The following is a 71,299-nucleotide window of genomic DNA, read 5'->3' on the forward strand; positions in this document are numbered from 1 at the left end:
CCTTTTTGGTTGTTTCACACTGGAGAGCAAATATGGTCTCTGTTACCCTGTCTTTGGTTGAAAGTGGAAGTCTTTATCCAGAGCTTATTGTTTATAGCCAGGATTCAGAACATGGTTCTAACCAGGGCCAAAAATGTATGTTCGATCCCTTCGTAGGCAAGTGTGTAGTTTGCTTTATAGTTTTCATGCAATTAACTACTGAAAAAAAATAATTCTTTGTATCATAAGGGTGCCTGGTGATTATGAGTGTTCCTCACTACTGTTAGGAAATTGATTAGAAGTGAACATCTGCTAACAAGAGAATGGGATGGGCCACTGGGGTTATTACCAAGTACAAAACATAAATTGGCACATTACATTATATTACATTGATTGTCAGAATTTGAACCAAAACACAGATTTGGCTGGGGGTCAAATCTTGGAGGCCCAAATTTTATTTGGAGTCAGGGCCAGAAAGACAAATCTGACAGAGTCAGGGTGGTCAAATTGGGGCCATAGAGGAATTGAGGAAGATGTAAATTATCTTATTCCTTGTTCAATATTCAGTGATGTTCTTCCTAGGGAGTTCTGGAAATAAAAATAAAAGCATGTCCTCTCTCTTCTCTTCGGTTTCTCTTGGTCTAGCTATATGCCGCTATCCTCTGGGCATGTCAGGAGGCCAGATTCCAGATGAGGACATCACAGCTTCCAGTCAGTGGTCAGAGTCCACAGCTGCCAAATATGGAAGGTAAGGATGGTTACATCAAGAAAGCCCATGTTCTGGGGTTGGACAGATTTCCTGGGGACAGATTCCTGACCCTAGGGGCTGGGAAAGGTGACGTTATTGGCAGGAACCGTTGAGAATGAAGGACAGACAGCAAGTGGGCCTGTCCTGCTCTGTATGTTTTCAGGGAGAGAATTCAGGGCTTAGCCACATGTACTGGTCTGGCAGCCCCATCTCACCCACAGAGGCCCCAGGGCCACATTATCCACAGTGAAAGGGTTAATTGATAGGAAGTGGATTTGCTTTCCCTGACTTTCTCATTTTGAGCTGCTGCAGGAAGCAGGCAACAGTGGCAGCTATGGGAAGGTGCAGATTATGTAGGACACTGGGAGTTAGCGTCCACTCCTCTTCTCAGTGGGTCTATGAAACATCACTCACTGCAAAGCATCACTTACTGCAAAGCATCAAGACACTAGGGCCTCCAACAAGTTCTCCCCCTCTCTCAAGGATGTCTCACATAGAAGGGTTACCTTTGCCAACAGAGTGTGGCAGTTTCCTGGGGTGATTGATTTCAGGGGTCTTGTACATCAATAAACTCCCTACTGCTCTACTGGTTGGACCCAATACTCTTCCTGGCATCTAATTCTTTTGGTGTGAAGTATTGATTTTATTAAAATGGAATTACCCGTAAGAAAAGCAATCCTGATGAAACTTCCCCATAATTTCTTAGTGTATGAAAGACTAGAGTGATGTTTGGTGGAACTGGAAGGGAGCAACAAATGAATGGGTAATATCTGTGGGAAAAGGGAGCATTCCAGGGGAAAGGGAAAGTGGTAGGAGGTTCTCAAAGTAAACTTTCTAATAATTTCACAATTTTGGTCCATGGTAGCTCAGCCTGGAGGTAATGAAATGAAACCAGATTATTTACTACTTCCTTGACATGCTCTTCCCCCTCATCCTCCCCATGTGTGTCTATGGCTCCTTGCTGGTCTGCTGTGCCCATCCTGCAGCATTGCATAACCCACACTGGAGACCCTACTATCCCTCCTCCTTATTGCCATAATTTGATGTCCAAGCAAAGGGTGGCTAGCTTTGTTAGGCTGAGTTTGAAAGAGGGAAGGGAGATATGAAATGACTCATGGGGGAACAGAGGGTAGGAAGAGTTTTATTTCTCTTTAGACCTCTAAATCAGGATGGGGAATGAAGGCTATGTGTGATCTGGAGGCCTCAGCTCACTGGTGGGGACTGTCTCTCAGGGTCTCATGGTACTCCAGGGAAAGGGATCTGACCACAAATAGGTATTGTGGTGGCAGTGAAAACTGTGGCAAGAACCCAAAATGTTTATAAGGACTGGGCAGCCTGCTCTCTCCCCTCAGTACAGGGCAGCTGCTTGCCTGTGAACCAGTAAACAGCTCTGTGGTTTCTTGGTTGCTCCCTCTCTCTCCAACCCTCATCTCTCAAGGCTGGACTCAGAAGAAGGAGATGGAGCCTGGTGCCCTGAGATTCCAGTGGAACCTGATGACCTGAAGGAGTTCCTGCAGATTGACTTGCACACCCTCCATTTTATCACTCTTGTGGGGACCCAGGGGCGCCATGCAGGGGGTCACGGCATCGAGTTTGCCCCCATGTACAAGATCAATTACAGTCGGGATGGCACTCGTTGGATCTCTTGGCGGAACCGTCATGGGAAACAGGTAGGAAGCAGAGACATCCAGACCTTGGGATGTCCAAGACTGTGTTTAGACTTAGGCTAGGAGAAGAAGGGTACAGGTTGTCTGTGTGGGTATGTCTGTCCAGGGATTAGGCATGCCCTTGTAAATGTGTGACCCAGGGTGAAGGAGGCAGGGAAGGAATATCAAGGCTGTAGGGAAAGTGGAGTAGGTGCATTCTGCTCCTCGAATTAAGAAGAGAGAGCCCATTGAAAATGTGGCAGGGTGAAGAAAAGTGAGCATGATTTAATATCACCTCTTCATTTGTTCTCTTCTCTCTCCTCAGGTGCTGGATGGAAATAGTAACCCCTATGACATTTTCCTAAAGGACTTGGAGCCGCCCATTGTGGCCAGATTTGTCCGGTTCATTCCAGTCACCGACCACTCCATGAATGTGTGCATGAGGGTGGAGCTTTACGGCTGTGTCTGGCTAGGTAGGTCACTAGCCCAGGAAGCCTATAGACTTTATTAAAAACTCCAACTTCTGGGAAAATCAAATCAGAAAGGGATGGGATCAGTAACTCCTGGAATGGTGATTCCTTCTTGGGAAGAATAGAGACAGAAGCATTGCTCATTAACCCAGGGCTTGGTGCCCCCACACCGAGTCATGCATTCAGAGTCATTATGTTGACTACCACTGAGGGGCGCTCCTCCAAAGTCCTCCCTGGGTGCCCAGATGGAGTCCTCCTGGACACTCTGTGCAAGCTTATACCCTTGAAACTCACATAGTTCCCTGGGGTAATGGGCCTGAGCAGTAGGCACTCACTTGGCTGTGTTTCCTTTGCAGATGGCTTGGTGTCTTACAATGCTCCAGCTGGGCAGCAGTTTGTACTCCCTGGAGGTTCCATCATTTATCTGAATGATTCTGTCTATGATGGAGCTGTTGGATACAGGTAAATCCTGGGAAACTTTGATTATTAAAATGGGAAATTAGCCACTAGGAAAGAATAATATTTTATCATGTCTTGGGATCAATAATCAATCAACCAATCAGTATTTATTTAGTTCCTGTACAAGGCATTTGGAGATAATTTAGATTAAGGAATATATATGACCTTTATTTCTAGGGAACTAAAAGCCCAGTTTGGGAAGACAAGTTAATTACCCAGAAAACAATCAATTATACAAAGCAAGGGCTAGAGTTTGTGATGGCTCTAAGTGTAATAGCCATATTTTTGACCCTCAAAACAGGACGTGTAGTCTGACACAAATATTGGCCTACTTATGGAAACAAAGGGCCAGAGAATTGAAGTACTAAGTATAATACTCTGGGTAAGTCAAGAAGTCAGAAAGAATAGACCTTATACATATAAATGCTTTGAAAATTGTAAAAAGCGGACTAGTAAGGCTTACAATAGACAAGGAAAGTTCTAGGGTAAGATGAGAATGATAGCAGAGAAAGGTAGGTAGAAGGTCACAGAAGAAAGGAAGCAGGGCTGAAGGCAAGACTGGCCTGGCTATAGTAGAAGCTGGAGCTCAGAAGAACAGAATGGAACAATGGATAAGCCTGAAGTGCATGGATGGAGTGCCATGGCAAAGAAGTGTGACCAGATACAGTAGGAACTTAGGGCTGGGTACGGGATGCTCCCACCTATCCCATTCCACTTCAAGCCTTCAAGCCTTGCCATTCTTCTAGCCCACACTAACACTTTTCTCTCTAAGCTTGGTCTGTATCTGCAAAGTGAGCCTGGGAGAGAAGTCAGTTCATAGTGAAGACCAGATCAGATGATGGAGGTTGACAGGGCTTGAGAGAAGGAGATACTAGTGAATCTCAGGAAGGGAGTGTGGACTTACAGCCTTCCATTGGCTTAGGTGTGGAGAATGAACTATTGCCCTCTAGCTGCCATCCCCTGGGTGAAGGCCTGATTCATCCACTCTTCTACTCCTAGTCACTTCCTTTCTATCTTCTTAGTCACTGTTCTTTCCTTTTTGCTTAAACTGTCTTGGCATAATTTTGCTCAGTCACACCCCAACAGGCATGTATTCAAGGCATAGAGGAAATCAGAGATCAACCGAATTCAGTTTAATTTAATAAGCCTTTGTTAGTCAACTGTTAATATATACAAGGAATTTGGCCAGGCATGTTAGGTATTCAAAGGTAATGAAGTCATTGACCCTACCTTTAAAGAGCTCACAATTTGGAGTAGGGGCTAAAACAGAATATAAGTTATTATGATTCGAGTATATGAGCAAGAGATAGCCCATGATTGCTCTGGGGTTCAAAGGAAAAAGTAAACTATAGTAGGAAAGCACAAAAATGGGGATGAAAACATCTGGATTTCATATAATAAAAGTTACTTCTCTTTGCTACAAGGCTTAAGGGATTAAAATGTATGTGAAAAGCATTTCATAAGATAAATTGCTGTACACATATAAGTTGTTATCTGATTATCATTTTTCTGACTGAAGGACTGCAAAGATATGGTAGAATCGATGAAATCTGAATTGGGTCCCAAAGAATGGGTACTACTTTCACAGGTACAGATTCTTGAAATGGAATTTTAGGCAGAGGGAATAGCATGAGGAAAAAAGAATTATGGTTATAAAGTTTAGGGGACTGTCTGGGAAAATCAACAGTTTATTTAATGATGGGCCATATTTATGTGGCAAAGTAGTACAGGAGAAGCAAAACAAAGCAGATTATGCCATCTCTTGAAGGAACCTGAAGTCAAAGCCAAAAGGAGCAAGAAGTGGAGGAGGAGGAAGAGGAGAAGTTGCTGTTCTTGTTCTTCATAAACATTATCATTAATGTAATGAGTCATTGAAGATTTTTAAAGCTGAGGAAGGACATGATTGGAGCTGTGGTTTAGACAGATTAATCAAGCAGCATGCAAAGGTTAGATTGGAATGGAATGAGGAGGTGATGAGGAACATTTTAAAACTCTGAGTTCTGCCAAGTAAAAAGAATTAATGACCAAGGCCATAACCGTGACTGTGGGGAATGAGGAAAATATATTCATTTAGGGGACATTTGCAATCTGATTGGATGTATGGGGCAAGACAGCAGGGTGAGAAAAATGGTCACATGAAGCTTGACAGTCTAAGTGACTGAAACAATGGAGATGACATGTATTTATTCAACAAATATATTTTGAGTGCTTACCATGCACCAAGCACTTTCCACTACTATGAAAGAGAAGTGTAATTTATGGAAAAGGGAAACCAAGGAGAAAGATTTAGTTCGGTAGGGTACGATGATGGATTTAGTTTGGGGTTTAAGTCTATGAGATTGACAAGACATTCAGTAGAGAAATAAGGAAGGTAGCCAGAATTATGGCTCTGAACTCCAAGGGAAAGATTAAAAAAATTACAAAAATGTAGACATCATTGGCTTCATTTAATAATTGAGGTAATAAAATATCTGGTGGAGGTGGCTGAGTGAAGAGAGATGACATCAGAGTCTCAGGAAATAGTCATATTAGCAAAAGTCACTTTTTAAATTTAAAACAATTTCAAGAGTAATATATGCTTACTGGTGATTTTAATAACTCTAAAGTATATAAACATTGAAAACTTATTTTCCTATCCCTTCTTCACTTGATTTAATTTTGACTAAAGGGGAACTGAACAGGTATTCCTTTTAATTTCTGTTGCTTTTCATAAGACTTCCATGGGATTTATTTTTCTGGGGATAATGGGGAATATATTTATTGCAAGTAAACTTATGTTCTCCTAGCTTTCTGATCTGTAGAGAGAAGAAAAAGATGGCAAAACCTTGGAAGGGAGATCCAGGCTCTGGTCACTGTGGATAAGGCCAGTCAAATTTTATAATTTACCATACATTTTCAATGATTAAATATATTTTAAAAGGCTGGCATAATCACCCTTAGTATTTTTTATTTTTTGCGATTCACAAATTTTACAAATTATTGGTCTGGCTATAAACCTCAAGGGTCACACCCATTATTGCTTGAGGGTGAGTATCCCAATCTCATCATTTGGGAGATTTGTGTCATATCTGCCAGAGCTTGAGATGCACAGCTTGAGGAAAGACAAGTTCCACATGATGGGTTCTTGCTCTATGCCTCCATAAAAAGAAGAAAGGAGCCTCTTTGTGTTCTCCAAGTAGTCAAATAAGTATATATGCAGTTACATTCCATCCAGCAGTCAGGCTTCTGGCAAACTCAGCCTTTAAAACAGAGCCTCTTACTCAGAAGTCAAAGAAGACTGCTAAGCTAGAACACAAAACTAAATCCAATACCTGGGATTCTCATGACATCCATGCATCTTACTTCCTGGGTCTAGTATCCTATAAATTTAATTAAAATTAAATAGAAATTATTGTTTAAATTTGGAGCTTATATTTTCTCCCTTTCATTTAATATCAAATTGGGTTGTTGGATATGTGGAATAGAAGAGAGTGTGACTGGATTCTCTGAAATTGATTCACTGAACAATGACAGCATGTAGTTAAAGGAGAGTCAGCACCAAGCTCTGGAAACGTTTATTTGATAATGGGGCAAGTGCTACTATGTATGCTAGTATTTATTCTATGCATTTATGCATTTCATCATTTACTTAGTGAATTAATTCGTCAAATGCATTTGATAATATTGAGTCATTATGTGAAGACATATTCATTATATAAGAATAGGCAAGGTACAATAAATTATAGAAAGCTTTTCATATTAAATAAGATATTGTTTAAAGGTTTTACTACTAAAGGGGTAAGCATCAAATATTTTATAAAAATTACTAATATGAAATTCTTAATTCTCCATTGATGCAAGACAAATGAGTCAATACTATAATACAAATGTGATTATTTACAGTCCTTCAATTTCAAGATAATAAGCTCATACAGAATCTGGAGTAAAGATGCTGGGTAAAAGCTCTTCCATGAATATGTGATTAACTCAGATTTCTCTCTCCTTTTCCTCCTCTTCTCCTGGCCTGAGCAGCATGACAGAAGGGCTAGGCCAATTGACTGATGGTGTGTCTGGCCTGGACGATTTCACCCAGACCCATGAATACCACGTGTGGCCCGGCTATGACTATGTGGGCTGGCGGAACGAGAGTGCCACCAATGGCTACATTGAGATCATGTTTGAATTTGACCGCATCAGGAATTTCACTACCATGAAGGTCAGTGGAGTTGGATGTGGTGGAATTTCTTTAAGGAGGCACAAATCATAGTGTGGTAGAGAAAAGGCATGCTAGAAAGAAGTCTAGGCTGATGACAGTTCAATGACATATTCTGTTACTAACTAGCTAAATGCATTTCACCAGTCACTTCACCTCTAAGGGTGTGGTTCTCCATTTGTGTGTAAGGGAGTTAGAATAGGTCAGTGAGCTCTCTCTCTCTCTCTCTTTTTTATTTTGTTCTAACACTAAAGGTGACACATCCATAAAACACAATAACACAGTGTCCAGGGCCCACAGATTTTTAAGACCCGTAAAAAATGTTTTAATTTATTTTAATATCAGATGAAAAAAAACCAAATTTTTAGGGTCAAAGATTATCTTTTTACCAGCACAGTTGCTATATATATATATATATATGTATACACACACACACACACACATCTATATATACACACACACATATGTGTGAATATGTGTATTCTCATTTAGAAATGAGATTTCTAAAAAAAAAAAAAAAAGATGAAATTGTTTTGGATTGTATATTATTTCAGGTTTCTCACCTAGCCCTGTTGAAAAGTAGACTGTCTCTGAAACATACCTAGGAGGAAGTAGGATGGCAGTCATCCTCTTACCTCAGTTCAGAATAGCTCGAATCAGGGTAGATGGCAACTGTGGTTGAGAGGATTATAGACTCGAGAGAATTCAAGGCAAGGAAGGGCCTGAGAAGATGCCAGTGCAGTCATCATTTAACAGATGAGAAAACTGCAGTCCAGCAGCATGAAGTGAGGTGGCCAAGGACAGACAGTGCATACAGGTGACCACGGTTGCAGCCCAGGTTTTATAATGCCTGACCAACTATCACTGCTGCTGTGAGGTTCCTAGAAGGAAAAATCCAGAAGACTGCAGAACACCAACTATTTACCAAGGGTGGTGCTCGCAGAAACAGCAGGTCTTGACTTATGGAGTTGGCTGGCACTGTCTCCATGCAGCTTAGCAGGGCCAACCTGTCACTCACATGCCTCTTTCTCTACCAGGTCCACTGCAACAACATGTTTGCTAAAGGTGTGAAGATCTTTAAGGAGGTACAGTGCTACTTTCGCTCTGAAGCCAGTGAGTGGGAACCTAATGCCATTTCCTTCCCCCTTGTCCTGGATGACGTCAACCCCAGTGCTCGGTTTGTCACAGTGCCTCTTCACCACCGAATGGCCAGTGCCATCAAGTGTCAATACCATTTTGCTGATACCTGGATGATGTTCAGTGAGATCACCTTCCAATCAGGTAGGGAGCTCAGGTCCTCTTTGGGAAGTGGGAGCAAGGTGATGAAGGAGGAATGCACATGGCCAGAAGTTCTCATTAGCAGGTCTCTGAGAGGAGTGGGATGGTACAGGCAGCTTCTCATTGCTGGATGCAGTGAATCCTTTGTGTGACTAGTTTTAATTGTGGAGGGGACAGGATGAGAATGGAAATGAACAAAATATTCATGTAACTCTTCTTAGAAAGAATTTTTTTAAATGAGAGTATAGTGTGTTAAAAGTTTTATATAATTTAAGGCAGTTAATAAGTGTGCTGTTAAGAAAAAGCACACCTAAGCACTACTGAGATATTTAAATGAAAATCTCTAAATATACACAAAAGTAAAGAGAACAATAAACCACCCGTCACTCAGCTTTACTAATCATTGATATTTTGCCATATTTGTTTCACCTATTCCTTCCTTTTGGCTGTAGCATTTTAAAGCAAATGTGAGATACTATTTGATTTCATTAGCAAATAATTTGACTGCATCTAAGAAAATAGTGTCATTTTCGTAGCTATAATGCCATGATAACATCTAACAACCCTTATTATTAAATAATTTCTAAATACAACCCAATATCCTGTCCATATTCAAGTATGAGTAACTGTCCAACAATGTCTTAATTCAGTTGGCGTTACCAAATAAGGATCAAAATAAGGATCTCTTGGTGTGCTTCTTTATTCTATTTGCCCTGTATCTCTTTTAATCTAAAACAATTCCTTCCTTTTTTTCTTTTTTTTTTTTTTTAAGGATTCTGGCTTGGCTGATGGCTTTCTGTGGTGTCATTTTACTTGAGCTTCTGTTCTCTGTCATTCCTAATGACTGGGTGCTTACATCTACAGGTCAATTTGATTCAAGTTCAATATCTATTTTTTCAAGAATTCTTTTTTTTTTTTTACTTTGCCATCCTATTTCTTTATTATCAGAAAGTTGTTTTTTTTAATTTTTTTAATTTTTTTTATTATTATACTTTAAGTTCTAGGGTACATGTGCATAACGTGCAGGTTTGTTACATATGTATACTTGTGCCATGTTGGTGTGCTGCACCCATCAACTCGTCAGCACCCATCAACTCGTCATTTACATCAGGTATAACTCCCAATGCAATCCCTCCCCCCTCCCCCCTCCCCATGATAGGCCCCAGTGTGTGATGTTCCCCTTCCCAAGTCCAAGTGATCTCAGTGTTCAGTTCCCACCTATGAGTGAGAACATGCGGTGTTTGGTTTTCTGTTCTTGTGATAGTTTGCTAAGAATGATGGTTTCCAGCTGCATCCATGTCCCTACAAAGGACACAAACTCATCCTTTTTTATGGCTGCATAGTATTTCATGGTGTATATGTGCCACATTTTCTTAATCCGGTCTGCCACTGATGGTTGTCAAGAATTCTTTATGGATAGTGTTGTATATTTTATGCTGAACTTCATCATGGGGATATAATGCTAGATCCTCTCACTTTTTATGATACTAAGATTGATTTCTGGTTCCTCATGAACTTTTTCCTTAAGTTTTATCCTCCATTAATAACCACTGTCTGAATTACTTATTTCACTAGGGGTTGCTAAATGATGATTTTCGAATTCTTTACTTTTTTTCTGCATTTCTTAGCTGAATTTCTTCCAAATAGAATAATTATTCTTCATGCACCAGTTTACTCAGAAATCACATTGAAAGACCAGGATATGTGACTTATTTTCCCCTTTAATTATTAATTTTCAGAGTAATGACTTGATACCCTAGCAACCCTCAATAATGTCTAATGAAGTTTGTTTTTTACTCTTATTTTTTGGTATAATTATAAACTAATTGCTTTTTATCAATTTAATGTTTAATTGATTGCAGGGTTTTTTTTTGTTTTTCTGTTTTTGTTTTTGTTTTTGTTTTTAGACAGTGTCCCTCCCTGTCACCCAGGCTGGAATGCAGGTGGTGTGATCTCGGCTCACTGCAACCCCTGCCTCCTGGGTTTGAGTGATTCTTCTGCCTCAACCTCCCAAGTAGCTGGGCTTATAGGTGCCTGCCACTGTGCCTGGCTAGTTTTTCTATTTTTAGTAGAGATAGGGTTTCGTCATGTTGGCCAGGCTGGCCTTGAACTCCTGAACTCAAGTGATATGCCTGCCTTGGCCTCCCAAAGTGCTGGGATTACAGGTGTGAGCCACTGTGCCCAGCCATTATTCTTTTTAATACTCAAGTTGTGCTGTCTTTGACTAGAGTTTGCTCTTTTTTTTTTTTTTTTTCTGAGACAAAATCTTGCTCTGTTGTCCAGGATGGAGTACAATGGCACGATCTTGGCTCATTGCAACCTCCGCCTCCCAGGTTCAAGCGATTCTCCCGCCTCGGCTTCCCGAATAGCTGGGCTTACAGGCACCTGCCACCATGCCTGGCTTTTTTTTTTTTCTTTCTTTCTTTCTTTTTTTCTTTTTTTTTTTTTGTATTTTTAGTAAAGACAGGGTTTCACCATGCTGTCCAGGCTGGTCTCAAACTCCTGACCTCAGACGATCTGCCCGCCTAAGCCTCCCAAAGTGCTGGGATTACAGGTGTGAGCCACTGCACCCAGCCTAGAGTTTGCATTTTTAAGGGGGCTCTTTGCTCTTTGGATCTGACCCTAGAAGCCTTTGATATCTTTCTTGTTTTCTGAAAGAACAAGGTATTTCAAGCTCATTTTGAACATGCACTGTGCCCAACATGGAATCAACCATTTCTTCAAGAAATCTTGATTCCTTTTAGTAGAAAATGGTATTTAGAGAACACAAACTGGGCAGTAGGGATGTTCATTGCTAATAGGTTGTCATTGTTTCTTGAATTTTTTGGTGGAAGAAAGCAATTCAATATGTATATTTAAAAAGAAAAAGATTATGAGTTTACATTGTTATTTCCAATTGAAATTAAAGATAAGGTTTTTATTTAAACTTGATTTTATACTTTCATCTCTATTATTTATGCTAAATATCATGTTTCCTAACAATGTTAACAGCATTTTCTTCATCCTGTTATTCAAAAAGCAATACCAATATTATTACTAGCAACATAACTATTGAGCATTAAGATTTTGTAGCAATTCTCTTTTCTTTGTCCTGAGAATATATCCTACTAAGAATGTACAGTCAAAGCACTGTGTTCTAAGGTCAGTTGGGTAACAGTGGTATAATTCTTTTCTGTATATAGTTATATCACCAGTGTGGTATACAGTTAGGGTAACAGTGGGATAATTTTTTCTGTATGTAGTTGTGTCACCAATGTGATATACAGTTAGGTTCATTGTATTCCATTTGTTTCAACTTTTAGGGATTCGTTTTAAACTGTAAACACTACTTTTGATTGGACAGTAACAGCAGCAAATAGTGATTTAACTTACTGGTACCAGAAACTGTGCCAAATCTTGAAAAGTTAAAAGGTGTTTAGAATATTGTTCACACTATTAAATTTTAGATGGGGAAACAAAAGACACACAATGCTAAAAAAAAGAAAAAAAAAGAAAGAAATGTCCAAAGCAATATGAACAATAAATAGTCAGAAGGAGAGAGGCACTAGAGTGTGTTTGTCATAGACAGCATCAAAGAAATAAGATTTGTACTGGGCCTGGAAGAAAAGTCCAGGTGTAAAATAACACAAGAGAGAGGAAGAGACTAATTTAAAGATAAACCACACTTTGGGAGGCCAAGGCAGGAGGATTGCTTGTTATCAAGAGTTTAAGACTAGCCTGGGTAACATGGCGAAACCCTATCTCTTTAAAAAACACAAAAATTAGCTGGGTGTGGTGGCACATGCCTGTAGTCCCAGCTACTTGGGAGGCTGAGGTGAGAGGATCACCTGAGTCCCAGAGGCAGAGCTTGCAGTGGGTCGAGATCGCACCACTGCACTCCAGCCTGGGTGACAGAGTGAGACCCTGTTAAAACAAAAACAAAAACAAAAACAAAAACAAAAAAACAAAAAACATAAAGATAAACCAGAAGAACCCATCCTTTCAGATTTGATTTTTAAGGGGGGAAAAAAATTCAAGATGGTTTGCTTATTAAGATGTACTGATAAGAAAATAGAGCATATTTTTAGGAAAACAGGTTTGATGTTTAAATGCCTTCTGTGCTAATGATTCAATCTAACAGTAAGTTGATTGACTGTTTTAAGTTGATTGATTGTTTTATCTGAATACTGAGAGTAGAAATCAAGACACTCAAAGTCAATGCCACTTATACTGTAAGTGTTAACTGGGGGACAAATAGATTACTACCCATCCTCAGGGATTCTCCTGGCATAGTAATCAGTACACTTATTACAGCTAATTATAGCTATGAAGCATGGTTTTTGACTCCTGGGGTCTCTTGAGCTTTAAAGCCAATGCATAATAATATTAGTTTTCACTGGAGCCTGATAACCGAACTCATAAAGCACATGCAGAGGCCAGATACCTCCTTATTTATATAATAATGTTAAGAAGAAGAAAAATTAGGATAGTTGGAAGAAATATCTCTTAGAAAGGAAATACGTATTCTAATTCTTGACCCCCTTGATTAGACAAATCAGAGGGAAAAATTCAGGCAAAGCTGCCAACATCAATCTGGCAAATACACTTTTGTGGTTTAGTCTCAGAAGCTGCAAAATCACAGTAGAGGACCCTCCAATGTCAGTAAATATCTATAAAGAAGAAGCCTTAATTCATAAATTGAAGGCCTAGACCGATGAGGCATAGTGGAGACTCTTTTATAAACAATCTAATTTCCTTGAAGGAAAAAGCATCTTAACACTATGTCTATCCCTTGCCCATTTACCTGCTATATTAAGTCTATATTTTCACTGAATTTGGGTCCTGCTTCTTATGCTTTATAATAATGCATGGTCACAGCCTGTTGAATCGCTGTTTCTTAAACTTTTTTGTACCATAGCATCTAGTATGTAATATGTGAAACAAAAATTTTACAAAGGAAAACTTGCTCTTACTATTTAGATAAATGGTGATACTTTTATTTGATGTATTTATGATTTTATCTTTTTAAAAGACTGATGGCAACTCACTAAATTGATTTCATAATGTGCTAGGTCACAATATGACTTCAGAGAAAACACAGCTATCTGTCTTCTCCCTGGCTCTGACTCACCCTTGTTTTATAACAGATGCTGCAATGTACAACAACTCTGGAGCCCTGCCCACCTCTCCTATGACACCCACAACCTATGGTATGTGTGATTCCTAATTATACAAATTAAGTTGAAGGGACTTCCTGGAGGATGAAGAAGGGTAGAGAGTTGCAAAGCCCTGGCTGTGTGGGAGGCTTTACACCAGTTGGCTTTGGATGAAGAGTAGCCCTGGAAAGGTAGGACTGTCTACCTCCAAGTTATGGATCCAAATATACTCTCTTCACTACTGATTCATATGCTTCTTCAGCTGAGGCAGAGTCTGGAGTTGTCCCAATTTCTCCATGAAAGTTTGGAAATTTGGGGTCAGAAACAGGGAAAGGGACATTCCTAGGTCAGACCCGTAGTGGGTATTTCTAAGAAGGGGTGAAAATCTAAGAAACAAAATGTTGATCTCTCTAATTGGAGATAAATATGCCATGTATGCCTTGCTTTAGGCAGTCATTGGTGACACTAGCCAGCTATGTGGGAAACATGTGTGATTGCATGTGTCCAAAGAGGACTTTCAGCTCCCTTGGCATGTCTCAAAGAATGCAGAGAATAAAACTGATTCTTTAACTGTTTTTCATGAAGTGTGATTAAGGGACCATAGACTCAGGCCATAATAATACAGAGACAAAATTTTGGGAAGAATAGAAAAACTCATTATTCTGTCTGACACACGGGGAGAGGGAGACTACTGTCTTATGGAAGAGGGAAGTAGGATTTGTGAACAAAGTAATAAAACAGGATGGGCATGGTGACTCACACCTGTAATCCCAGCACTTTGGGAGGCAGAGGTAGGCAGATCACAAGGTCAGGAGTTCGAGACTAGCCTGGCCAACATGGAGAACCCCATCTCTACTAAAGATACAAAAATTAGCCGGGCATGGTGGCGCATGCCTGTAATCCCAGCTACTCAGGAGGCTGAGGTAGGAGAATTGCTTGAACCTGGGAGGGAGAGGTTGCAGTGAGCCGACATCATGCCATTGCACTCTATCCTGAGGGACAGAACAAGACTCTGTCTCAGGAAAAAAAAAAAAAAAGTAATAAAACAGTAGCAAGAAAAAAAAAAAAAACAAAACCTGTAGCAAGAACAAGAATAAACAGAAGTATTAAGGTGGCATCTTCCATAATTATCTTCAAGGAACAGGGTCTACCTCCATGTTTCCAGTCCAGTCCCTCATACTTTTACTTGACCTGTGAGATAATTGTATTCTCTGCCTTCTCTCCCTGGTCACAGATCCAATGCTTAAAATCGATGACAGCAACACTCGGATCCTGATTGGCTGCTTGGTGGCCATCATCTTTATCCTCCTGGCCATCATTGTCATCATCCTCTGGAGGCAGTTCTGGCAGAAAATGCTGGAGAAGGTGAGGAGGTGCAGAACGGCCATGATACAAGAAACTGCTCCTTTCTTTCTTAAGCCACTGTTGCCCCAGGAGTAAAAGGCACATTGCAAACATTTATTAATGGTTGGAGTTAATTGAGGCTACCAAGAAACATAGGAATGAAGCCAGAAAAGAATTAGCTAAGTCTATTTTCTCATTCTTAGAGTGGAGATGTTGGAACCTCCCTAACCTTCCTCGAAAATGCAGAAAACTCTTCTTAATACATTGAATCTCAACTCAGGCATTTTCCTTGAAGATTCTGATTCACTGGATTTTGGGTGGAGGCCAGGCATCCATACTTAAAAAAAAAATTAACAAGTGCTTCTGATGCACATTCAAATTTAAGAATTACTCTCTCCTAATGCCAAGCTGAAATTTCTGATAATGCTGTTGAAGTTCCTTCTCATCTTTTTCACTTTGCTTGTCTGTTTGGTGTGTGTGTGTGTGTGTGTGTGTGTGTAGAAAAACATCCAGCTTCATGAATGTTCAAGTCAAGTTTCTCACTACTCTATTTCTACTTTTGTTCACTTGAAGGTTATGATTATGTATCCCTCTGAGTCCCTTTTCAGACTCTGTCTATGCCAACTGATCTGAATAACTTTTTACATTGTCTAACACTTTACAAGAAGCAGACTTTTTCCTCATGCATAATTTTATATACACCTCATTGAGTAATAACTCATAGGTATTATTATATTTAACTATTTTTCTGATGAGAAAATATGATGTGCTTAAGGTCATACAACTGATGTCCAGTCTTCCATGCTTTTTCCAATTGTTAATATTGAAATGCATTTATTTCTTTCTACATTCATTTCATCAAAGATGGAATATCTATGACTTGTCTTGCTTTCTTGGACCAAATAGCAACTCACTGCTGCTTAGTGTCTATTCTTTTGGGGCCTGCTGATGATTAAGTATTTCTATGTTTGGCCATGGTCACCTCTCCTGGTCAATGAGTTCCTCTCATTAGACATGTACTAGGAGAGGCCACAGAAACTCTGAGCTGTGGGGCTTTCAACTGCCTCCTGAGGGCAGGGAACAGGAAGAAGGAGAAATCCTGATTGATTTCAGTGTTTGGTAGTGGGGTCTCAGAGGAGAACAATGCCTGTGTGGGATCTCTATTCTAGACGAGAGGAAAGGGCACCATGAGAATGGGCTTGAGTCTCCAGAGCGTTCTAGATGTAGGATGGGAGAAAAATGGCTCAAATCAAGGGTAAGGAGGAGCAATCCTGATGAGTAGCCTGCAATTCCTTCTGACCTGTGCCACCCTCAGGTTCCTGAGATGGTTGATGTTTGTTTTCAGGTTTTTAGGCAGGAATATTTCATGTAAGAGGTCTCCTTGCTTCCCACAAGTATGTCTACCAGTCTGAAAACACTTAAAGCTTTCAATTCACAAATAGCCACAGAAGACTGAAAGACAGAATCCACAGAGACTCACTCACTGTCATGAGGTGTCTCAAGGCATGAATGAGGCAAATATCAAAACTTTTCCTCCTTTAGAATGCTGGAACACACTAGTGTTTAATGAGGTATTCCAGAGTGAGGGTGGTGGTGACCTGAAGATTCATTGAACTGCTTGAAGAGGATATGTAACCTTCTTAAATAGTCTGTAAGGACCACATTTTAGCCAAGGGAGGAGGGTCTGTGTACTCTACTCTATAAGCTCTTTTTCTCTTTATGTGAGCCACAATTTACCACACTTCTCTGAGTCTTTATTCTGAGGCCTGTTGGAATATCTTCATGGGCTAAGAGAGAAATGTTGGAATCTCCAGGTAAAAGGTAGAGCAAACATTTTTCCCTTGAATATTTAACTTGGTCCTCTGAGAAATTCTACCCCTGTACACCCTGAGTAAGATGACTCAAGGTGCTCTGGAATGACACCCAGGATTTCTTCCTGGGAACAAAATTTTATGTGGAAAATCATTGAGTACACACATACATTCTAAGAACATTACTTAACATAGCTGTAGACTGTAGCATTGTTTGTAGGATACTTTTGATGGTGTCCTCAACATTCCCTCTTTGAGAGATTCAACCCACATATATTGAGTACCTACTTCGTTCTGAGCTTCATGCTTGTACTGGGGATATTACTGCAACAAAAGACCTTTCAGTCTAGTGGAAAAGTGCACATCTAAGTTTCGCCATTGAGCACCCAAGCTGTGTTTGTTGGAGTGGAGCATTTTACATGCTTAAACTCAAATAGTCACATACATGCAAATGTTGGCATTTTCCTTTTGATGGAGCAGGCAGGTTATATTAGATAAGATACCACAGAAGTGGTTGCTTTGTTGTTCTCCCTCCATTAGGTGTAAGTCACATTGTTATCTCTGGACACCTAGAGCTTTCCTGTCCCATATTGTAGCCATTTTATTTTTGGTTAGTGAAAATATGGGTCAGTGGTGGGTATTATCCTAATTTAGGGTGTCAGAATGATCAATTAGAACTATTGATTCATCATGTTATAGCGCATTTATTAGGTTAATAAAAAATTTATGTCTATTCCAAAACCAAGCAGTTAAAGGGTAAGCCAGCAAAACCCATCATTTAATAAAACATAGAAAACTCTATAAGATTGAGATATTTGGCTACCGATAGGTTCTTATAGCATCAAGGAGATAATCCTTTTTTTTTTTTTAAGTGTTTCAGAAAGCACATCATAGAAATTAGAAGATCAAATTCTACCTTGAACAAATGAAGGATTATTCTAAGTTTCTACAACACAGGCATTTGTGGACCCAGACTGCCTCCCTAGCATGTCCAGTGTCACTGGGGTTAAACAGTAGTAAAGAGTTATTTCATTTGCGTGGAAGAGTTGAGTTTAAGAAGGGGAGGAATTGACCATCTTTTTTGTGCCAGCATGTCTTTCTCCTTGTTATTCTCTTCCAGGCTTCTCGGAGGATGCTGGATGATGAAATGACAGTCAGCCTTTCCCTGCCAAGTGATTCTAGCATGTTCAACAATAACCGCTCCTCATCACCTAGTGAACAAGAGTCCAACTCGACTTACGATCGCATCTTTCCCCTTCGCCCTGACTACCAGGAGCCATCCAGGCTGATACGAAAACTCCCAGAATTTGCTCCAGGGGAGGAGGAGTCAGGTGAGGATGATGTGGTGGGCAGGGAATCGAGGGAGAAACTTCGACAAGCCTCAGGTAGGAATGACGCACCTGCTCCCAGTTAACTGTATCTATTTTTAGTCTCTACTAACCTCCTGAGAAGTCCACATTCTCTTTCTAGATTTGGTCTGCAACTGCTCCTGGCCCAATTTGAGCACCTCTCCCTTGCTACTGAATATAAGATGTGTGGAGGGACCCACATACCAGAAAATAAAGAAAAAAAAAATAAAACATGTGAATTAGGTGTTAACACCACAAGAACCTAAACAGTCCAACCAGTCTAACCTCATTTCACATGTCGGGAAAGTGAAAAAGCCCAGATAGAGTACTCATCCAACACCAAATTTCATGAGTGGGTAAAGGCAGGACTAGATTTTCACCTGGAGAAATAAATAAATAAATGAAGCTAAAGACATTCCAAAATTCCCAGTGGTATAGCCATTTAAATAACTAAAATAAATAACTACTTGAGTTATCTATTTTTTGGTAATTTCTCTTTGGTAAACATTTATTAGAGTAATATGAGATTTTATTATGAGAGTAAAATATTTCTCCCCTTTTCTCAATAAAAGCATTGAAATAAAACAGGTAAAATAGTAAGTAGTGTCAGTTCATTCAAATTTCAATGTCTTTTAAAAAATGATGCAGAGTCATATCAGAAGGGAAGCTGGAGTCACCTCTTTAGCTCAGAGCAACTTTTCTATAAGGTCATCTACCTGAGGGACTCAAGCCAGTAGAAAATACCTTGTAGTGTTGAGGAGAGAGGAGATAGGCCTGAGCTGAATGTAGAAGCAGACAGGACTAAATTCAAGAGCATAAGATTTTACAGGAAGGAGCCTGAAGGGGTCTTTTCAAAGGATAAAAGGAAACTTGCATCTATTTTATTGTTCAATGGACAGAAGACATGAAAGAGCATGCTAAATTCAAGTAATTTCACAGAGGCAGCAAGAACTAAGGATATAAACTGATTTATTTCTTAGGGTGAATGGAAGTAATTTACCTATTTCCTTTTTTTTTTTTTTTTTTTTTTTTTTGAGACGGAGTCTCGCTCTGCCGCCCAGGCTGGAGTGCAGTGGCCAGATCTCAGCTCACTGCAAGCTCCGCCCCCCAGGTCCACGCCATTCTCCTGCCTCAGCCTCCCGAGTAGCTGGGATTACAGGCGCCCGCCATCTCGCCCGGCTAGTTTTTTGTATTTTTTTAGTAGAGACGGGGTTTCACCGTGTTCGCCAGGATGGTCTTGATCTCCTGACCTCGTGATCCACCCGTCTCGGCCTCCCAAAGTGCTGGGATTACAGGCTTGAGCCACCGCGCCCGGCCTATTTACCTATTTCCTAAGTTTAAAACATTCCCCACCTCGTATTTTAATGTTTTTTTTTTTTTAAGTTAGAATATGTCTTAAACTAGATCATATGTCTTTAATCTGAAAGTTTTTTATACCTAAAATCAGTTTTTAAGTCAATAACAGTGTCTTAAAATTAAGGAAATACATTATTAAACCTTCAACCTTTAATATTCCCACCCTGATATACCATGAGCCTTCCTATAGCTTCACCACACAATTCCACAAGTTTAGCCACAGAATTTGTAAATGGTCATGTATTATGAGGAAAAGAATGAGAAATAAAATTGTGTTCTACATTCTGAAGGCCACAAGAAAATCTTTAGAGGAAGCAAAATCATTTTCCAAGTAAGAATGTCATGAAGCAGGTTAGGCTTTCACAGGGGCATGTTTTAGCCCTCCTCTCAGAGTTCCTTCCTGAAGAGATCTCCAAAGACGCTCCATGGAATGAGGCTCGTTGCCCTTGTTTTCTCAGGCTGCAGCGGTGTTGTGAAGCCAGTCCAGCCCAGTGGCCCTGAGGGGGTGCCCCACTATGCAGAGGCTGACATAGTGAACCTCCAGGGAGTGACAGGAGGCAACACATACTCAGTGCCTGCCGTCACCATGGACCTGCTCTCAGGAAAAGATGTGGCTGTGGAGGAGTTCCCCAGGAAACTCTTAACTTTCAAAGAGAAGCTGGGAGAAGGACAGTTTGGAGAGGTGAGTTGATTCTTTGAGGGGGCCTCCAGTCCCTTAGAGCTCGAAGGAGGTGGTTGGATAAAAATGGTCAGTAGAACAAACAGCCCCTTCCAGAGGTGGATTCACAACAGAGTGTCTCTTCCACTTGTCTCTCCTTGCGTTGTCCTCTGGATTCTAGTATTGGATCAACCTCATCTTTGTCAAATAGCTGTGGAGTTCCTGGGACTTCTGATTTCTATACAGGAGTTTTTAAGGCAGGCAAGTCACTAGACTTCAGCTATCTTGAAACACATTCAATATTTTCAAAAATGTTTACAATAGATTATGCAGGGTGGGATCCACAAGATGTGATCATCTTTTATGAACTGTCCAGGAACATTCTGCTTCTCAATAGCCACTTTGTTTTTTTCCCCTTTAATGAGAGTTATATGTAAAATGGTCAAAAACAACCTCGCCCCTGCCTTTGGTCCCAGAATCAGCCACTAGGGAGTGAATCACCAACCAAGATAAGGAGGAGTACTCTTTTCATTTGCCCTCAGAGTGATGCATGCATTATTAAACTTTTCACTCTTGCATCAGTCACATGAACCTTCTGGGAGCTCAAAGCAATGTTTTGAATTGTAATAGGAACTGTTCACCACTGCCATCTAAACTCCAAATAAAACACTTGGTTTCCTAAGATGTGTTATTGGTTTTCAGTGTGGATCTCATGTTCTCTCCTTGGATAGGTCTGGTGTTGCAAGAGGTGGAGGGGCCCATGTTATCTGTTCATGGTGTGACATGTACTCATTATGTCCCCTAGGTTGAAAACCCGTATCTGTTATACTGTTGCTAACACACAGGAGTTGCTTATAATGCTAAACCCTATGCTAAGGAAACTGCCTTATGTTTTACATGATCCAGTGACTCATGAATCAAAGTTCAAGCATTTGTAATAAAAGACATTTTATATTGGGCTATGCTGTAATATAATATTGTTACTGATTCATTCATTCACTTAATGTTCCAATCAATGTGTATTTCTAAGGCAGGAAAGTAGCATATTAGCTGGGTACTTTACCATTGTTTTTAATCTTATCAGTTATTTGAATCATAGATATGTTACACATATCTTCTTATTGGTCTTTTGATCATTTTGCCTGAGTTGTAAGAGTTAGTTTATCTCCAGGAAATGCCCAGCAAGAGTACTGAGACATCTTCAGGAGAAATGATGATGCTGAGACTAGATGACTTTTGTCTAGGTTCATCTCTGTGAAGTGGAGGGAATGGAAAAATTCAAAGACAAAGATTTTGCCCTAGATGTCAGTGCCAACCAGCCTGTCCTGGTGGCTGTGAAAATGCTCCGAGCAGATGCCAACAAGAATGCCAGGTCTGTGGTCTACATTTTGAATTTTCCTTTATGTATTTCATCTTTAGGACCAGGAATACTCCTGGATACTTCTGAGCAATTTTTTCTTTTGAGATGGGGAGGTCAGTGAGCTGCCTCCCATTTCCACTGTTATCCTTTTTCTTACTTTGATGGGGTCAGCAGTCCTCATCTCTTTCTCCACCTCTTTCAAACACAAAGGTACATTTTCCATTGTACTTGCCACATATTTACTTCCTAACTCCCTGTGCACAAGCACTGTACTTCCCAACATATACAACTGTCTAGATGTGTACTTCTTTGGTCTTTACATGCAGACATACTCCTGCATGTCATTACCTCCTCTTAACAAAGTCTTCACAATCACACATGACTTTCTTGCTAAGCCTCTTCCAGTCTCCTTTTTTCACATTTCTATTTATTTTCTCATCCCTTTTTTCTCTTTTATGCTCCTTTTCTTCTATCTCCAGCAACCCTCAAAATGAGAAGCTACCTCTATTTGGAAAATTATCTATGAACCTCAAAGCAAAAGGATCCACGGTTCTCTAGCAGTTTTCCAAACTGGCTAATAATCTCTTGGATCTTTTTCTACATAAATTGCAGTTTCCAGCCACACTCCATTGTCTGACAGCCTTTCCATTACAATAATGGTGAGTTTATCCTCACCCAGAGAGACAAGCTGGTTGAAAGCTGGTTGTATGTGTCCCAGAGAAATCTCCATACCTGGATAACCTATACATTTTTCCTATTCATGTTGTCTTGATTTGTCTCACTGATATTCATAAGTGAAAAAAAAGTTTATTATTCTTATTTTCCAAATTATCACAAATTCCAAGAATAGTGATAGACTTCATTAAAAGTCTTGCAATGGACAGGATGTAAGATAAAGAAGAGAGAAAGGTGAGGAAATGAAACTGGAGGCTTTAGAAATTTAACTGATAATTTCAAACTTTAAGATACTGTTAAGAATAAAAAGTGACATTCTCTGGGTCTCATAGAGAGATTAAGTATTTCTTATATTAATCTTAGCACACGACTGGAGAAAGTGGCATGAGGGGAAACAAAACAAAACAAAACCACAGGACATAGGATATGACAAAGCCTTTCTCCATTGTTCCGATTGGTGAAGTTTGCCATTCCTCCACCTGTGTCCTTAGCAGTGATGGACGGCCTGTGAACCCTCCCAAGCCATGAAAACCCCTGGTTTGAGACGGAAGGGGGAATGAAAGAGGGGAGGTGTTGCATCAGGACTGCATTGATTCCAGTGGTTTATATTGACATAGTATGACTTCCAGTCTAGGATTCCTAGAAAACTCTTGGAGGGCTTATAACTCATCTGCTCCAATAGTTTTGGGAATGTGGGCTAGAGGCCTCACTAACAAAATCTTGCTACTTTATGACCCAAGGATGTCTGCCGCCATGTACTCAAACAATTATTAGTTTTGGTCAAATGAATACTTCTTTTGACATGACTACCACAGCCTTTAAAGAGCTCTGTTTTGGACAGGCTACTAAATACATGTTGCAACTGACTGATGGTTCATACTGCATTAAGAAAAGTCAGTATGAGAAAATAAAGAGTAATCAGGTAAGCCAAAGTATGGTTGTTCACATCATACAAAGTTTCTTCACTTTAGTAATATAGTGACTCCATGGCTTTAAAAAAAAAAAAAAAAAAAAGGTAAATATCCTTGTGCACTTAAGATATGATTTTCAGTGAAACATTTTACTTTGTAGAGTGGTTTTTAGCAGCCTATTTTTGATTCAGCAAATATTAATCACTTTCTGTGTGGCAGGGATTTTGTTAGATGTGAGGGATAGAAATGTGAATAGATCATGGATCTCGTTCTCAAAAACATTACAATTGAATAAGGGTTCATGATATTTCAGGAGGAATAGAATGAGACAGATCCAGGTGTCAATTTCTCTGTCCTCTCAAAAGTTATCCAAAGTGAAACAAGATTTGGTATAATGTCTAGGAATAGACCTTGGTGTGCATTCTTCTCCCTCTTGATTCTGACTCTGGCAACTTCTGAGTTTATCTATGTCTGTATCCTCCCAAGGAATGATTTTCTTAAGGAGATAAAGATCATGTCTCGGCTCAAGGACCCAAACATCATCCATCTATTAGCTGTGTGTATCACTGATGACCCTCTCTGCATGATCACTGAATACATGGAGAATGGAGATCTCAATCAGTTTCTTTCTCGCCATGAGCCCCCTAATTCTTCCTCCAGCAATGTACCCACTGTCAGGTAAACAAGCCAGGTCTTCCGTCTTCTCCCTGTGGTGATGAGAGCAACCTGGGATCTGAAAGTAGGGAGCAGTGAGCCTTAAAGTGTATCACTGTTCTGGGATGGTGAGGGAAGTTAGTGTGCAGGGAATAATGGAGCAGCTGCCCTTTGGGGGAATGCAAGGGATTCATCAAGAGTAGAAAAAGAATGTTGAGCTTTCAACCCTAGTTTGTTGATACAAATTTTAGAATGTGTACCTTTCACATCTTCCTGTTTGCATAGGCTACCTTCTGTCTTCTTGTCTATTTCCTCAGTTACACCAATCTGAAGTTTATGGCTACCCAAATTGCCTCTGGCATGAAGTACCTTTCCTCTCTTAATTTCGTTCACCGAGATCTGGCCACACGAAATTGCTTAGTGGGTAAGAACTACACAATCAAGATAGCTGACTTTGGAATGAGCAGGAACCTGTACAGTGGTGACTATTACCGGATCCAGGGCCGGGCAGTGCTCCCTATCCGCTGGATGTCTTGGGAAAGTATCTTGCTGGTGAGTTCTCAGCATTTTAAAGCCCTGTCTAACAACTGGCTTGTGGGCTGGCACGCATGACATGTGGAGACAAACCTGAGACAGCAGAAGGCAAACTCAATAGACTAATATTTTCTCTGATTTGAAATTATTTTCTTTGTGTACTAACTCTTATTATTTAATGCTTACCTATTTCTGCTAAAAAATTAACACACTTATAAAAATTTAGGGAGACAAGTTAAAAAGTATGAGAGATTTATTATCTTTGTTTCTCTTTATTATTTCTACCTAGTGATCGTTCTTAACTTAAAGTATTAAAAACCTTATCATTTAAAGAAATGTTACCTATACAAAATATTTTCTTCTCCATTAGTTTCATAAGCATGGTTCTCATAATTATATAGACTAATTCCTATAATTGTATTTCAGTACTTTTCAAGATGTTCTTTTTAAGTTCATCATTCTTTGCTGTTTAATTTTTATTCGATTCTTGATATTCCATACCATAAGTGAGTAATATCTCTCTTAGAGGTATATTTTCTGTCCATGCATACCTGAGACTTTTTATTGTTGATTTTACAACCACTCAGCTGATTTATAGACTCATTAGACTTTTACTTCCTACAATGCCATGTACATGTTATTTTACCTTTTTTCTTGTGTAACATTGTGCAAAAAAGTCTGAGACCAATTTGGTTTTGTTCATTTGTGATTAATCTGCTTATTTCCTGCTGATATTCTTATAGGATTTATAAATTAATTTTGAAATAAAAAATGTATAGTTATTCCCTTCCACTCACCAAGATAACCACTATCAATGCTTTGGTATATTTTCTTTGAGGACTTTTTTCTATACATATGTTGTTTCTATGCATGCAATTTTTTTCTATGCATGCATTTATATACATATGTACGTACATGTAATTTATATTACATAATTGGGATGACACTATGCCATACAATTCTCTATCTCTATTTTTAACTTAACATTTTATTATCTGCATAATATTCCATTGTGTAGATATATCCTATAACTTAATAATGCTTAAGTACTTTCCAATTTCCTGCTATTATGAATGATACTGTGATGTACACCAGTTTACATAAATCCTTATAAAGATCTTTTTCACCTATGTATGTGAATTGCTATATTTTACCCATTTCTAATGGGATAGTTAGGCATTACTCTCCCTAAAGGTATTATGTGGTGTTGAAAACAATATATTAGACTGACATTCAGAGGACCTTGGTTCAAATCCGGTTTTTCCACTACTAATGGCCTTATTAACCAGGAGAATCTGGGAAACCGCTCCTGTTTCATTTTTCTGATCTAAAAAATAAGGATAACTGGCATGGTGGTGTGTACCTGTAGTCCCAGCTACTCAGGAGGTTGAGACAGGAGGATGAAAATCTGGGCTGTGCTGCGCTATACCTATTGGGTGTCCTCACCGAGTTTGGCATTAATATGGTCACCCCTAGGAGCAGTGGACCGCCAGGTTGCCTAAAGAGGGATGAGCCAACCCAGATCAGAAACAGAGGAGGTCAAAACTCCCGTATTCATCAGTAGTGAGATCAAACATGTGACTGGCCATTGCACTCCAGGCTAGGCAACATAATAAGACCCCATTTCTCAAAGAAAAAAAAAATTAAAAAATAAATAGTATCATCAACCTCACAATGTTGTTGTCTGTATTGAGTAGAAAATGTGAGTAGTCAATGCATGCTATTTACACCTGAATCTCATTGCTGTCACTTGTTAAAGTCTATCTTTCAACACTGTGATGATAACTGAACTGGTAAATGAGAGTCCTGGATTCACTGCAGGCACTTAAACTAGAGTCCTCTATCTCTAACATAAAAACCATTGACTTCCCATTCAGATTTTGCCTTTCTCAGGAGCATTTTCCCAAGGCTACCCTAGAGTTGAAAGGTTGACCTAACACTCAGTTGCAGAGTCAGATAGCTTATGGCTGCATTTTTTTCAGCTCTTGGATCACAAAGAAACAAAACCAAGGTGAGATCATGAGAATGAGAGAATGGGCTGTTTCTAAATACTCCATGCACATCTTGGCATTTTCAGAATTCCTTGTCTGTGGTAGGGGAAGGGGTATAGCTCCAGATTATGAAATTTAACCAGGTATTGTTGTGCACAGGTTATTCTGATTTCCCATTCTTTTCTTTACTTGAATAGGGCAAGTTCACTACGGCAAGTGATGTGTGGGCCTTTGGGGTTACTTTGTGGGAGACTTTCACCTTTTGCCAGGAACAGCCCTATTCCCAGCTGTCAGATGAACAGGTTATTGAGAATACTGGAGAATTCTTCCGAGACCAAGGGAGGCAGGTAAGAACTGTTGGGGATGAATGGATGTGGACCTGTGTACCTTGAAGGATGGAGAATGGAAAGTCCTGACTTAGCAGGAGTGGGCTGAGATGGAAGACAGACTATGTGGATGATAGTCTTTGTCACTAACTATCCAAATGATGTGAAAGACCAGTATCCTCCCCAGGCATCCACACACTCTGCTTTATCTGTGTGTCAACTCATTGACTCTTGGAGGGCAAAAAGGGTCATGTCAGGTTTCTCCCCAACTCAAAGGTAGCAGGAAATACAGTCCTGTCTCTCATGTTTTATCTATTTCTTGATCTAGATCATGTGGTTTTCTTCTGGGTCAATAAATATAAGTGTAAAAGGGATGTATTAGCATTCATTAAAATATAGCTTAGTATAAGAATTGGGGTTGGTTTTGACTATCTAGCAATGCTTCTAGACTTGGATGTCCGAAAATGGGCAGATATATCCTGAACTTGTTGCTCTTGGAAGGCATCTCTTGGACAATCCAAGAGTATTGTGACATCTCAAGACTCAGGGAAAGATAGTTTCCCAAGCTCCCCAGGAGTCTCAATTCCTAGCCAAGATACTCCAAACTTTTTTTTGGGTGACTTAGATTAAAAATTCCTGTGACGTATGGAATTTAAAGCTTGCCAGTCACTACAGCACTGCACCTCCCCAAAGGGGCCTGGCAACAGCATACCCTTAGATTATGGCATCTTTACCAGGAAAAGGATAATAGCTGGGGAAGGATCTTGCAGACAATAAAAAGTGGATCTTCTGTGGCTTGAATAGATCCAAGTAAGTCAAAGATAGATAAGGGATTGACAAGAGATAATACATTATGCATATTAAAAATAAGAGAGAGGTCTCAGATTTTAATTGTCTCTTTATACTCTGTAAATATTTTGGCAGCAGGGAGTCTAAATTAGCTATCTTGGTTATGAGGCAATTTGCCTTCTTACCACAGTAAAGGGCAAATTTACTCCCAAGTACGTGAGATAAGTGAGTAGGCCAAAGAAAAATGTTGTTTTCTGCCTCTGCCATGATTGGCTCAGCTAAGATGGACTTCAATATGGGTTGGTCATAAATGGAAGATTTGGTCTCTTTTTGGTTGTTTCATCTTTTGCATGAAAGTAGGGACCACATAATGGCCCATCAAAAATTTCTGCTCCAGAGAACTCCAGAAGACAAAGGGAATAGCTTAGAAAAGGGCTGATATGATTCAAAACTTTCATGAATAGGAAAAATGGATACCACACCCATTTCAGTTATCAAGTTCAAGAAAGTGGGCAGGGGGCAAATCAAACCATGATGCAAATATACTTCCCTTTCCCCCTTCTTTGTAATATTCTCTGTCTCTTTCACTTTTGTTTTCCTTTATTTTTTTCCCAAAGACTTACCTCCCTCAACCAGCCATTTGTCCTGACTCTGTGTATAAGCTGATGCTTAGCTGCTGGAGAAGAGATACGAAGAACCGTCCCTCATTCCAAGAAATCCACCTTCTGCTCCTTCAACAAGGCGACGAGTGATGCTGTCAGTGCCTGGCCACATTCCTACGGCTCAGGTCCTCTCTACAAGACCTACCACTCACCCACGCCTATGCCACTCCATCTGGTCATTTAATGAACCTGAGAGACAGAGGCTTGTTTGCTTTGCTGTCTGTTCCTGGTCACCCCCACTCCCTACTCCTGACTCATATATACATTTTTTTTTTTTTTTTTTTACATTAAAGAACTTAAAAAAAAAGCCTAGGGCAGATACAATCTAGTAAAAGAAAATCTTACTTGATATACCAAAATGTTGGATAACAAAGGCTAGAAAATTCAGATAATTTATAAAGGTTAACTATGCTTGTGCTTATAAATGTGCAGATTCTACAATACTTTTCCATGTCACTCTAAAAGAATCTTCAGAAAGAAAAACTTGAAGAATACTAATGTCTTGGGAAACATGAGATTAAATTTAGGGAAAACACTTGATAGATGTGGAGAATCTGAGGACTCAGAATTCAGCAACTAATCACAGGTGGTTTTCTAATTTGGCCTCTGGACATGTCTCACTGTTTGCATTTCTCTCTCCTGTCAAAGTGAATGATACATTCTTGAAACCCCCCAATTTCTTGAAATGGGTGTTCTGCTCATTCATAGACAGGGGTCAGGGTTGAAGTTCATATATGAAACAACTGGGGATATAGATAGGAAAGAATGTTTGCTGCAAGAGTGTATGAAGGGGGATTGTCATTTACAGAAAAAAAGTACCTCATGGATGGAAGGATTCATGAATAGATAATGGACATAGGAAAGGAGGTCAATGGAGGACACATAACAGACATGGTATCCACCATTTATTTGTGATTTTGTAAGAGGATTGTTTTCTTTGTCTTGTTCAGATATTTTCATGTGTGTGTTTTAGTGAGAATCTGAGTTTTTAATCAGTAAAGGCTGATGTTTTGATATCTTGATGGTAGACTCTTGAGTTCATCTTGTCCAAATCTTCTAGCGTTTTCAAGGATGAAGCCTCTGTAGGATCTTTGGGCTTGGGGCTGAATTTCTCAGGCATAAATACCTACTGGCCTTGTCCAAGAGGGAATAGGTCTGTTCTGAGTGTCCCCAAAAAAAGTTGTCCTAGGACAAATGTGGAGATGTTACAGGGAGACTGATTTCCATTCCTCATTGGGGAAAACAAAGCACTCAGAACATACAAGGATAAATGGGCTGCTACCAGAGGTGAGGAGTCTCTTGTCAAAGAAAATGGAGGTTTTGAAACACAAAGTAGATGGTGGTGTAAGACAATGTTTAATGTCTTTCTAACTCCGAGAGTCCTTGATTCTAGAAAGGCACAGGATGAGCATCTATTGCTACTGCTGAGTATACACGCTCTTGCCTCTGAGATTGTGTGACCTGCAGAAAAGAAATCTCAAAGCTGTGGCTTCAGAATTCATGGAAACAGAGCCACTGTCAAGAAGGAATCTGCTCAGAGCAGATTCTGAGCTTTCACACTCCACAAATCTTCAGATTTAGTGGGAAGCTAGAAAAAGGAACTCTTAATTTCCATTGAGGAGAAACAAGAAGACATTACAAATCAGCTTCCCAAGCTGAGAAGGAATGGCCTTGACCCCTTGGGTCTGCCTCTGTTGCCCTCACCAGTTTACCTTCTACAACAGTTTCTCAGGAACATGTGTATTTCCCCATTCAGCCTTCAGCATTGCTCCAGGCCACAGCATAAGCATAAATCCCAAGTCCACAGGATCCATTTTTCAGGTCATATTCTGATCCTAGCAAATGTCCTTTCCCCGTAGTTGTCCTATGCCTTTGGGCTTTAGTCTATCCCAGGACTAACTTTGGAGAAATCATTGGTTTGAGAGTCAAGAGAACATTGATTTGGGAGCTTTAACCCTCTTTCTGCTTCACACTAAGTGTGTCATCTTGGCTAAATCACTTGGTCTTTCTGCATTTTGTTTTCTTATTTATAGGATGAGGAAATTAGATTAAATAGTTTTGAGGTCCCTGCTGGTTCTGATATGTCCAGTACTAACTGGATAATTGAATCTATAACTGATGGACTTAGTAATCTGGTCATTTCTGGCTCTGAAAATTGTAACCAGCAAAAGAGATCATGGAAGAAATCACTGTAATGGTAGTATAGTAACACATGCCATTTGTATTGTGCCTTAGGTTTACCAGGTGTTTCCAAATACATTAGCATATTTGATATGTGCAGGGCTAGATACCTTGGGACCTGCCACACCCCGCTTTCAAAATAAGTATTCTAAGCTTCATTAGAATTAAAGGGACTTGAACTCAGGACCTGCAGCCTATTCTTCTTTATCCACATGCCTCTGGTAGGGTTACATCCAGACCATGCCATGACTTCTTATGGAGCAAGAGACAATAATATTATTTTATCTTCCTTTGCCTAAAATCTCTTCACTTATTCTTTTTTATGATTCTGCCCCAGTTCACTGGGTTATTCTATGTTTCCATATTTTTTTAAAATCATATTTAAAATGAACTTACAGTGTCTGAGTTTTCCCAGCCTTGAGTCATAGAAGTAATCTGTTTCAGATGGCTGCTCAATATATATTATCATGTAATACATATCTGTATCCTTTTCTGGGATGAGGAAGGCTTCAACTTCTGGCACTGAGACCTTTGTATTACAGACACAGGTTTAGTTTCTAGCTTAGTCATGCCTTTAGAGTTTAGTAGCACACATCCAAGCAACCCCCAACAGAATACATGGTGAGGGCCTAGTGTGTAGAATTCAACTAAGTAGTTCATATTTGAACTACATAGTAAGTAGTTCAAATTTGAATTAGAGGAACAAAGCTAGGACTTATTTGGAGAAGGAGATTGAAAAAAATGATCAGAGACTGTGGGGCCTTATTACGTTTGCAGTAAGTTATCTTCTTCATGATATATGTGAATTATTTTGTGTGTAGATTGTGTTTTGGGATTGCCAGATCTAAATTTATGTTCTTGCTGGCTAATGTGCTGATAGTTAGGTCTATCTAAAACTTGATGTGCTTTCCAGACACATATGTGACCAGATAAGATCTAAAGTGCAAAGCGGTGCCTGAGGAGCAAAATGTGATTTTAATGTTGTGGAAAGATCACTTGCAAGTATATTAAGACTGTATAAAGAAGAGGATTGTATGCAAGTGGGGTGAAAAAAAAAGGATATGCGAATGTGCATATGACTGAATGGGGGGAAGGTCAAGGCTAGAAAGGAGGCTACAAAAAAGGGGCAACGGAGAGTGCACAGGAAAGACACAGGGAAAGATCAAGTTGAGCAAGTAGAAACAGGAGTAGCTGGAGCCATTGGGAATCCATTTTGAAACAAGAAGGAGTTTTGAAAGGGAATAGGAAAGTAAGTATCTTGAAGTAAAAGATAAATATGAATGGAGAAAGAAGAAATTCTGGATGATAGAGATGATAAAAATATTTATTAAGAAATGAAGTCAGGTTCAATGTATGAAATGGAAAGGAATTTTTCAGAATTTTAAGAAAGGGGAAGTTCCTTTTGGAAAAGATATAGCAATAATCAGGGAATGACCTTTTCATTTCAGAAGTGTGTGAGGAAGGTAGTTTGAGCATCTGGTGTATTCTGGACCATTTCAAGTGCTGGTGAGAAGTAATCAACTATTTGCCTGAACGGGGCTTGGTTTCCCAAGTGCTGCTTTGGAAATGAAGACCCAGAGATGGGGAGCTTATGGTAGTTCATAAATCTTCATGTTCTATTATCTTTCCTCTGTCAAAAAAGTTCATTTTCAATAATGCCCACCATTGCTGTGCCCAGAATAACCACAGGCAAACATCAAAACAATACGCATAAGTTAGACAAGATTAAATCTTATCTGATATCTGCACAAACAGATATGCACCATGTTGGAAACATGTGTTTTTCTAGTCCCATCCAGGCTTCCCACAACAAAGCCATGATGTGGGTCTAAACCATATGTTTTGAGTAAAGGAGAATAGAAGAAGAGGAGTGTCTGCAAGACAGAAAGAGATGAAGATGTTCCAAGGAAGTATACTAAAACAGAACAGTGAATGTTTTGCCCAAAACTACAGAAAGAAAGAAAGAAAGAAAGAAAGAAAGAAAGAAAGAAAGAAAGAAAGAAAGAAAGAAAGAAAGAAAAGAAAAAAGAAAAGAAAATTGCAATATATGGCTACTAAGTCTTTGATTGTAAGTTGAATTTATAGACCTGGAATTTGCTATCCTAATCTTTCCCTTTCAGTAAGACTTCTGTCCTCTGGCAGTGCATATGGTAGGTCCCTAATGTTTCTGCATCTCCAGGAAGATGCAGATCCTTATTTTTGCTGGGAAAATCTTCTTAATAGAAATGTAACATTTTAATAAAAACAGATTAATGTTTTTTTCACTTGGTAATAAGTTGTCAAGAACTGAACTTAGAGGGAAAGAGACTGGAGTGGTTAATGGTGATTTAATTTCTGGCATTTTGAGTTTTCTGCTACAATTAGCTGCATTACTTGTGCCAAAGAGCAGTGAAGAATTGTTGAGTTGGTGTATCCTTTAAAAAAACTTGTTATTTTGAAAGAACTTAAAGCTCACAAGATGTTACAAAAATAGTAAAGTGGCCTTACCCTAGATCCAGTTTTCCCCATTTATAACATTTCACTTAGTCCATTTTCAGAACCAGAAAATTAACATTGGCATAATGCTATTAACTAAACCACAGACCTTTTTTCAATTTCACCAGTTTTTCCACACATATTCATTTAGTTGCTGGATACTTTTAATTCTTGCTGATTTGTAATCTGGCCTTGCTTGGATACAACAGGAAAGACACTATCTGGATAAAATTCTACAGTATTAGAGAGACTATAACACATTAATGTGTTCCTTTATCATGAGCAATACCCTGCCTACATTGCTTCTAAATTTTCTGATTAGTTAGGCTGTTTGGCATCTGAAATAATCCAAGACAAACTTAGAAATATTAGGCAACACAAAAGACAGTAAGAACTGCTCATAGCTTGTTGCCTAGAAAACCAGGTATAGCAGGATATTCTAGATATTTCCTGAAGCTTCTACAGTGAGTAGGATTAGTACTGGGGACAAAATGAGGAGTTTAGAGTAAACCAGTATTTCAGTCGAGAGTTAGTTGGCACTTAGTTAATGGCACTGGGAATAGCTTGTGGAGAGAAGAGAATGCAATGGTATAGACTCCTAATGTTTGATAAAATACTATTTTCAGAGTGGTAGAGAGGTTTTATTTGCCTAAATAGCTGTCATTAAATGGAATAACAACCACATTAAACCAAATTAATTGCAAACACAGCAGCAACCTGTGGAGAAGTTGAAACTCCAGTTTTGTGGATTACAGTTTTGAGTTTTACGATTGACATTTTTAAGTCCCCTATTTAAGGGGTCACAATTTTATAACAATGTGTGTCTTATTAAGTTCCTAGGTCATTGTGAGCACTTGATAAATATTTGCTGAATGTTGTTTTTTTGAATGAATTTAAGATGGAAACAAAAACTTGTCATCCAGTTAACTAGAGTGAATGTAGGGAGAATTTTTTTGCTATAACATGGAGAGTTTATTTTCAAAATGAGGAAAGAGAAAAAAATATTCAGACTCGTACCTGGTGAAGTACATTCTCTGTATACTTTTTGATGGAGAAATTGATCTATAGAGCTGCTTAATTTTTTGAGGCATTTGCAATGAAAGGTAGTTCTCCACAGGACACCAATTCAAAAGGAGAGATCAGACTCTGGCCTTATACCCAGTCTATTTGAAACAAGCTATCTAGTTTCTCCTGCAGACACCTTGTCAACAACATGCAACAATGTCAGGTGCCTTGCAGGAAAATAATCTGAGTCCCAAGCTAGCTGTGCTCATCGACAATTACAATGAACATATCAAGGAAGAATTTGCAGAGACTCAAAGGAAGCACAATGGGGTAAGGTAATCACTTTCAGTGAAAAACTGTTTTCTTGAAAAGAGACTTCCTGCAAACACACCAAGAGTCTGTAATCTAGCCTATCCATTATATATCCTTTATTATTCATGATATCCTATTCTTCTACCCTGTTGCCTGGTAACTTTTTCTGAGGACTGAGTTTCTGCAGCCATGTGGTGCACTCTTCCTGTGATGAGGAAACATCTGGGCCCCCTTCTTCAGGCTTTGGAAGGTGATGTGTCTTGTCAAGGGGTAAAGATAAAATGGATTTAATTTCTGCTTAAAACTATCATAGACGTTCCAAATAGAATACGTAAAATTTCTCTGTATTAGAAAAAGAAACGTGATACCAATTGTATATTTTCTTTTCTTTATTTATTCTCTGTAAGTCTGTCAGATGATAAATTGTAAATAACAATGATTAAAGAGTCATGCTACTGATGGATCTCCCTTTCTGTATAAACAGTGCCAGTTCTGGGCTTTGTAACCTTTGCTCTTGACAGTCTTACATCATTCCTGGGGAAGTGATGGGGCATGGGTCAGAGCTGGGGTGTATGTAGTGTGGACACCTGTTTTTGGGGCTGTCCAACAAAGGATTATTTAAATAGGCCTCTAACATATGAGTTGACTGTTTATTGGGAGGAAAGCACCTTGGTCTCTGACATATCTAAACATACAAAACACTGGGATTTTATGTCCTGACATTAATTAGTCCAGTTCTGGGGAATCCAGTCCAGAATTAACTGGCAATCCCTTATTGTTATGGTTACAGAGTTGTCTTGTTTGATACACAGAAATCCTTTTTAAATCCCAATATAGTCTGTTTCAGACTGTCCACACATGCACAAACCACCCCCCCAGAAAAAAAAAAAAAAAAAAAAACTATGAAAACCAGAATTTAGACTCAGTCATTATATTAGAGATTAGAATGAAACGACCCCAAACAACCAATTTCTTACCTGGTCTCTGAGAATAAGTTTATACTTTTAGTTTTCTGAGAATGTTTCTCAGAATATTTGAGTTTTCTGAGCACGTTTCTCAGCACTGGGCATGGTAGATAAATCACAGGGCCAAGGTTTGGCAGGGATGGATGGGATCATTGTGTACCATATTGTTCTTCTGATTTCCAGGAGAACAGAATGAGCCCATGCAAAACATAAACTTATGATGATTAAAAAAAACATACCTATCCATTCACTCATCAATAAAAACATATTATGATGGTTATCAAGCTGTGTCCTATGAGTGATAAAATATTTGTAAAATATAGAATTAAATGGCATCTATTGTGAATAGAACTCTATTCTAGTCTCTCTGAGCACCTCCAGCAGTTCAGCCCATCTTTCAAAAGTCACAACACCTTGAAAACAGCAACTTTAGTGGAAAAAAGGGAAGAGAGTAGTTTCATCACTTGGCTTGAATGAAAATCTTGAGGAAAGGAGAGACAGATGGTCTTGCTCTGAAGTTTTCTGGACTTCACTTAATTCAATCTGTCTTAGGCTGGCGGGCATCCAGAGACTGCGGTAATGCTGAGCCTCCACAGCCCAGGCCCTCCCCCTTCTTTATAGAAATGAGTTTTGTATGAGACAGCCACACAACCTGGTCTCCTTCTTCTTATTCCTCATCACCTCTGAGCTCTAGGACATTTAAAAATGAGCCTTTGGGTCTAGACTCTCACAATTAGGCTTAATTTTACTCCATGACTTTCAGAAAATATTGTTAAATTGTGGTCTCTTTAGAACAGTTGAAAGTGGGATAAACATAGGAGCTGATTTCCACCCCTATGATAAAGAAGTTTTATTGGCTGGGCACGGTGGCTCACGCCTGTAATCCCAATACTTTGGGAGGCTGAGGCAGGCAGATCACTTGAGGTCAGGAGTTCAAGACCAGCCTGGCCAACATGGTGAAACCCTGTCTCTACTGAAAAAAAAAAAAAAAAAACAAAAAAACAAAAATTAGCCGAGTGTGGTGGCGTGTGCCTGTAGTCCCAGTTACTTGGGAGGCTGAGGCAGGAGAATCACTTGAACCCGGGAGGCAGAGGTTACAGTGAGCCGAGATCGCACCACTACACTCCAGCCTGCTGACAGAGCGAGACTCTGTCTAAAAAAGAAAAAAAAGTTTTATTTAGGAATCTAATGTTCTCATAACCAGATTTGTTCTTTCAATCTAATTTTCTCGATATAGGATAAATGATTACTAAGTAAGTTGGTATCATTGATCAAAACCTCTAGGATCAAAAGCCAATATAAATTATCACAGTGTTTTAGGGATCATTGCTGTTCATAAATAATTAAAACACTGAAAGAGGCCATTAAATAGATTAAAGTATGCTCAGTAGAGTTTGATGTATGATACACAGTTTTATGCCGTGTGAGCTGGGGCTAGTGATGGTCCCATTACCAGTCTACTACAAATATGGAAACCTAGAGTAAGCATTAGAAACCTTGATAGCAGTTTTGTCACTGGAAGCAGGGTCTTGAGTGTGAGTCATCCAGGTTTTTGGCATTTGGAACGAAAAGTTGGACAAAATGCACAAAGTAACAAAGGAACGAACCCGTGAAGGCAAAAGCAGCGATTTATTAAACTGAGACAGCACTCCACAGGGTGGGAGTGGGCCTGAGCAAGTGGCTCAAGGGCCAAGTTACAAAGTTTTCTGGGTTTTAAGTAGTTCTTTTGAGGTCCCCATGGGCTACCCCTTACCTGGATGAAGGATTTGGTTTATGGCTAAGTAAAGGCTGAGGTGAATGTGTGCCCTATGCAGATGATGGCATGGCCCATGCTTAGTGCTTGGCCCACAGCCAATCCAAGGCACTTTCCCTTTCCATCTGAAACATGGTGGAAGTGTGGCAGGCCAGGTCTCACTAACAACTGTTTCAGTACTGACTAAGTGGTTAACTATTAAAAGCCAGTGCCCTTATACAAAGGCTGGGATGTAACAAAAGCCCATCAAGAATTTTGCCTAGGCCTTTCCTGGGCCTCTTAAAGCATGACAAAATAACGAAGGAATTCTTAACAGGACCCCATTTAGGATTAAACAAGTTTTATTGTGGGTCTGAAGAAACTCCCCAGGCCTCCACAAACAAGTTCATTGGGGGGTCTAAGGGAACTCCTCAAACCTCCATGACTTAGCAGGAGAAAATACAAGGGTAATCACCCCAGCACCTGGACCCATTTAGGTTAAGTAAATTTGCTGAGGCTCCAGAGGAAGGTTTTCAGGACTCAGACCTTAGTTACAGATTAAAAGAAGTTAATCACTTATGTCTTTAGATAAATGCACCCTTACAGGTAGACAGATCACTTAGAAAGTATATAAGCTCTGAAAAACTGTAATTTTGAGTTGGTCTGGCGATAATTTCCAGGCCTTCTCCCTGTAACCGGTTACAGAAATAAGAACTCTCCTCTTCCCCAGTTCATCTGCATCTTGTTATTGGACCTTGAAAAACAGCAGCCCAACCCTCAGTTTGGTCTGGGACCAGAAGGTTGTAGGGAGAGTAGCCTTTGATCCTTTGCTACTGGGAGGTGGGGAAATGGTGTTTTTCCTTCTTTAACTTTAGGAAGTTGGTGTTAATTGGCCCTAGTTTTCCGGCCCCCAGAACCAGGTGTTTTCCTTTTGATCCAGCTTTGGGAAGCCAGCACCAATTGGTCTCAGATTCCCTACTCCCAGCCCTTGCTGTTTTTCCTTGATTGAGCTCTAGGAAGTCAACACGAATTGGCCTTAAGTACCCTGCCTCCAAACCCTATTCTGCCTCATTTTGGCAGAGTATTTTTATAAGTCTTGAATCTAATAATAAAAAATCGGGGCTTGTGTTTTGTATGCCTTTTGCTTTTCTTTTTCTAGCACTTCTTTTTTTTTTTTTTTTTTTCTGTATTTTCTAAAAGCACCCATCTGGGATGGCTTGGAAACACAAACAGGCCCTTCAGCACAGTTTGAGATGCACTGATATAGGAGGTTACAACACATTCTCAGTACTTCGCTAATGAAGTTCTGAGATTCTGATTCCACGCCACATTCCAACTTTTGAATACTGGTAATTTACGCATGATTCTACATAAAATTCTTAACAAAATCAGTGCTCATTTTCTCAAATAAGTTTCTTTAGAGGAGGAGGTCTGGGATCAGAAGTTGGGCTGTGAAGTGGCACAATGCCTGGATCTACACATCCAAAAAGGAGTGGAAAATTAAATAATAGTCGCCCAACTCTGGCTCCTAGACTCAAACCTTTTCTCTAAAATGGGCACTGGTGCAAACGTGAGGCCTTCCTGCAATGAAGTGCCAATCTCAGACGCCAGGGCACAGACCCAGTGCGTGTTACTCCTCTCCTAAGAGCTAGGCCGGGTGACACGCCCACCAGGATTAAAGATCCGGCTTCCAATAAGCCCTACGCGGCAGTGACGGACACCTGCGCTGAGGCGGAGCGAGAAGAGCCTGAAATGGCTCCGGGCTTTGCGTCACGCAGCTCCTCCCCTCGGCCTATCTCACCCGACGCCGACTCCGAGGGCAGGGAGCGGTTGGCGGACTGAGATTGGAGGGATCAGCGCAGACTCGATGACGCAACGGGAGGCGGGGCGTGGCCGTACTCTGATTGGTGACGGGTGAGGTGGGCCCGGCTGCTGCCCGAAATCTTAGGACTTCCGAAAGCAGCGGCGGCGTTTGCTTCACTGCTTGGAAGTGTGAATGCGCGAAGATGCGAAAGGTGGTTTTGATTACCGGCGCGAGCAGGTGAGGCCTCCTTTGGGTTGGCAGAGGTGGCAGCGGATGAGGGGTCCGAGAGAGCAGGGATCTGCGACCTTCCACGAACGGACCCCGGAAGCGCCCGCCCCTGGCCTTGCCTAGGTTTCCCGGAGTCTCTGCAGCAGGTGTAGAGCGTGCCGGCCTCTTGAGGTGCTCAGTAACTGGTACTTGGTATTAAACATGACAGTGAAAAGGAAAACTAGAACATCAGTAAGTGATGATCCTGAGGTTATCAAGGGAATAGGGTACTCACGCGGGCTCCGCCCCTTTTCCATCTTTGCCTGCTATTCGTATTGATCGTGAGTGCCCAGCAGTTTGCTCCTGACCACGTGATCATGTCTTATACTACAGGTGTTTTGTCTGTACAATCCTTTTGCCTACAAATTTGAACACCCGTGAGCATTAGGACTGTGGAGAAAAAACAATCCCCTTCCATTTAGCTCAGTGCTAGAGAGCTAACACACTCTTCAGAAACCCAGAGAAAGTTAACCTTTTCATATGAAGGCATGGTTGGGGTGCAGAATAACTAGCTCATAATAATTCCAGGGTTGCTCACTTAGTCTCTCAGCCTCTTACCTGTCATTTGCACTTCCATGAAAAATGTGTAGAGGATGAAGCCAATCAAACCATTTTTTCTACTAGTTGCATTTGGCATTTTTAAATGATTAAGATAGAGGACATGTTAAACATTTAAGATTGATCCACTTTCAATTATTCAACCACATGCATATTAACTAAGCCAGCTTGGTAGGTGTCTGCAGTTGGCAACTTTTTAGCATACCCTCTCAAGTGACTTCAACAGTTGATTGGTGCTTCTTATGTGGAAGGTACTGAAATAAGTCAGAATTGATTTTGTCTGTTTCTTTTACATATATTGTGATATGTGCAATTATATATTAAATACCTACTATTCTCATGTGAGGACAAATAACTGTTTTTGATGCTTTGTTGTTGGTGCTAACAGATTACTGATGGTTCCAGGCTCTTTTTGGGTTTTAACTATTAATATATTTTCCTGGAATCAGCTTAAGTCATGAAAGAGAAATTATTACCCAACTTTTCATTGCTATCAGCCAGGCTGATCTGACTGATGTCACCACTCCTATGCGGTTTTACAGTGCTGGTTTTGAAGTTCTTTGTCTCCAAATGCTGTACTCATCCCTGCTTCCCTTTTCTTGGTCCTCATCTAATATTTAGTGTATTCCTACCTTCTACGTAATCACGTTGAGTTCTTTCTTTTTCTATTATTTAATCATAGTTGTTGAGAGGGATTTGTACATCCTGCCATGTTACTGATGCCTCATCTGAAAGATTCATCTGTTCCTTTATCGGAGATTTCTGGTGCTCCTTATGGGGTTTATGATACCAATAGGTGGTAAAGCCCTTGCCCCTGAGGAGCCTAGACAGCAAAGTAAAGATGCACATAGGAAACAGCTAATAAGATGCTCTTTTCAGCCCTTACTGGTGATATATTAAATCATTCTCATGAGTGGCATAATAAGTACAAAATGAAAACCACTGGCAGGATAGAGCCCAGTAATAGCAAAACTAAAGAACAACTCTTGTTTTCAGTCCCGTTATTGTGTCATTGAAGTTTTTCAAAATGAGAAAAACACAAACTAGACTGTGTCTCAAGCAAGTGACTATTGGAGTGGAGGATTCCTCCATTCTTAAATAATTGTTGAGTCTTTCATGTTTTTCTGGGCTTCTCACTGGAGGTCAAGTTGACACAGTTTTCTGAACCAGAGAGAAATGCCTCTACCTGATGCCATCCCAGATAACCCACATCTTGTGTCTGAATTGTCCTCCCAGTGGCATTGGCCTGGCCCTCTGCAAGCGGCTGCTGGCGGAAGATGATGAGCTTCATCTGTGTTTGGCGTGCAGGAATAGGAACAAGGCAGAAGCTGTCCGTGCTTCTCTGCTGGCCTCTCACCCCACTGCTGAGGTCACCATTGTCCAGGTGGATATCAGCAACCTGCAGTCCGTGTTCCGGGCCTCCAAGGAACTTAAGCAAAGGTATATCTCTTGCTGATGGATTTTTTTTTTCTTATGTGATTGTGCAGCATAACACTTAATAAAATAAGAGAGGAAAGAAAAACCTAAAAAGAAACAGGTGCAGTGTAAGCAGTTATGTTGAGGAAATCTGTATAGGGTGACCCATTGTGTCTCAGTACCACATTTTCTTTCTTTTTTTTTTAATTTTTTTAAGAGATGGAGTCTTGCTCTGTCACCCAGGCTGGAGTGCAATGGCGTGATCTTGGCTAACTTCAACCTCCGCCTCCTGGGTTCAAGTGATTCTCCTGCCTCCACCTCCTGAGTAGCTGGGATTACAGGCACACACCACCACGGTGGCCTGGTTAATTTTTGTATTTTTAGTAGAGATGGGGTTTCACCATGTCGGTCAGGCTGGTCTCGAACTCCTGACCTTGTGATCCGTCCGCCTCGGCCTCCCAAAGTGCTGGGATTACAGGCGTGAGCCATTGTACCCGGCCAGTACCACATTTTTAACCTCAATCATGATCATAATTATTTCATGGAAACTAATTTATGAGTACATCCTGATGTGTGATCAGTTGGTGTTGGGATTACAGGCGTGAGCCATTGTGCCTGGTACCACATTTTCAGTCTCAATCATGATCATAATTATTTCATGGAGACTAATTTATAAGTACATCCTGATGTGTGATCAGTTGCACTGCCTTACGTTAAGGTAACTCTTTTGACATTTGAATTCATTTTTTACATCTTTCCTTCACATAATGAATTCATTAAGTAGATAAGGCAAGTAGTGACATTTAACAAGTGAAGAAACTGAGACACAGAAATAAGGGTAATGTCCCTAGGAAGGTCATCCAATCTTATATTAGTTGAGTGAGTCCAAGACCCCAGGGCTTCTCCCTGCTTCCTAAGGGGTATTTTTTTCCCTAGGCCAGTAAAGATTTGTTCACACCTTCACAGTAATTGGCATGTAATAGACATTTGATCAACAGTTGGTATGTGAAGGAATAGAGTATAACTTATAGAGTATAACGTATAACTCCCCTGCAAGTGAACACAAAATTGCATGTAGGTGCACAATGCATTTTTCTGGGCAGAGATGGCTTTTTATTTATTTGTTTGTTTTTAAATTTTAGGAGGAATGTATGATGAAAATAGGCCAAGAACCCTGCACTAGTCTATGCCACCCTAGGACTATCTTGAATAATTAATTTTCAAATATTTTAGTATTGAGGCACTTAAGAGACAAATAACTACCTTGTTTCCTTGGACAGTAAAATGAAATGGGTAGAAACAAGGAAGCCCTTCTTAATGAAGACATTTGCTGAAGAAAAATACTTTGTATTTTATGTGAATTGATAATAATTTGCATTTCCCTCTTCCAAATGCACCAGTTACAAAGTGAAAGCTAGTTTTCTTCGCTCTGGCTCTTCTCAGTGTGGCCTTAGTCCTTTGTAAATGTGGTTTCTCTCTCCAATACTGCTGAGCTCTTAGAGTTTTCTGCCACATCTTAAAAAAGAAAAAAAAAAATAAAAACCTGAGGAGATTTTCTAGGTTCTGTTTTCACATAAATTGTGATATATTCCATATCCCCTACTCCTCCATAACTTAAGAGTCTCCAGGGCTGTGAAACTGTATACTGAATGTCCTTATGGAGATAAAAACTATGAAGTTGAGAGAAGTTACGACTTTTAAATCATGTTTACAGGCATTCTTTTCCCAAACTTTCTTAGCCAGCTGGCTTCTTACCTGATTTGTTTAGATTTTGTTATATTCTCTTATTTGGAAGAAAAGAACCTTCATTTCCCAGTTAATAATAGCCCATTCCGATGCAGTTTACTTTTGAGACCTAAAGTTTTAACGTTTATAGTAGTGACTATTCCCGAATGCCTTCAAAGGTTCAAGCTATTCGGTACTTTCTCACAAGTTTAGTAATTTAGTATTTTGTAAGATATTTAGCAACTTAGCACAGATTCAAGGCAGTGAGGCTGTGGTACCAGTGAGTTGTCCCAGGTACCTGTCATCAGCATTGTAGTGAAGTTTTGAGGTATTTTTTTAGTTCGCAAAACAGCCTTTTTTTTTTTTTTTTTTTTTTTTTTGAGATGGTTGGTGTTATTCAAGTTTAGGAAATGATGGTTGTAATGATATTCACAAATATGGAATATATGAAAGTGTCCAGATAGCTTCTTGCTTATGTCAAGAAACTGCACTCAGTGGCTCAAATGGATCTCTTCAGTTCTAAGCTTGAAGTCAACTAGAGCTAAAGAGAGCTTGAGATTCCTTCTAAAGGCTCAAGTAGCACCATCCCTGACACCTGGTCTTTCTATCTGTAGCATTGTCTTCTATTAGATATGTGCAGATGAAAACTAGTAAGAAACAGTGATTCTGTTTTATCCATATTAGAGCAATGTGTCAATTATTTTATTGATGAGTGGTATGCCATTTTACTGAAGCCAGAGCTTAATTTGGTGTCTTTACTAAACATTTCCTCTCTGTTCCTAGCCAAATATGTTAATATTCTTAGATAAAAGTTGGCGAATAAGGTAATAGAACAAGCAACAATGGATGAACTCACACTATCTTTGTGGCACTTATGTGATGAACTGATGGTAACAATATCAGCATTTTAAATGGTCAGTTTAATAATTTGAGTCATTTGTCAATTATTTATAGGATGATGAAGAAATATTTGTATGTGATCTGTATTGAAGACCATGTATGTAGTTCAGGGTCCTAACTTTAGAAGCTGTGGCTCTTAATGTCTTGGGTTAGTCAGAGACAGTTTGGTACATAGAACTCTAGGAGATATTCGGAATATTTATGGTGTCTGTGAGTATCATGAGAGCAGGCTTTACCTGCCTTGAACCTAGTTCAAAACCACTACATCTAGATGAAGGCTTACATACGTTTAAAACTGAAAATGCTTTTTCAACTCATCATTTCATATCCCTTCCATGACAAGTATTCAGGAGGGAGCCCAGCAAGAATATCTTACCCTGATTCATCTTTTACAATCTCATTGTATTCTTATGAACTTTCATTATTTTATGATACATAGGACTTGTCCATGAACACTGAAAGGTTTCCACATGGATCTTCTGTTTTATTATATATTTTGGCATTCAGATTTCAACATTAATAGATCAAGTCAGGTGAATATCAATATTATATAAATTTTACTTATCAACCAGAGGAGATGTGGATTTTTTTTTTTTTTAAAAGCAAGAGACTTTGTAAGATGAGGAGAGTGGAGTGGGTTTAACAGATAGAGGGTTGCTGCAGTTCCTTATTGAGAGAACAGAGCTGGAAGGAATTATTGATCAGAGGTTTTACTTAAAGTCCACAGATTCTGTTTGAAGCCACTACCAAAGAAAGAATTCTCAGATGTTTACTGTGGCTAAAGAAAAACTGTTGAGAAAGAAATGCTGTAACTTTAATGTACTGTAAATTCTTCTCAGCTTGCTGTGGCTAATTTATTAATTTAAAAAGTATTTTTTGTCTTTCTTAGGCCTCCTTGATTCTAGTCACTCTAGAGATAGAATGCACAATCTTGACCTGATGCTTTTACTTGCAACTCACAATCTCGTTTGGTTGTTTACTTGCAGGTTTCAGAGATTAGACTGTATATATCTAAATGCTGGGATCATGCCTAATCCACAGCTAAATATCAAAGCACTTTTCTTTGGCCTCTTTTCAAGGTAATTTCCATTTTCTGGATGAACTGATTGGAAGGAATGTGTTCATTTTTCTGCCTAGTTTTGCTGGTGTGTTAAGTTGGGGGGATGAAAGGTAAGGGGTCGTTGAAAAGGTTGAAGACAGAAAAAGGAGATGATGCAACCATATCATGAAAGAAAAGCAATCCTCTTTTGTGGGGAGTGCTGAAAGTTCTGTTTTGTATGGTATTCTAAGTCCCAGTACATTCTAAATGGTTGAATGGTTTAGAAGATCATTTTTTGGTCTGCCTGGATATGCCTATTAGCAAGAACATTTTGAAATTAGGCAGAGTTCTCAGAGAGACTCCAACTTCCAGGAAAGCTACTTTGAACTATTTCCCAGTTGTATGTCAGGTGCTGTGACCAGTAGGTTGGGGAAATGCAGAGAACTAATGTCTTCCTGGGAAATTCTCATTACACATTAGTGTAGTGGCTTTCAAAAATTTCAAAAATGTTGAAACACAACCGGGAGAATTCTTATTTATAGGAATAAATCTTACTTTGTGACCCAGTACACTTACTCATAAATAGGCATTCTTACTATGTGCTACTTACTATACCAGTACTTTTGCTTTACTTCTTTTTCATTAAAAGACAGACAGACACTCTCTCTCTCTCTCTCTCTCTCTCTCTCTCTCTCTCTGTCTGTCTCCATGTTGGCCTTGACCTACTGAATTGACCTCACAGCAGAACACTATATTAATATGTTTGAAGAATTCCCAGTTAAAAAAACAACCTGTTTAACTTTGTTTTTGGCAATTAAACATACTTTATACACAGGAAGACTTTTTTCCCTTTGGCATAGCTTATTATTCGTTTAGAACAGTTTACCTGTAACTTGATTGGGGAAGAGGTAAAGAGTTTTAGCAGCAGATTTTTGAGAGACTCAAGTTCCTATTGGTAGTGTGAGCTATACGTGTGTAAGTACTTCTGTGAATTAGTCGGGGGAAGGAGGGACTTTGGCATTTCATTTAATGCAATAATCCAGTCTGAGAAACAGGTATTTTTATTCCTGTCGTTACAGAATCAAGGGAGGTATAGTTTATGGGGGGGGCGGGGGATGGGTTGGGAAGTGTTTTCAGCATTTCCAGTTAAAGAAGCTTTAAAAAGTCATGCAATTATCTTCTGCTATTTCAGAAAAGTGATTCATATGTTCTCCACAGCTGAAGGCCTGCTGACCCAGGGTGATAAGATCACTGCTGATGGACTTCAGGAGGTGTTTGAGACCAATGTCTTTGGCCATTTTATCCTGGTAAAAAAGCTGTGGGCTTAATAAGCTAATATTTGGTGTGATAGTTTCTGTAAAGCTCTGGGCACGGGGCATTGCTATAGTTGAGCAACCAGTTAACTGACTTAATCTCATGTTTGAGTTTTCTTGATTGCATTTGGCTTGTTTATTGTAAGCATGGAATACTTCTGGAAGCTTTCCTAGTAGATTTTTCTTCAATAAGTGTACTAATAGTTTTTGATTTACAGAATTACTACAGAGATAATATACAGAGTTTCTGTATGCCTTACACCCAGATTCCCCTATTAACATTTTGCATTGGTATGATGCATTTGTCAAAATAGATGAATCAATTTTACTACATTATTATTAACTAAAGTACACACTTATGCCGGTTTCATTTTTGCCTAATGTCTTTTTTCAGTTCTAGGATCCCATTACATTTAGCAGTCATGTCTCCTTAGGCTCTTCTTGGTTGTGACAGCTTCTCAGACTTTCCTTGTTTTTGATGACATTGACTGTTTTGAGGAGTACTGCTTAGTGTTTTGTAGACTGTCAATTGGGATTTGTCTGATGTTTTTCTCATGGTGAGACTGAAGAATGTGGTTTTTGGGAGGAATGTCACAGAGGTAAAGTGACATTCTCATGACATCATATCAAGGGTGTATTCTATCAGTATGACTTCTCAGTGTTGATATTAACCTTGATCTCCTGGCTTGAAGTAATGTTTGTCAGGTTTCTCCATTGTTAAGTTACTTTTTCTTTCTCCCCTTTCATACTCTACTTTTTGAAAGAAAGTTGGGCCGGGCACGGTTGCTTATGCCTGTAATCCCAGCACTTTGGGAGGCCAAGGCGGGCGAATTACCTGAGGCCGAGAGTTCAAGATCAGCCTGACCAACATGGAGAAACCCCATTTCTATGAAAAAACAAAATTAGCTGGGCATGGTGGCACATGCATGTAATCCCAGCTGCTCGGGAGGCTGAGGCAGAAGAATTGCTTGAACCCAGGAGGCGGAGGTTGCGGTGAGCCGAGATCATGCCACTGCACTCCAGCCTGGGCAACAAGAGTGAAACTCCGTCTCAAAAAAGAGAAAAAGAAAGAAAGTTACTATGTGCAGCCAATGCATACTGGCTAATGCTTTACCTCCTTAAGAGAGTGGGTTATCTACAGAAATTGTTTGGATTTTTTCTGCAAGGGAGATTTGTCTGTTCTCTTTTATTTATGTCTTTATTCAGTCATTTATTTTTTCCACATGAACTCATGAATATGTATTTCCTGCTTTGAAATTATAAATACTATTTTATTTTCTTGCTCAAATGTTTTCACTTTTAGCCACTGGGAGCTCTTTCAGTTGGCTCCTGTATCTCTTTGGCACACCCCCATCATTGTGGTTTTCTGTTTTTGTTTTAGCTTTCATTTTGAGCAGTTTCTTACTATCTGGCACCACAAGTTGCTTCAGAATCATCTTGTGTGTTTCCTTGTTCAGTCCTAGAATCAGATGCTTTTCTAAAGACATATGTTTTCTTTTATCAGAGAATGGTTATTAGAAACCAAGATCTGGGTGCTTATTGCTACTGAGAGATCAGTGTCTTCTAAACCCTCTGTGCTAATAGACTACAGAGATATGTGTGTGCGTACTAGCGTACTAACTCATGTATGTATGCATATCTATAAATATTTTTCTATGTAACTAATTCATGTCTCTTTTAGATAACTAGTTAATACTGATGTCTCTGACCCTAATCTCTTACCATATAGATCATTCTAGCTTCCTCCCCATGCTTATTTGTGATGTCTCACTTCAACAGTGACAAACCTGACTCCCACCAACCTCCCTCCTAATTGTTCAATTTCAGTATAGATGTACAATGGTTTCAAAATTGTTATCTCTATTCTGCCAGTATATTTTAATACTTTTTTGTTCTTTTTTTTTTTCTTTCACCCAGATTCGGGAACTGGAGCCTCTCCTTTGTCACAGTGACAGTCCATCTCAGCTCATCTGGACATCATCTCGCAATGCAAGGAAATCTAATTTCAGCCTCGAGGACTTCCAGCACAGCAAAGGCAAGGAGCCCTACAGTTCTTCCAAATATGCCACTGACCTTCTGAGTGTGGCTTTGAACAGGAACTTCAACCAGCAGGTAAGGCCCATCTCAGTGATATGGAAATGGCAGGGCAGGTTCTCTTAATTACCTACTATTGATTTCCTAGTAAGGTAGCTGACTTTCCACTAACTTTTGTAGTTTAGATTGATAGTTGGTGTATACGAAAATGTTAGGGCAGAGATAATTAGCTCCTGACATTTTAGTTACAGGTAGTTCATTCATCATTCTGTGGTTCTTCAGGAATTCTAACTTATGTTAACAGAGTGACACTACTAAAAGTGATAATAACTACTGTTTTGGTACTTGCTGTGTTTCAGGTTCTGTATTCATCTGTGTGTGTTATTAAATACCTGCCTCATTATATGGAGGTGGGTTTAAGTATAACCATTTTCAGATGAGGACTCTAAATCTCGGAGAACTCAAGTCGTTTACCCGATGGTCACACAACTTGTAAATGGTAGAGCTCAAAATTGAGCCCCGAGGCTGGCTGACTTTATGGCTTGGACTTTTCCCCCTGCACCATGCTGCCTCCTAGTGGTTGTCATAGCAGATGTTTATAGGACAGTGAAGTAGTTATAAAACCTTCTGGATAGTGGTGGTTTTAGGTAAGACTCCCAGAGCTCTGTCTCTATGAGGATCTCAGTTTATAGGATGTTTTACAGGGGATGGTGACCCTTGTTGGTCATACTGAGTCCTTGTGGCCACTATGGTCTGCAGTTTACTGCTTCTTTTATCTCTCTGTTGCCCAGGTCTAAATTCTTACCTGAAAATCTCCAGTCTTCCCCTTGGACATTTTCTTTTGTTTGCTTTGATTAACAGTGTTGTATGAGTATGGGGCTATGGAGAAGTTTAATTTCACTAACATTTATAAAAGACTTACCATGTTTAGGGCACTGGGCCAGGTTTAGGGTTGAGGAGAAAAGTGAAATAAAAAGATGATCAAGAATTATGTTTTCCCTCAAGGGAGCTTCTTGGATCATGAATTAGACATAGAAATATAAGCCTTATGTGATAGTCTAGACCTGGCTTATTCTGGAATGGCTACCTTTATCAGGTGGTATTTTGTGATCTGGCTCTTAGAATCATGCCCCCCCTTTTTTTGAGACAGAGTCTCGTTCTGTTGCCTAGGCTGGAGTGCAGTGGCACAATCTCAGCTCACTGCAACCTCCATCTTCTGAGTTCAAGTGATTCTCATGCCTCAACTTCCCGAGTAGCTAGGATTACAGGCATGTGCCACCACACCCACGTTTTGTATTTTTAGTAGAAACAGGGTTTTACTGTTTTGGCCAGGCTGGTCTCCAACTCCTGATCTCAGGTATCTGCCTGCCTCAGTCTCTCAAAGTGCTGGGATTACAGCGCCTGCAGCCAGCCTGAATCATGCCTCTTATAAAGTTGAAGCTAAGAGCATACTTTCTGGGACTGAATTTGAATCCTGACTCTGTAACCCTAGGCATATTATTTAATCTCCCTATGCCTCAGTTTCCTCATCTGAAAAATAGGGATAGTAATAGTGCCTGCCTCACAGATTTATTGGGAAGATGGACTGAGGGGATCTGGATGAAGCACTCACAGCAGTGCTTTGTATTCAGAATGTGAGTTTGTGTGTGCGTGTGTCTGTACAAATACATACATGTGGATATGCATGAGCGTGGATATGTATTTGTGTGCCTACCCATGTGTAGGGGGTTCATATGTACGTGTACGGGTTTTGTGGGTGTGTGCACATGTGTTTGTGCATGTATTTTTTGGGTGTGTGCACATGTGTAGGTGTTGGTGCATGTGGTCTGCAGATGCCTGTACGTGTTCTTGTATAGGCTGTTAATATTGCAGGTTGGACTCAGCATGTTGGCCCCATTGTGCACCTCCTTCCGAAGTTTCTTGAGACGTTTAAAAACTTGTCACAACTGCTTCCTGGTACTCTGAGAACTCCCTTTTAGAGGGATTAGCTTTTCCTTTCATAGAAAGGTCTGGGATTCTATTTAAGTCTCAGTTATCAAGTAAGGTTTGGGATTCTATCTTTTATGAAAGAGGGAGATTTAGCTATTGCTTGTAAAATCTGTTGAGATTGGTTCTCAGCCAATGACTTTTTCTCCCTGGCCTTTATGAGGAAAGAAGCAGCTGAGAAAGAATGACATTACAGTATTCCTTTTGAAGCCCTGTGTTACTGGAAATGTTGTCAGGTTCTATATAGACTGCCTGATAGACTTGAATCATCCATGCATCCTCCCCGACTCAAGCCATATAGAAATACTCAGGATCATCACAATTTAATCCCTATAATTAAACAAATGGAAGGATACAGTCTTGGTTAAGATTGTCTTCTTCTTTCTTTCTTTTTTTATCTCTCAACATCAGAAAATTATATATGTTGGAAACCCTGGATTTTAGTTTGAAGATTTCTTCGTTTAGGACAGAATAGTCCACAAGTGTTCCTAGGTAGTTCCTAGAATAAGAACTTTTCCTTAGCTGTTTTGGGGGCAGAGTACATTATTTTCTTAGGAAAAACTTTTGGACTATCATGAGGATAAGTCTTAGCTCTTGACTTTTTTCTAGAGGATTGTTGGTAAATCAAGGGGATTCTCAGGTTCTGTCTGTAACAGACAGTTCAATGAACAGATAGCACCCTAAGCAACAGAACCTGGAGGCTTTTCCTCCTTTATTTGGTGCTGCAGAGTCTTGGCATTGCCTGACATGGATCAACCATCCCTGAGAGTCCCCTTGATTTCCCAGCAATCCTCTAGAAAAAAGTCACGAGCTAAGACTTATCCTCATGATAGTCCCAGGGCTCCAGGGCTTAACTATAGATCACTTAGGACCCTTTAGATTAAATAAGCTCTGTGTTAATTGGGGCTCTCTTTATAGGGTGGAACTTTCTAAAATGAGTTCTAGGCTAAGGACCTGATTTAGAGATCTTCAGTTGGAGAAAGTGACAGCACATACAGCCTGATGCCGGGAGCACCCACTTCAAGCTAGACGTATGGGTCTTATGTACCTGCAGGGAAACAGACACATACTTTAGCTTTAACTGTCTATTTATTAGGCCAGAAACTTCTTGAAGGCAAGGACTGTACTCCGTACATCTTTTAATCGTAAATGCTCATGATTATTGAAAAGTTGATCTTCAGTTAAGCCAATAATAGGGAAAACTCAGATAACCAGGCCCTGCTTTTCTCCCCCAGCTTTAAGACTGGTTATTTTTTATACTGCAAGGTTCATGAGAATAGAGACTTTGTCCTACTAATTTTTACATCCTGGGTGCCTCTCACAGTGGGTTCTCTTAATACATGATTCTTCAACATAAATGTTTTACCCACCTTCAGAGACTACTCAAAACGTAAATTCTTTATTACCTGACTTCTGGCTCATGTACATACCTCTTTTATTAACTAGCATGTAGCTGGACTGAGTCAATATACATTAAGTTAAAGTCTTATTGCTACCCCTGTCTGTTCCTAGGGTCTGTATTCCAATGTGGTGTGTCCAGGTACAGCACTGACCAATTTGACATATGGAATTCTGCCTCCCTTTATATGGACACTGTTGATGCCGGCAATATTGCTAGTAAGTGATGAATACTTCTTTTCTTAGCTCATAAAATCTCTTTTTGGGACCTAGAAGATGTGTTTAAGGGTTGGGAAATGATTTAAGGAATGAACCTGAATGCCATTTAACTTGAGGTTTTGAACTTACTAAATGTGAAACCTCTGCTTAATATTTCTAAGTATTACTGCCACACCACCATTTGAGTGTCCACTTTTCTTTAAAGGAATGTTTCATTGCTCATGCACCACAGATCCCAAGAGTTCTGTAATCATATAATTTCAGAAAACCCATGTTAAACATTGTTAAACTGGACTTCTCTAAGTTTTCAAAGTGGTCATGCGCATTAAAAGTTCCCAAAAAGGGGATAATTGTACATTATGTAACTATAGAACCATATTTTTGTTTCGTGATTTGAACATCTTGCAGGACCATCGTTTCTCTGGCACACATTGAAAAATGCTATTTTTAGGAAATGATTCTCCCATTAGGGCTCAGGAAGAAATATCTCTCCTTTAGGGCAGGCATAAAGAAAAGATCAGAAGTAAATAGACCTTCGTGTTAAAAGTGGTTGATTTGGAGTATGGAGATTAAGTGATGTTTCTTTTTTGACCTCTATTTTTTGTTACTTAAAAAATGTTCTATAATCAGAAAGGCAAGTTTTCTTTTTTAATATTTAAATGAATAATTATTTTGTGACTGTATTCTAAACTACCACAAAAATAACTGTTGTTTTCTTTTCTGCAGCTTCGCTTTTTTGCAAATGCATTCACTTTGACACCATACAATGGAACAGAAGCGCTGGTATGTTACTGAAGTTTTTATAACTTGTATGATGGCTTAGCAGATGTGAATTACAGGTTCACTCGTAGTAGAAATAATTTCGACAGAAGAGATAATAAGAGAATAAGCTCTGTGAATAATCGAGGTCCTGTTTGGAGCTAAAGCGGACTATAAGGCTAAGCGCAGAACATTAGGAGTGAAGTTTGCAAGTTTGACATTTACCATGGCACTGGGCACCATGACTGTAGGGAAAACACTTCTTTAGAGGCAGGATACACCAGCAGCTGGAGGAGAGACAGAGCAGTGGAAAGCTGGAGGGGCAGGCAAAGCAGGACGATGACTGCACAATCAGTCTGTGATTTCCCATGGAGAAAGAGCATCTTGTGGGTCAAGAGCCAAGATAACAAAGTTCAACACCATTCCCCTCTATGAAGATTTTCTTCCCTTTCTTGGAGGATCAAGTTGTTATTTTATTAGGAAGCCAGTCGAGTTCCTTAAATCACACATGGAAATGGGTTGCGTGTGTTTCCTCATCAATGGCAGACATTACTAATGGGCTATAATACTCCTTTCTGTTGTACACAAGTGGTGTCTCTGAATATTCTTCAACCCAGAGCTCCAGAGGCAGCCTCTACTAATGGATCAGAATTGTCCTACATTAAAAACCCATTGTATCTGAGTCAGTTCTTTATGTTTGTCTCCCTCATTCCATTGAGCTCCTTCAGGAATTTTGCTATTCACTTTGGAAACCTAAGGACCTAGCACTGTAGTACTTAGTAGATTATTAAATCTTGACTTAATTGAAATTAGCTAAGGAAAACATAAATGGAATTGGCTTTGATGCTCTTGTTTTGGTAAATGTTACAGAAATAAATGTGTTTATTGTAGGAACACAAATTGATTATAGAAGCAAGTGCTTTTAAACTATATTTTAATTAGTTCTCAATACGTTTGCTAAACCGTTCACTGATGATATTTGAGAGGATGTTTATAATTTGTCTGGGGAGCTCTATAAAGTGCTGATTGTGAATCTCCACCAGCCTCACTCACCTTGGGCAGAAGAAACAAATCATTGACACATCCTTCCTTTCCAGGTATGGCTTTTCCACCAAAAGCCCGAATCTCTCAATCCTCTGATCAAATATCTCAGTGCCACCACTGGCTTTGGAAGAAATTACATTATGACCCAGAAGGTAAATGTGCTTACGTTGTTGCACTGATGTTTGCTGCTGGGTTGATGAATTAAGCCCGTGTTCCTGACCAGTCCCTCAGCCCCCCAGCTTCCCTTTTCTGAGTACTCACTGTTCACCAGCATCACACTGGCCTGATTTTATTTCATCCTGCTCTCTCCTGTTTCTTGCACATCTTGTTCTCCTGACCTAAGCTGCTCTCAGCCTCTTGATGATTAATTTCTGCTCATCCTTCAGATCAGCTTATCCCATAGCCTTTAGTGACCCTGTAGACCAGGCCTGGGTGCCTCTGTGGTAGGCTTTCTTGACATCCTGTACCTGTTGCAGATCATGCTTGTTCACCTTCGGGTTCCTCTGTCAGAATGTAAGCTCTGTGAGGAGGAAGGTCATACCCCATTTCTTTTTTTTTTTTTTTTTTTTTTTGCTTACAGCAAACCCCATGGGATTTAATTTTTTATTAAATATTAAATATTCTTTTTTTTTTTTTTTTAATTTATTTATTATTATTATACTGTAAGTTGTAGGGTACATGTGCATAACATGCAGGTTTGTTACATATGTATACTTGTGCCTTGTTGGTGTGCTGCACCCATCAACTCGTCATTTACATCAGGTATAACTCCCAATGCAATCCCTCCCCCCGCCCCCCTCCCCATGATAGGCCCCGGTGTGTGATGTTCCCCTTCCCGAGTCCAAGTGATCTCATTGTTCAGTTCCCACCTATGAGTGAGAACATGCGGTGTTTGGTTTTCTGTTCTTGTGATAGTTTGCTAAGAATGATGGATTCCAGCTGCATCCATGTCCCTACAAAGGACACAAACTCATCCTTTTTTATGGCTGCATAGTATTCCATGGTGTATATATGCCACATTTTCTTAATCCAATCTGTCACTGATGGACATTTGGGTTGGTTCCAAGTCTTTGCTATTGTGAATAGTGCTGCAATAAACATACGTGTGCATGTGTCTTTATAGCAGCATAATTTATAATCCTTTGGGTATATCCCCAGTAATGGGATGGCTGGGTCATATGGTACATCTAGTTCTAGATCCTTGAGGAATCGCCATACTGTTTTCCATAATGGTTGAACTAGTTTACAATCCCACCAACAGTGTAAAAGTGTTCCTATTTCTCCACATCCTCTCCAGCACCTGTTGTTTCCTGACTTTTGAATGATCATCATTCTAACTGGTGTGAGATGGTATCTCATTGTGGTTTTGATTTGCATTTCTCTGATGGCCAGTGATGATGAGCATTTTTTCATGTGTTTGTTGGCTGTATGAATGTCTTCTTTTGAGAAATGTCTATTCTTATCCTTTGCCCACTTTTTGATGGGGTTGTTTGTTTTTTTCTTGTAAATTTGTTGGAGTTCTTTGTAGGTTCTGGATATTAGCCCTTTGTCAGATGAGTAGATTGCAAAAATTTTCTCCCATTCTGTAGGTTGCCTGTTCACTCTGATGGTAGTTTCTTTTGCTGTGCAGAAGCTCTTTAGTTTAATGAGATCCCATTTGTCAATTTTGGCTTTTGCTGCCGNAAAAGCAACGGCAGCAAAAGCCAAAATTGACAAATGGGATCTCATTAAACTAAAGAGCTTCTGCACAGCAAAAGAAACTACCATCAGAGTGAACAGGCAACCTACAGAATGGGAGAAAATTTTTGCAATCTACTCATCTGACAAAGGGCTAATATCCAGAACCTACAAAGAACTCCAACAAATTTACAAGAAAAAAACAAACAACCCCATCAAAAAGTGGGCAAAGGATAAGAATAGACATTTCTCAAAAGAAGACATTCATACAGCCAACAAACACATGAAAAAATGCTCATCATCACTGGCCATCAGAGAAATGCAAATCAAAACCACAATGAGATACCATCTCACACCAGTTAGAATGATGATCATTCAAAAGTCAGGAAACAACAGGTGCTGGAGAGGATGTGGAGAAATAGGAACACTTTTACACTGTTGGTGGGATTGTAAACTAGTTCAACCATTATGGAAAACAGTATGGCGATTCCTCAAGGATCTAGAACTAGATGTACCATATGACCCAGCCATCCCATTACTGGGGATATACCCAAAGGATTATAAATTATGCTGCTATAAAGACACATGCACACGTATGTTTATTGCAGCACTATTCACAATAGCAAAGACTTGGAACCAACCCAAATGTCCATCAGTGACAGATTGGATTAAGAAAATGTGGCATATATACACCATGGAATACTATGCAGCCATAAAAAAGGATGAGTTTGTGTCCTTTGTAGGGACATGGATGCAGCTGGAATCCATCATTCTTAGCAAACTATCACAAGAACAGAAAACCAAACACCGCATGTTCTCACTCATAGGTGGGAACTGAACAATGAGATCACTTGGACTCGGGAAGGGGAACATCACACACCGGGGCCTATCATGGGGAGGGGGGCGGGGGGAGGGATTGCATTGGGAGTTATACCTGATGTAAATGACGAGTTGATGGGTGCAGCACACCAACAAGGCACAAGTATACATATGTAACAAACCTGCATGTTATGCACATGTACCCTACAACTTACAGTATAATAATAATAAATAAATTAAAAAAAAAAAAAAAAGACTATTCTCATTTTCAGAGTTAGAGTTGTCAAATACTGATCTCTTGTCTTTGAAGGAGTTTGAGTGGGAGAAGGGTAGGGGCTGAGTTCCTCTCAAATCATGAATATTTCTGAATTACCCAGAAATCTAAATGTCAAACAACCAAACAAATTGATAGTATCAGTGATTTATTCAAAACAACTTTGGGACAAGTGGCTAGTAATCGGGAAAAAAAAAAAAAGTTGCGGAGTCTTATATCACTGCTGTAGTAGGCGGAATTTAAAATGTCCCCCATGACCTTTGCTGGGTTACTGTCATGATTGCATTATTATGCGGCACAGTTGTTATTAAAATAGGGAGATTATCCTGGATTATTCAGGTGGGCCACATGAGCCCTTACAAGCTGTAGAGAAAGAGCAGAAGTTAAGTCAGAGAGATCTACAGCTACAGTAGTGCTCTCCTGTGGACCCTGAAAGAGCAAACTACCCTATGCCTACTTGTGCACAAGGAAGCAGGTACAATGATTGGAGGCTACCTAATAGTTTATCAATAGATGAATAGACAACCCAGTCATGGATGAACAGACTAATGGGCTAATGGATTAATGGGTTCTTATGAAAGTGGGACTGGTGCCTTTGTGAGAGGAAGAAAGATCTGATCTAGCACATTAGCATCCTCAGCCCCCACACTGTGTAATGTCCTGCACCACCCGGGACTCTTGAACGTCTCCACCAGCAAGAATCCCCTCACAGATGTGCCCTTTCCTTGGACATTAGACTTCTCAGCCTCAATCGTCATAAGAAATACATTTCTTTATAAATTATCCAGTTTCAAGTATTCTATAAGCACCAGAAAACAAAGACAACCATTCTCCATTCTCTCAGAAAGGAACAACTTTTTGATTTTTTTTTTTTTTTTTTGGTTAGAGCCTCACTCTGTCACCAGACTGGAGTGCAGTGGCACGATCTCGGCTCACTACAACCTCTGCCTCCCGGGTTCAAGCGATTCCCCTTGCCTCAGTCTCCACAGTAGCTGGGACTACAGGCACATGCAGCCACGCCCAGCTAATTTTCTTTGTATTTTAGTAGAGACAGGGTTTCACTACATTGGCCAGGATGGTCTCGATCTCCTGATCTCATGATCCACCTGCCTCGGCCTCCCAAAGTGCTGGGATTACAGGCATGAACCAACATGCCCGGTTCAACTTTTTGATTTTTAACTAAATAGCACATTGAGTAAAATTTATTTTTCTTTTCTTTTCTTTTCTTTTTAAAATCATCTATTTCAGAAAGGTGATTCATGTATTCTCCATAGCTAAAGAACCGCTGACCCAAGATGACAAAATTACTGCTGATGGGCTCCAGGAGGTGTTTGAAACTAACGTGTTTGACCACTTTATCCTGGTAAAAAGGCTTTGAACTTTATAGGCTCATGTGCTCAGTGTTACAGTTCTAATGGCAGTGCTGTTCTATGAAACTAATAGTTTTTGACTAATACTTTATACTTTATCCACAGGCCTATTTCTGCTGCTTCTGCTTCTGCTTCTCCGTCTGCTCCTGCTCCTGCTCCTGCTCCTCCTGCTTCTCCTTCTCCTGCTTCTCCTTCTCCTTCTCCTCTCCTCTCCTTCTCCTTCTTCTTCTTCTTCTTCTTTTTTTTTTTTTTTTTTTGAGAAAGAGTCTCGCTCTGTCGCCAAGGCTGGCTGAAGTGCAGTGGCATGGTCTTGGCTCACTGTAGCCTCCGCCTCCCAGGTTCCAGTGATTCTGCCTTAGCCTCCTGGGTAGCTGGGATTACAGGGGCCTGCAACCATGCCTGGCTAATTTTTATATTTTTAGTAGAAAGGCGGCTTCACCATGTTGGCCAGGCTGGTCTCAAACTCCTGACCTCAGGCTGGCCACCCACCTTGGCCTCCCAAAGTGCTAGGATTACAGGTGTGAGCCACTGTGCCCGGCCCCTATTTCTTCTTTTACCACAATTCTAAAGGGTAAATTTTGAGGGAGAAAGTACAAACCAAAGAGAAATTGCATGCAGAATGATCTGAGACACGTAGATCAGTCCCATAAAGAACGTTGTTCTCTGCTAGGCATATCTCCAGCTAGAAGAGGACAGCAGGCAAGTTAAATGGAAGGCAATTTTTCATACCCATTTGTTAGATGTGTCATGTACTAACAACTGTCTTACATTAGTTAAATGTGTACAGTGTCAGTGTCAGGTACTGATGAAGAACAGTAAGCACAGGTTAGACCAGTGTTCAAAAAAATTAGTTTCATCTCTTTCCAAATGTAGAGATTTTCTGGCTTCTGTGAAATTTTCTTCTGTGCTCTGTCCTGAGTCACATATGTCACACATAATACTACTTTAATATCTGAATCAAGTAATTCCTGACTCTGGTAGGGGTCAGATATAATATGTGGATATTGGATAAACTACTTTTGCATCTAGAATTGCATGTCACAGAATTTGCATCTCATTATACTCAGGGACAATATCCAAGATAGGCGAGAACTAGATGGCATATGGGAGTCAAGTAGTCAGAAGAAATATAAGACATAGAACTAGAACAGAGTCTTGGAGCTTCCTAGAGGAAGAAGAAACCAACTCTTCAGTCAATGAGGTTTGGGGCAGGAGGGGGAAGCAGCACCAGCAGGCTCATCAGCACATTGTTATTATATTTACCCACTGGTGTGAAAGTAGTCCAGAACTTAAAAACCAATACAGTTGTACTGGATGAATATTTGAATCATAATTCTATTGCTAAACATTTTATGATTTATCTCTTTAACTCTATTTATTTTCATCCCTCTACAGTATAGAGGTTGCATGTCCAAGTTCCAAAGCCAAACTGCCTGCATTCACATTTCAGCTCCATCACTTATTAGCTGAAGGACTTCGAACAAGTTACTGATCTTTCTGGATTAAGTTCAAGTTTCCTCATTTGTAAAATAAGAGGTAATAGTCATTACCTCATAAAAGTATTGAATATCAAATGAATGAATATATATATACACACAAACATATAATTGCATATGCATATATTAAGTTTCTCATAGAATGCCTTTAATTAAACAATTTAAATTTCCTTACTTGGATGAATGGAATAAAAACAGAAGCAGAGTGGGGCTACAAGTTTTTATTTTTGCTCCTTCATGGTGTGGCTTCTCTTTATGAATAGGTGGATGTATGAGTAGAGATTTGGAATCTTACAGCACTTTGGAAAGCAAACCTTGCTATAAAGTTAATGTGTATGTTTTTATAAGCTGAGACATCTTCAGTTTTCTAAGATGGCTCTTCCCCAGTTTCTAATATTCAATGTGTTACTTACGGTAAAGCAAATTGATATAACCCCCAAATCTCAATGGATTTAATACAATACTTGGTTCTTACTCACATAAAGGTGATTTAGTGGTTAGAGGGGTAGTGTTAGAGACGTGTGAATGAGAACAACTGCATCTTGAACAGGAGCTGGGTAAAATGAGGCTGAGACCTACTGGGCTGCATTCCCAGATGGTTAAGGCATTCTAAGTCACAGAATGAGATTGGAGGATGGCACAAGATACAGGTCATGAAGACCTTGCTGATAAAACAGGATGCAGTAAAGAAGCCCACCAAATCCCACCAAAACCAAGACGGCCATGAGAGTGACCTCTGGTGGTCCTCACTGCTACACTCCCACCAGTGCTATGACAGTTTACAAATGCCATGGCAATGACAGGAAGTTACCCTATATGGTCTAAAAAGAGGAGGCATGAATAATCCACCCCTTGTTTAGCATATCATCAAGAAATAACCATAAAAATGTGCAACCAGTAGCCCTTGGGCCTGCTCTGTCTATGGAGTAGGTATTCTTTTATTCCTGTACTTTCCTAATCAACTTGCTTTCACTTTCCTCTGTGGACTTGCCCTGAATTCTTTCTTGTGTGAGATCCAAGAAGCCTCTCTTGGGGTCTGGATTGAGACCCCTTTCCTGTAACAGTAGGAGTCCTTGCTCTGCTTCATATAGTCATTCAAGGATCCAGGCAGATGGCGGCTCTGCCTCTTTTTATCCATGTATTTTGAGATTACTCTGTCAATATCCATTTAACATTTAGGGAAGAGAGAACATTACATGTGGGAGGTTTATATGAGCCTGATCTCAAAATGTACATATAATTTCAGTTTACATTCTGTCAGCAAAAGTAATTTATATGACATACCTAACTGGAAGGGAAATTGGAGAATAGATTCTAACTGAGTACACAAGAAGAAATGTACATAGGTTTGTGAATAGTTAGCTGTTGTTACTACATGTAGAATGGGGCTGATAACACAACCTGGCAGCTTGTTTCTAAGGATCAAAGATAATGCCGTTAAAGTGTGCAGCACTGTTCCTGGAAACTAGGAGGTCCTCAATAAGTTATAATGCCATGTGGAGATTATTTTTATTATTATAGCTGAGGAACTGTTTTGGTTTTCTTTATCTAGTGTTTGTGGGCTTGGTTGACTTTGCTTATTTATTTATGCAGGTGTCAAATACTTCTGCAAACTCCCATATCACATTTTAAGATACAGTTTTTTGTTGCTGTTGTTGTTTGACTTCAGATTGAAGAGCTAGAACCTCTCCTCTGTCTCTTGATTATCTTGGATACAACCTGCAGTGCCTGGAAATCCCATTTCAGGCTTGAAAACATCCAGCACAGCAAAGGCCAGGAGCCAGAGAGCTCTCCCAGATCACCACTGCCCTGAGTGTGGCTTTGAACAGAAACTTCAACCAGCAAGTGAGGCCTGTCTCAGTGATACGGAGATAGCAGAGCAGGAGCTTCTTTGTTACTGTTGAATTCCTGATTATGAGGCTGACTACCAAAAGAATTGCGGTAGTTTCAGAAAGTTCAGTATAGTCACTTGAGCAGGATTGCTGTGAGGATAACATAGGACACAAGTGTTGCTAGTTGGTATAAAAGAACATTTTAGAGTAGTGAATATGTCCTTATGGCTCTCTACTTATATGGAGCCTATTCTCTTGCATTCTGAAACTCTTTGGGACATCTGATTTATCTAACGAATGATAATAAAGCTATGGCTACTTGCTATGGGACTGTCCTGGGCTCTTTATCTGTATTAGAAGCTTGTGAGGTAGCTGTGATATCTCCATCTCTCAGAGGAGAAAACTAAGGTACAGGAAAGACAGTATTCATCTAAGATCACCTGTTGGGATCTGAGGTATAAATTAATTACAACACTTTCCTTTTCAGTAAATGCACTATTTGAGTAACATATGTGAAAAGAAAGTATCTTGGGACCCCAAAATTACTAAGGAAAACTCAAAGTGGAAACTGATTAAGGCAAACCTTCCTCCAATTCCATTCAAAATTATCCCCTCTGCTCACTGAGGGGATGCCGGGAGGGCAGGGGGACGGACCCCAAAGGCGCAGGCGCAGGTTCCCTACAGTTCGCGGTGCCTTCCCGCTCCCGGTGCCTTCCCGCTCCCGGAACGCCCAGGCGATTCAGTCCACTCATCGGGCGCCGCCTCAACCTTCCAAACCGGGGGAAGGGGCGGGCAGGGGCAGCGGGTGCCACACACGCCAGCCAAGACCTCCGATCCAGAACGCAGGGGCTGCTGTATCCGGGGGAAGGACATTGTTTCGACAGCCACCAGGAAAACAGTCCCAGTGCACCCGGATTCCCATTGCCACCAACTTCGTGTAAACTCCTGTCCGGAGAACACGCCAGAGACCCAGGCCTTGGGCCCCGTGGACACGCCCGGTGCCACGGATCCCGCTAAACTGGCGGGCGCACTCTGAAAATCTCGGGGCCCGCCGCACCGCACCAAGAGCACAAGGAGGTGCCAACAAAGGAAGGAGCCTACGAAACCCACCTCCAAATCAAGCAATTAATCCAAGACAAAACCCGTCACAGCGCTCCGTTGCTCCTCTCGAATGGACGGCCTGGCCACCCTGTTCTGGCCCAGCCCAAGCCCCCTCCACCCTATCCCAGCCTGCCCAAAAGGGCCCTGCCTACTGGAGCAGGGCGCTACCTCTCCAAGGCTCTATCACTCTTGCTCTCTAGCTCCCTCCCCCTCTCTCTTCTGGGTTTGCCCCTGCGCCTCGCGCTACTTCTGCCGCCTTCCCTCTGTCTCTCTGTCTCTCTCTCTTCCTCTGTCCCTCTCTCTTTCTCTGCCTCTCTGTCTGTCTCATTCCCTCTCCCCCTCCCCTGTTTCTCTCGATCGCTGTCTCTCTCCCTCCCTCGGTTTCAGTCTCTCCATCCATCTCTTCCTTGTTCTCCTTCAAACCGTTTGTGTGCATGCACGTGTGTGTGTGTGTGTGTCTGTGTGCGCGTGTGCGTGTGTGTGTTCCTGCGCGCGAGCGCCCCGGTGTGTCTGTGTGTAGGGCTGTGGATTTGCTCCTGGTTGTGGTGGGGTGTGTCTGGGTTTCTCTCAGCCCCTCTGGATAGGGATCAGGCTGCCATCTCTAGTGCCGGCCCCGGGCAAAGCAGGGCCATCCCCCAACCGCCAACCCCCCACGCCTTCTTGCCCAGTGGCCGGGTTTTGCTCGGGACAAGCTACCGTGGTGGGAGCGTTGTGAGAAAAACGCCACTCGTGTCTCGTCCGTCTGTTCCCCCTTGGCCAGCCCTGACGGCTCTGGGTGGGTGGGGCAAGAGGGGGCCTCACAGAAGCCCCTGAGAGGCAAGGAATCCAAAAGAATATCTCCGCGACAGGGCGGAGTACTGGACGGGGTGCCAGGATCATGGGCCCTGGGCCCTGACGCCTCGGAGCACTCCCTGTTCCGAGCGGACCCAATGTGGTGGAAGCTAGGGAGCTCAGGAGCTGGAGAAGGCCGCAGGCGAGCGGCTCCGGGGTACCGATGCGAGCCCGGCGGCCCCGGGCTGGCGGTGCCGGTTGAAAGCCGGCAGGCATGGCTGGGCCGGGCTCTTGGGGCAGCCAGGCTCCTCTGCCGGGGTCTACAGCCATACCACCCTGAACACGCCCGATCTCGTCTGATCTCAGAAACTAAGCATGATCGGGCCTGGTTAGTACTTGGATGGGAGACCACCTGTGAATACCGGGTGCTGTAGGCTTTTTTGCTTTCTTTCTTTTCTACCTTCCTTTCTTTCCTTCTCTCTCTCCTTTCTTTCTTTCTCTCTCTCTTTCTTTCTTTCTTCTTTCTTCCCTTCTTTCTTTTCTTTCTTTCTCTCCCTTCCTTTCTTTCTTACCATCTTTCTTTTCTTTCTCTTTCTTTCTTCCTTCTTTCCTTCTTTCTTTCTTTTCTTTCTTTCTCTCTCTTTCTTTTTCTTTCTCTCTTTCGTTCTTTCTTCCTTTTTCTTTTCTTTCTCTTTCTTTCTTTGTTCCTTCTTTCCTTCTTTCTTTTCTTTCTCTCTTTTATTCTTTTTTCTTCTTTCTTCCCTTCTTTCTTTCTTTTCTTTTTCTTTCTTCTCTCTCTTTCTTTCTTTCCTTTCCCTCCCTCCCTCCCTCCCTCCCTCCCTCCCTCCCTTCCTTCCTTCCTTCCTTCCTTCCTTCCTTCCTTCCTTCCCTCCTTCCTTCCTCCCTCCCTTCCTTCTTTCCTCTTCCAGTCAGAGTCTTGCTCTGTCACCCAGGCTGGAGTGCAGGGGCACGTTCTTGGCTAACTGTAAGCTCCGCCTCCCGGGTTCAATGCCATTCTCCTGACTCAGCCTCCCCAGCAACCGGGCCTACAGCCGCCCGCCATCACTCCTGGCTCATGCTTTTGTACTTTTAGTAGAGCCGAGGTTTCACCGTGTTAGCCAGGCTGGTCTGGATCTCATGACCTCGTGATCTACCTGCCTCAGCCTTCCAAAGTGCTGGGACTACAGGTGTGATCCACCGCGCCCGGCCTGCTGTAGGCTTTTGTGGCTTCCATCCTCCCTCCTATCACCCTATTGTCGCCATGCTTCCCAACCTCCCCTGACTCTGCTCCCCCTTTATCGCCCGCCTACACCTCCCCCACCGCAGCCAGGGAACTCTTCCTGGGGTCCGCCACCAAAGCACCACTGGGCAGCAGCATCCCACCGCTTCCACCTCACCGCCCGCCCCACCAGGAGCTCCAGCCCGGGAGGGCAGGGGGCCGGATCCCAAAGGCGCAGGCGTGTGTTCCCTGCTTTCAACGGTGCCTTCCAGCTCCCTGAATGCCCAGGCCATTCAATCCACTCATCGGACGCCACAGCAACCTTCCAAACTGGATGAAGGGGCAGGCAGGGGCAGCAGGTGCCACACACGCCAGCCAAGACCTCCGCTCCAGAGCGCAGGGGCTGCTTTATCCTGGTGAAGGATATTGCTTCGCCAGCCACCAGGAAAACAGTCCCAGTGCACCCGGATTCCCATTGCCACCAACTTCGTGTAAACTCCAGTCCCGAGGACGTGCCAGATTCCCAGGCCTGGGGCGACATGGGCACGCCTGGTGCCACGGCTCCCGTAAAACGGTCGGGCACACTCTGCAAGTCAAGGGGCACACTGCACCGCACCAAGAGCACAGGGAGGTGCCAACAAAGGAAGGAGACTACTAAACCCACCTCCAAAACAGGCAATTAATCCAAGACAACACCCGTGTCAGCGCTCCGTTGCTCTTCTCCCATGGAAGGCCTGGCCACCCTGTTCTGGCCCAGCCCAAGCCCCTTCCACCCTATCCCGGCCCGCCCAAAAGGGCCCTGCCTATCGGAGCAGGGCGCTACCACTCCAAGACTCTATCACTCTCGCTCTCTAGCTCCCTCCCCCTCTCTCTTCTGGGTTTGCCCCTGCACCTCTTGCTACTTCTGTCGCCTTCCCTCTGTCTCTCTGTCTCTCTTTCTCTGTCCCTCTCTCTTTCTCTGCCTCTCTGTCTCTTTCCCTCTCTCCCTCTCCTGTCTCTCTGGATCGCTGTCTCTCTCCGTCCCTCGATTTCAATCTCTCCATCCATCTCTTCCTTGCTCTCCTTCAAGCCATTTGTGTGTGCGTGCATGTGTGTGTGTGTGTGTGTGTTTGTCTCTTTGTGTGCCTCAGCCCCTCTCGCCGGGGATCAGGTGTTCGGCTCTAGTGCCAGCCAGGGGCAAAGCAGGGTCATCCCCCAACACCGAACACCCCACGCCCGCTTGCCCACCAGCTGGGTCTTGGTCGGGACAAGCCACCGTGGTGGGGGCGTTCTGAGAAAAGGGCCAGGCGCTGCTGGTCTGACTGTTGGCCCTTGGCCAGCCTTGACGGCTCTGGGTGGGTGGGGCAAGAGGTGGCCTCGCAGGAGCTCCTGAGCGGCCAGGGATGCGAAAGAATACCTCCGAGACAGGGCGGAGGACCGGATGGTCCCGAAGCTAAGCAGGGTCGGGCCTGGTTAGTCCCCCCATTGTCGCCATGCTTCCCAACCTCCCCTGACTCTGTTCCCACTTTATCACCCGCCTACACACCCGCCGCTGCCGGGGACTTCCTCCAGGGCTTCCGCCACGAAAGCACCACGGGGCAGCAGCATCCCACCGCTTCCGCTTCGCTGCCGCCCCGCCAGGAGACCGGCTCCAGCCTGGTAGGGCACCGGGCCGGACCCCAAAGGTGCAGGCGCGGGTTTCCTGCCGTTAGTGGTGCCTACCCACTTCCGGAACGCCCAGGCGATTCAATCCACTCATCAGGCGCTGCCAGAAACTTCCAAACCGGGGGAAGGGACGGGCAGGGGCAGCGAGTGCCACACACACCAACAAAGACCTCCGCTCCAGAACGCAGGGGCTGCTTTATCCGGAGGAAGGACATTGCTACGCCACCCACCAGGAAAACAGTCCCTGTGTACCCGGGTTCCCATTGCCACCAGTTTCGTGTAAACTTCAGTCCCGAGGATACGCCAGAGACCCAGGCCTCGGGCCCTATGGGCACACCCGGTGCCACGGCTCCCGCCAAACGGGCGGGCGCACTGTGCAAATCAAGGGGACCACTGCACCGCACCAAGAGCACAGGGAGATTCCAAAAAAGGAAGGAGTCTACGAAACCCACCTCCAAGGCAAGCAATTAATCCAAGACAAAACCCGTCTCAGCGCTCCGTTGCTCCTCTGCATGGATGGCCTGGCCACCCTGTTCTGGCCCAGCCCAAGCCCACTCCACCCTATCCAGGCCTGCTCAAAAGGAACCTGCCTACCGGAGCAGGATGCTCCCTCTCCAAGGTTCTATCGCTGTCGCTCTCTAGCTGCCTCCTCCTCTCTCTTCTGGGTTTGCCTCTGCACCTCGCGCTACGTCTGTCACCTTCCGTCTGTCTCTCTGTCTCTCTCTCTTTCTCTGCGTCTTTGTGTGTCTCTTTCCCTCTCCCCCACCCATGTCTCTGTCGATCGCTGTCTCTCTCCCTTCCTTGGTTTCAATCTCTCCATCCATCTGTTCCTTGCTCTCCTTCAAGCCATTTGTGTGGGCGTGCATATGTGTGTGTGTGTGTTTCTGTGTGCACACGCGCGTGTGTGGGTTCCTGCGCGTGAGCGCCCAGGTGTGTCTGTTTGTAGGGCTGTGGATTTGCTCCTGGTGGTGGATCCCCTCTGGCTGGGGATCATGATTCTGGCTCTAGTGCCAGCTCCGGGAAAAGCAGGGCCATCTTCCAACCCCCAACCCCCCACTCCCTCTTGCCCACCAGCCGGGTCTTGCTGGGGACAAGCCACCGTGGATGGGAGACAACCTGGGAATACCGGGTGCTGTAGGCTTTTTTGCTTTCTTGTCTTTCTTTCTTTTCTACCTTCCTTTCTTTCCTTCTCTCTCTCTCCTTTCTTTTTCTTTCTTTTCTTTCTTTCTCTCTTTCTTTCTTTCCTCCTTTCTTTCATTTCTTTCTCTCTCTTTCTTTCTTTCATTCCTTTTTTCTTTCTTCCTTTTCTTCTTCTCTTTCTTCCTTCTTTCTATCCTTTCTTTTCTTTATTTCTCTCTTTCTTTCGTTCTTTCTATTCTATTCTTTCTTTCTTTCTTCTTTCTTCCCTTCTTTCTTTTCTTTCTTTGTCTCTTTCTTCTTTCTTTCCTTCTTTCTGCCTCTTTCTTTCTTTCTTTCTTTCTTTCTTTCTTTCTTTCTTTCTTTCTTTCTTTCTTTCTTTCTTTCTTTTTCTTTCCTTCTCTCTCTCTCTTTTTTTCTCTCTCTCTGTCTCTCTCTCTCTTTCTTTTTCTTCCCGATGGAGTCTCACTCTGTCACCCAGGCTGGAGTGCAGTGGAGTGATCTCAGCTCACTGTAAGCTCCGATTTCAGGGTTCACGCTATTCTCCTGCCTCAGCCTCCCCAGCAGCTGGGACTACCGGCGCCCGCCACCAAGCCCGGCTCATGTTTTGTAGTTTTAATAGAGACTGGGTTTCTCCGTGTTAGCCAGGCTTGTCTGGATCTCCTGACCCCGTGACCCACCCATCTCGGCCTCCCAAAGTGCTGGGATTAGAGGCGTGATCCACGGTGCCCGGCCTGCTGTAGGCTTTTGTGGCTTCCCCCTCCCTCCCTTCCCCCTACTGTCGCCATGCTTCCCAAACTCCCCTGACTCTGCTCCCACTTGATCGCCCTCCTACACCCCTACCACAGCCTGGGACCTCCTCATGGGGGTCTGCCACCAAAGCACCACGGGGCAGCAGGACCCCACCCCTTCCGCCTCGCTGGCGCTCCGCCAGGAGCCCGGTTCCAGTCCAGGAGGGCAGGGGGAGGGACCCCAAATGCGCAGGCCTCGGTTCCCTGCCGTTCGCGGTGCCTTCCCGCTCCCGGAACGCCCAGGCGATTCTATTCACTCATCAGGCGCCGCCACAACCTTCCAAACGGGGAGAAGTGTCAGTCAGGGGTAGCGGGTGCCACACACGCCAGCCAAGAACTCTGCTCCAGAACGCAGGGGCTGCTTTATCCGGGGGAAGGACATTGCTTCGCCAGCCACCAGGAAAACAGTCCCTGTGCACCCGGATTCCCGTTGCCACCAACTTCCTGTAAACTCCAGTCCCAAGGTCACGCCAGAGACAATGGCCTACGGGCCCCGTGGGCAAGCCCTTTGCCACTGCTCCCGCCAAACGGACAGGCAAACCCTGCAAATCAAGGGGACCACCGCACCACGCTAAGAGCATAGGGAGGTGCTAACAAAGGAAGGAGCCTATGAAACCCACCTGCACAGCAAGCAATTAATCCAGGACAAAACCCGTCTCAGCGCTCCGTTGCTCCTCTGGCATGGACGGCCTGGCCACCCTGTTCTGGCCAAGCCCAACCCCTCTCCACCCTATCCCGGCCTGCTCAAAAGGGCCCCGCCTACCGGAGCCGGGCGCTACCTCTCCAAGCCTTTATTACTCTTGCTATCTAGCTCCCTCCCCCTCTCTCTTCTGGGTTTGCCCCTGCAACTCACGCTACTTCTGTCGCCTTCCCTCTGTCCCTCTGTCTCTCTCTCTTTCTCTGTCCCTCTCTCTTCCTCTGCCTCTCTGTCTGTCTGTTTCCCTCTCTCCCTCCCCTGTTTCTCTCGATCGCTGTCTCTCTCCCTCCCTCGGTTTCAATCTGTCCATTTATCTCTTCCTTCCTCTCCTTCAAGCCGTTTGTGTGTGCATGCATGCGTGTGTGTGTGTGTGTGTGTGTCTGTGTGTGTGTCTATGTGCGTGAGCTCGCGCATGTGTTGGTTCCCGTGCACGAGCGTCCGGGTTTGTCTGTGTGTGCGGCTGTGTATTTGCTCCTGGTGGTGGTGGGGTGTGTCTGGGTTTCTCTCAGCCCCTCTCTCCGGGGATCAGGCTTCTAGCTCTAGTGCCAGCCCGGGACAAAGCAGGGCCGTCTCCCAACCCCCAAACCCCCACGCCCTCTTCCCCAGCGGCTGGGACTCGCTACCGTGGTGGGGGCGTTGTGAGAAAAAGGCCATGCGCGGCTGGGCCGGCTGTTTGCCCTTGGCCAGCACTGACGGCTCTGGATGGGTGGGGCAAGAGGGGCCCTCGCAGGAGCTCCTGGGCAGCCACGGATCCAAAAGAATACCTGTGCGAGAGGGTGGAGGACCGGATGAGGTCCCAGGATCGTGGGCCCTGGACCCTGACGCCTCGGAGTGCCCCCTGTTCTGAGCTGACCCGACGTGGTGGAAGCTTGGGAGCTCGGGAGCCGGGGGAAGGCCGCGGGCGAGCCACTCCGGGGTCCCGATCCGAGCCCGGCGGGCCCGGGCCGGCGGTGCTGGCTGGAAGCCGGCAGGCATGGCTGGGCCGGGCTTTTGGGGCAGCCAGGCGCCTCTGTTACTCTCTACTGCCGTACCACCCTGAACGCGCCCGATATCCGAAGCTAAGCAAGGTCGGACCTGGTTAGTATTTGGACGGCAGACCGCCTGGGAATACTGGGTACTGTAGGTTTTTGGCTTTCTTTCCTGACTTTCTTTCTATTCTACCTTCGTTTCTTCCCTTCTCTCTCTCTCTTCTTTCTTTCTCTTTCTTTCTTTCCTTCTTTCTTTCTTTCTCTCATTCTTTCTTCTTTCTTTTCTTTCTTTCTTTCTTCGATTTTCTTTCTTTTCGTTCTTTCTCTCTCTTTCGGTCTTTCTTTCCATCTTTCTTTCTTTTCTTTCTTTCTTCTTTCTTTCCTTCTTTCTTTCTTTCTTTTCTTTCTCTCTTTCTTTTTTAATTCTTTCTTTTCTTTCTTTCTCTATTTCTTTCCTTCTTTTCTTTCTTTCTTTCGTTTTCTTTCTTTCTTTTCTTTCTTTCTTTCCTTCTTCCTCTCTCTCTCTTTCCTTCTTTCCTTCTTTCTCTCTCTCCTTCCCTCCCTCCCTCCCTCCCTCCCTCCCTTCCTTCCTTCCTTCCTTCCTTCCTTCCTTCCTTCCTTCCTTCCTTCCTTCCTTCCTTCCTTCCTTCCTTCCTTCCTTCTTTTCTTTTCTTTTCTTTTCTCTTTTCTTTTCTCTGTTTTTCTTCCAGAGTCTCACTCTTTCACCCAGGCTGGAGTGCAGTGGCCCCATCTTGGCTCACTGTAAGCTCCGCCTCCCGGGTTCACGCCATTCTCACGTCTCAGCCTCCGGAGCAGCTGGGAGTACAGGCGCCCGCCACCACACCCGGCTCATGCTTTGTAGTTTTAGTAGAGACGGGGTTTCACCGTCTAAGCCTGGCTGGTCTGGATCTCCTGACCTCGTGATCCATCCGCCTCGGCCTCCCAAAGTGCTGGGATTAGAGAGGCGTGATCCACCACACTCAGCCTGCTGTAGGCTTTTGTGGCTTCCCCTCTCCCTCCCTTCCCCCTACTGTCGCCATGCTTCCCAACCTCCCCTGACGCTGCTACTCCTTTATCGCCCCCCTACACTCCTGCTGCAGGTGGGGACCTCCTTCTGGGGTTCCAGCACCAAAGCACCATCGGGCAGTAGCATCCCAGCGCTTCCACCTCGCTGCCGCCCCGCCAGAAGCCCGGCTCCAGCCCGGGATTGCAGGGGGTCGGATCCCAAAGGCGTAGGCGCGGGTTCCCTGCCGTTCATGGTACCTTTCCATTCCCGGAACGCCCAGGCAATTCAATCCACTCATCGGGCACCACCGCAACCTTCCAAACCGGGGAAAGGAGCGGGCAGGGGCAGCGGGTGCCACACACGCCGGCCACGACCTCCACTCCAGATCGCAGCGGCTGCTTTATCCGGGGAAGGACATTGCTTCGCCAGCCACCAAGAAACTGTCCCTGTGCACCCAGATTCCCATTGCCACCATCTTCGTGTAAACTCCAGCCCCGAGGATACGCCAGAGACCCAGGCCTCGTGCCCCGTGGGCACGCCCCGTTCCACGGATCCCGCTAAACGGGCGGGCGCACTCTGCGAATCAAGGGGCACACCGCACCGCATCAAGAGCACAGGGAGGTGCCAAAAAAGGAAGGAGCCTAAATCAAGGGGCACACCGCACCGCACCGCACCAAGAGCACAGGGAGGTGCCAACAAAAGAAGGAGCCTAAATCAAGAGGCACACCGCACCTCACCAAGAGCACAGGGAAGTGCCGACAAAGGAAGGAGCCTACGATACCCACCTCCAAAACAAGCAATTAATCCAAGACAATCTCTGTATCAGCGCTGCGTTGCTCCTCTCGCATGGATGGCCTGGCCACCCTGTTCTGACCCAGCCCAAGGCCCCTCCAGCCTATCCCGGTCTGCTCAAAACGGCCCTGCCTACAAGAGCAGGGCACTCCGTCTCCAAGTCTCTATCACTCTGGCTCTCTAGCTCCCTCCCCCTCTCTCTTCTGGGTTTGCCCTTGCAGCTCCCACTACTTCTGCCGCCTTCCC

The 71,299-nt window shown here is 42.2% G+C and overlaps 2 protein-coding genes and 1 pseudogene across 4 annotated transcripts; all 3 read left to right on the forward strand.

The window, feature by feature from the left end:
* Window positions 1-620: 620 nt before the first annotated feature.
* Window positions 621-34,763, forward strand: DDR2 (discoidin domain receptor tyrosine kinase 2). Its single transcript, XM_025392337.1, has 15 exons — window positions 621-727; window positions 2,166-2,397; window positions 2,699-2,846; window positions 3,200-3,305; window positions 7,314-7,497; window positions 8,532-8,775; window positions 13,899-13,961; window positions 15,142-15,272; window positions 18,183-18,393; window positions 20,226-20,449; window positions 21,670-21,797; window positions 23,858-24,049; window positions 24,343-24,577; window positions 26,748-26,897; window positions 28,283-34,763. Exons 1-15 carry the CDS (start codon window positions 648-650, stop codon window positions 28,415-28,417), a joined length of 2,463 nt encoding a protein of 820 aa, XP_025248122.1. The 5' UTR covers window positions 621-647; the 3' UTR covers window positions 28,418-34,763.
* Window positions 34,764-38,892: 4,129 nt separating this feature from the next.
* HSD17B7 (hydroxysteroid 17-beta dehydrogenase 7) lies at window positions 38,893-48,030 on the forward strand. Of its 3 annotated transcripts, XR_003120379.1 has the most exons (5): window positions 38,935-39,038; window positions 40,863-41,066; window positions 44,654-44,746; window positions 45,925-46,013; window positions 47,937-48,030. XR_003120379.1 is itself a non-coding variant. In XM_025390895.1 (4 exons), exons 1-4 carry the CDS (start codon window positions 39,004-39,006, stop codon window positions 46,032-46,034), a joined length of 468 nt encoding a protein of 155 aa, XP_025246680.1. In that variant the 5' UTR covers window positions 38,893-39,003; the 3' UTR covers window positions 46,035-46,239. The 3 variants fall into 3 exon arrangements, 2 of the variants coding, with proteins under 2 accessions (XP_025246680.1, XP_025246681.1); XM_025390895.1 differs by lacking the exon at window positions 47,937-48,030 and having other exon boundaries at window positions 38,893-39,038; window positions 45,899-46,239; XM_025390896.1 differs by lacking the exon at window positions 47,937-48,030 and having other exon boundaries at window positions 38,893-39,038; window positions 45,925-46,239.
* Window positions 48,031-63,117: 15,087 nt separating this feature from the next.
* On the forward strand, window positions 63,118-63,236 carry LOC112614696 (annotated as a pseudogene).
* The last annotated feature ends 8,063 nt before the right edge of the window (window positions 63,237-71,299 follow it).

Source organism: Theropithecus gelada, chromosome 1 (assembly GCF_003255815.1).
Source record: "Theropithecus gelada isolate Dixy chromosome 1, Tgel_1.0, whole genome shotgun sequence".
Taxonomy (NCBI): domain Eukaryota; kingdom Metazoa; phylum Chordata; class Mammalia; order Primates; family Cercopithecidae; genus Theropithecus; species Theropithecus gelada.

Bases quoted from the DNA above. Each gene is read 5' to 3' on its own strand.
- DDR2 (XM_025392337.1), top strand. From the start codon at position 648: ATGTCAGGAGGCCAGATTCCAGATGAGGACATCACAGCTTCCAGTCAG. The intron at 21,798-23,857 runs GTCTGTGGTCTA...TATCCTCCCAAG, and splicing joins GATGCCAACAAGAATGCCAG to GAATGATTTTCTTAAGGAGA. The intron at 24,050-24,342 runs GTAAACAAGCCA...CTATTTCCTCAG, and splicing joins AGCAATGTACCCACTGTCAG to TTACACCAATCTGAAGTTTA.
- HSD17B7 (XM_025390895.1), top strand. From the start codon at position 39,004: ATGCGAAAGGTGGTTTTGATTACCGGCGCGAGCAG. The intron at 41,067-44,653 runs GTATATCTCTTG...GTTTACTTGCAG, and splicing joins TCCAAGGAACTTAAGCAAAG to GTTTCAGAGATTAGACTGTA. The intron at 44,747-45,898 runs GTAATTTCCATT...CTGCTATTTCAG, and splicing joins TTCTTTGGCCTCTTTTCAAG to AAAAGTGATTCATATGTTCT.